General features: G+C 58.0%; 5 protein-coding genes across 5 annotated transcripts; 1 reads left to right on the top strand and 4 right to left on the bottom strand.

Annotated features, from left to right (window-relative positions):
• Nucleotides 1-13,501: 13,501 nt before the first annotated feature.
• LOC128980125 (uncharacterized) lies at nt 13,502-14,470 on the bottom strand. Its single transcript, XM_054398568.1, has one exon. It carries the CDS (start codon nt 14,468-14,470, stop codon nt 13,502-13,504), a length of 969 nt encoding a protein of 322 aa, XP_054254543.1.
• A 6,436-nt stretch (nt 14,471-20,906) lies between these two features.
• LOC128980104 (keratin-associated protein 9-1-like) lies at nt 20,907-22,496 on the bottom strand. Its single transcript, XM_054398545.1, has 2 exons — nt 22,353-22,496; nt 20,907-22,046 (listed from the first exon to the last, which is right to left on the bottom strand). Exons 1-2 carry the CDS (start codon nt 22,494-22,496, stop codon nt 20,907-20,909), a joined length of 1,284 nt encoding a protein of 427 aa, XP_054254520.1.
• An 18,480-nt stretch (nt 22,497-40,976) lies between these two features.
• Nucleotides 40,977-41,975, top strand: LOC128980103 (keratinocyte proline-rich protein-like). Its single transcript, XM_054398544.1, has 2 exons — nt 40,977-41,534; nt 41,583-41,975. Exons 1-2 carry the CDS (start codon nt 40,977-40,979, stop codon nt 41,973-41,975), a joined length of 951 nt encoding a protein of 316 aa, XP_054254519.1.
• Nucleotides 41,976-51,912: 9,937 nt separating this feature from the next.
• Nucleotides 51,913-52,386, bottom strand: LOC128980124 (small proline-rich protein 2H-like). Its single transcript, XM_054398567.1, has one exon. It carries the CDS (start codon nt 52,384-52,386, stop codon nt 51,913-51,915), a length of 474 nt encoding a protein of 157 aa, XP_054254542.1.
• A 5,851-nt stretch (nt 52,387-58,237) lies between these two features.
• On the bottom strand, nt 58,238-60,742 carry LOC128980102 (keratin-associated protein 10-4-like). Its single transcript, XM_054398543.1, has 3 exons — nt 60,527-60,742; nt 59,892-60,283; nt 58,238-59,747 (listed from the first exon to the last, which is right to left on the bottom strand). The coding sequence occupies exons 1-3, from the start codon at nt 60,740-60,742 to the stop codon at nt 58,238-58,240; spliced, it is 2,118 nt and encodes a 705-aa protein (XP_054254518.1).
• Between the last annotated feature and the right edge of the window lie 5,997 nt (nt 60,743-66,739).

Raw genomic sequence — 66,739 nt, 5'->3', positions numbered from 1 at the left:
TCCAGACTCACACACAGCAGTTCTGAGGCATCAAGCTGCAGGATCCCAGCCCTTGTTTGTTCAGCCAGGGGCTGGCTGTTGTTTGTTGTTGTTGTTGTTGGCCGTTGTTGTCGGTGTGGCTTGATTGATTTGCTGCTGTTAGAAGTCCCAGCGCTGTGCTTTGATCCTTCCCCAGCTGCTTTGCATCCGAGGATTAAAACCTCCCGCAGGAAGTTGCTTTAATTGCTGTTGCTCTTCCCTCGGCCACGCTGTAATTTGCTAAATTGGTCTCCAGCCTTGCTGGGCTGAAAGGAAATCGCCTGTGTCATTAGCAGAGCTCGGAGCAAAACAGGATCCTGAGCACTTCGATTTTCCCCTGGATTTATATCACAGCCTGTGCCAGGCAGGTCGGGATTGGAGGAGGGCAACGAACAGCACCAGGGAGCAAAAGGGATCAGCTGGAAGCTGGGAATTGTTGTGCACCACTGCAGCCCTAAGGCTGCTTTGGCTCCTGGGCAGCCAAGTTCTGAGGGCTAAGAGCTGGCAGCTGGAAGCCTGCTCCCCAAAGCCACCCAAGCTGCAGGCTCAGCACCACTGGGGCTGCTCCCACTGTTGGGTTTGGGTTTATTTGCCTCCTCCATGCTCCTCACTTAGTCCCTGGAGCAAAGCTCAGCCTGATCCCAGGGGGAATTCATGGTCAGTGAGCTCAGCCTGCTCAGCTCCCACTGGCATCCTGCATTCCTGGGCATCTGCAGGTCCTCGATGGCAGAATGCAGCTCCCTTGTGGGGTGGATTTCCTCCCTCGTGGATGGGCTTGGCCACCTTTGCAGGCCACAGGTGGTGGTGCTCAAATCATTACCCACACAAATAACTCTGAAGCTGAAGAAGCCTTCCCCATCATCATCCTGGGGCTGGCTTGGAGCTCAGGAAGGTTTGCACTGCTCTGGCCTTAGCTGGCAGTTGTCACCTCCAAAGCCAACCAGAGCTGAGGCTCTTCAACAGCTGAGTGCTGCTGTCCTCAGCAGAACCCCAGGGGATGGGAAACTGCAGCCCAAGGTGCAGCTGCAGCTGGTGTGGCCCTCTCAGGCTGCACACCACAGAGCCAGCATGGAATGGAATGGAATGGAATGGAATGGAATGGAATGGAATGGAATGGAATGGAATGGAATGGAATGGAATGGAATGGACCTCCAAAGCTCATCCAGTCCAACCCCCCTGCCAGAGCAGAGTCACCCAGGGCAGGTCACACAGGAGCACATCCAGGTGAGGGTTGGAAGCTCTCCAGAGCAGGAGACTCCACAACCTCTCTGGGCAGCCTGCTCCAGGCTCCAGCCCCCTCACAAGGGCAAAGTTTTCCCTCCTGTTCCCCTGGCACCTCCTCTGCTCCAGCTTGCCCCCAGTGCCCCTTCTCCTGTCCTTGGGTATCCCTTGAGCAGAGCCTGGCTCTGTCCTTCCAGCTCTGCTCATCTTTTGTGGACTCATGGAATGGTTTGGGCTGGAAGGGACCTCCAAATGTCACCCAGTCCAACCCCCCTGCAGGGACATCCTCCACTGGAGCAGGTTGCTCAGAGCCTTCTGGAGCCTGACCTTGGATACCTCTGGGGATGGAGCCTGAGTGAATGAGGTCCCCCCCCCCTCAGCCTCCTCTTCTCCCAGCTGGAGCCAGCTCCCCCCAGCCTGTCCTCAGAAGGGAGAAGCTCCACTCCATGTTTTCTGGGTCAAAGTCATCTTGCTTGACCAGCAGCAGGGTTGAAGGACTCTGAGCATCAGCTGAAGTCCCCAGGTGTGGGAGGGGCTGATGAAGCAGCATTGATAAGGCTCCACAGATCAGCCCAGCCCTGCTCCACTTCACCTCACCCCAGCCCAAAAGAGCTCTGAAGAAGAGGGGGAGGAGACTTTTGCTGCCTGCTCTTTGTGGCAGCTGCTGCCAAGAGGTGCAGGAGCTCAGCAAGCCCCAAGAGGCAGAGAGAGGAGAGCAGCACACAGTGCTGTGCACTCCCTGCTGCTGTCTGCTCAGGTAGAGGCAGCCTGGAAGAGCATTTTTGTCCCAAGCCAGAGGGCTGTGGGGGGCAGCTGGACCTTCTCCACATGCCAGGGTGGGGGAGATGTCTGTTGGAGTGGTTCCTCAGGGGGGGCTGCTCCTGGGCCCAGGCCTGGGGCTGCTGTCCTGGCAGTTCCACCCTGGCAAAGGATCCATTTCCAGCCCTTTGCTGGAGCCCCTGGCATGTGCTGAGGCTGCCAGAGTGGCTCCATGCTCCTCTAGCCCCTGGTGACTCACAGAGGTGTGGTGCTAAGAGCCAATTTAATAATCTATTAATTCTAAAGCTATTAATTAAATCTTTCTAATGGTTCATTACCTAATTAAATTTGCTAATCTCAGTGAGAGAAGCTGGCAGCTGCCTCCCAGCTCCTGCATGGAGGGGAAAAGGGAACTGCTCTGTTAGGTGAAGCTAGGGGAGAGCTTAGGGATGGAGGAGGCTGCTGACAGCAGGAAGAGGGAAAGCAGAGCTCTGCTGCCAGCAGGAAACAGCTGGAGATGGTCTGAGGGATGGAGCAGCTCTGCTGTGAGGAGAGGTTGGGAGGGTTGGGGCTGCTCAGCCCAGAGAAGAGAAGGCTCCAGGGAGACCTTAGAGCAGGCTGCCAGGGCTTGAAAGGGGCTGCAGGGGAGCTGGGAAGGGACTTGGTGTGAGGGGAGGGGGTGCCAGGACCAGGAGTGATGGCTTCAGATGGCTGGACTGAGATGGGACAGGAGGAGGAGATTCTTCCCCAGGAGGGTGGTGAGGCACTAGGACAGGTTGCCCAGGGAAGTTGTGGAGGCTCCAAGCTTGGAAATGTCCAAAGCCAGGCTGGATGAGGCCCTGAGTAATCTGCTCTGGGAGGAGATGTCTGAGGCCATGGAGGGGGGATTGGGACTGGATGAGCTTTAAGGTCCCTTCTGACCCAAACCATTCAATGATTCTATGAGTCCTGGTGCCAGGGCTTCTGCTGCAAGGCCTCTGGATGGAGCTGCTGCTTCCAGCTGAGGGCAGCAAGGCAGAAGCTTCAGCTCAGGGCACTGCCAGGGAGCTCAAGGCACTGCCACAGAGCTCAGGGCACAGCTTGAAATGGAACTGAAACAGCAAGACCCAGCCCTGCACCAGCACCTTGCTGGACATCCCATGCAGGACCCTTTCTGCCCCTTTTCCTGTGTCCACCCCAGGCTTTGGTCTTCTCAGCCCCATCAGAGATTTGGCTGCCAGGTCCAATTGGAATTCTAATGACAGGTTCCAGCTAATGAGGCTAATAATAATTAGGTGTGGCTGAGCCTTAGATCCACCCTTTGGTCCTGAGTGTCATGAGACAGGCTGGGTGGCTTTTGGGCATCAGTTATCCCATAATGAGAGGATGATTGCCTGTGCCATGTGGTGTGAAGGGAGAGGAGGTGATGTGGGATGCTCCAATGGCAATGAGCTGTGGCTCCTTCTGTAGGGGGAGGCAGAGGAGCAGCCACATGCGAGGCAGTGCTGTGGAACCCTGGAGGGGACCTTTAAAGGTCATCCAGGCCACCCCCTGCAGTCAGCAGGGACATCCCCAACCACAGCAGGTTGCTCAGGGACCCAAAAACCCTGAGCTGGGGAGGTTTGGGTTGGACATCAGAAGAAACTTCTCCACTGGAAGGGTTCTCCAAGCCTGGCCCAGGCTGCCCAGGGAGGTGGCTGAATGCTCATCCCTGGAGGGGTCTCAGAGCTGTGGGGATGTGGTGCTGAGGGCCATGGTCCAGCCCCACTCTTGGCAGAGCCATAGAATGGTTGGACTGGAGCAGCTTTGCTCTTTTCCAACCCAGACCATTCTGTGGTTCCATGCCCCTTGCTCTGCAGCCACATCCTGGTGTGTTCCCAGAGGCTCCTCCAAAGGGAGCAGAGGCTGCCAGGAGCTCAGCAGCAGCCCCCATCCCCCCTCTGCCCACCCTGCCAGCCCCCCCTGGGCATCTGCCAGCCCCTGGGGAGAGGCTTTGCTGATCCCTCTGCTGCACCCCCCGGGGGCTTTGGGCTCCACTGTGCTCTGCTGCTGCAGGACATCTGCCTGCCCCTTGCACATCTGCTTGTCCCCAGGAGGAGCCCCTCAGAGGTGCCCCCTTCGCAGGGGGGGACTCCTCCAGCTCCTCCTCCTCCATCTGGCAGCCAGCAGCCTGTGTCCTACTTTATTGATCAGGTGTGGAGATGCAATCAGTGCAGCTGGGAAGCTGAGCTGTGAGCTGGGTCTGGCTGTCACACCCCAGATAAGCTGGAGGCAGGGCACAGGTTGAAGCTTATCGATGGCCTGGCTCCTGCTGGGAAAAAAAAAAAAAACTTGGGAATGAGGTCTTCAGCAGGGTGGAGCCCTCAGGAGCCTCCAGTTCAAAAGTCCTCATCCTGACTTGATGGGGATCTGATGGATGCTCAGCAAGAACTAAAGGCTGGGGGGCAAGGGGCTGGGGCCAGACTCTGCTCAGTGGTGCCCAGGGACAGCATAAGGGGCAAGGGGCACAAAGTGGGGCCCAGAAGGTTCCATCAGGGGAAACTTCTTGACTTGGAGGGTTCAGAGCTCCTGGAGCAGGCTGCCCAGAGAGGTTGTGGAGTCTCCTGGTGTGGAGAGCTTCCAACCCCCCTCTGGGCACTGTGCCCCTGGGCAAGCTGCTGGGGGTGCCCTGCTGGAGCAGGGGGGCTGGGGGAGATGATCTCCAGAAGTTCCTTCCCACCTCTCCCTGCTGGGATTGAGGGATTCTGCTTCCACCTGGGCAGAGCTGCCCAGCCACACCTGCAGGAATATTCCTGGGACATGATTTAGTGGTGGTTGGACTCAATGGTCTCAGAGGTCTTATCCAACCTTGATGACTGATTCCATGATCCAAAGCTCACCTGAAAATCAAAGAGGAGGAGGGAAAGAAACCAAGGAAACCACCAGGATGATGCAGAATCCTTTTAATGGGAAGGGACAGGAGGAGGCTGGCAGAAGAAATAACAGTGTGGAGGGCACAGCTCCAGATTCCCTTGGTTCCAGCATTCCCTTGGTTCCAGCATTCCCTTGGACCCAACATTCCCTTCCATTTCCCAGTGCTAGATGCCATCAAATAACAAATTTTTCTCCCCCCTTCTTTTTCCTTATGTCAAACCAAATACCCAGAGAGGATCCAACTCTGTGCCCCCCACCCCAACTTCTTCCCTGAAACCCAGGACCAAAGGACCTCTGGCTGTGAGTCTTTAGCTGTGGCTCAAGAGCAAAAGTGAACTCCCTGCTGATTAATGCTCTTAGAGGCTGAGGCCAGGCTCATGAAGTCTGCCAGGGAAAGCCTTTCACTGCTCTCAGCTGCTCACCACCTTTGTGCTGCTCTTCAAACATCTTCTGCCTTCATTTTGGTTTTTTGTCTCTGGTTGAGTGGAAGAAGGAGGAACTGATCCTGAGCAGCCAACCCTGTGTGTTCCCAAGGCCTGGCTCACACCAATTAGGAGAGGGAGGATTTGATTGCTCTAATCACCTCCCCAGGAAGGTGCCTGAGGGGAGGACAGGACCCAGCAACCCAGGGGAAAGCAGCAGGCAGAGCAGGCATCGTTTGCTTGGAGGGGCAGAAGGTCTCCACCAGGCCTTTGGGCTTGGTCTTTGGGCTTGGTGTGGTTTGTGTCACACTTCTGAGGTCTCTCTGCTCTCGTTTTCTGCCTCTGCACTTTCAGTTTCTGGCTTCTCCTCCTCTGCAGCCTGCTCTTCCCTCTCAGCCCTGGGTGCTTGGCAGCCCTTGTAGCCAGGTCTGCTGCAGGGATGCAGCCAGTGGGAGGCAAAGACGTAGGAGACCCTGGGGGCACAGCCAGGCAGGGCTCCGGGGGTGAACTCCTCTGCAGCTGGCTTTGAGCACAGGACCTCTGCTCTCAGAGATGTCAGAGGAGCTGCTGCCCCTCCCTGCAGCACTGCAGAGCTTCCCACCACGGTCTCCTGTGGGCAGGTGCTGAGGATGGGTCCTGGGAAGGTGATGAAGACAGGAGGAGGGTAGATGATGACCCTGGAGGCACCACAGGACACCACACAGGGCTCAGTGCTGCTGCTGGCCAGAGGCTGTGGGCACTGCATGCTGCAGGGACCTCGGCCTGGGTCCCACTCCCCTCCAAAGGGCATCTGGAAGCAGTGATGAACCTGCAGGACAGGTCAGGGAATGCCTGATTCTGACTGATTAAGGTGGAAAGGTTAAAGAGGATTAAGGAAAGATTAAGTAAAGGTTAAAGGGGATCCCATTTCTCTTGCCTGGCTTTTGCTGTCTGCCAGTGCTCAGCAGCCTAGAGGCAGTGAGTAGGGAAAGAAAGAAAGAAAACCCTCCCTGGAGAGTGAGTAAGGGAAGAAAGAAAGAAAGAAAGAAAGAAAACCCTCCCTGGAGAGTGAGTAAGGAAAGAAAGAAAGAAAGAAAGAAAGAAAGAAAGAAAGAAAGAAAGAAAGAAAGAAAGAAAGAAAGAAAGAAAGAAAGAAAGAAAGAAAGAAAGAAAGAAACAAATAAAGAAAGAAAGCAAGAAATAAAGAAAGAGAAAGAAAGAGAAAGAAATAAAGAAAGAAAGAAAGAAAGAGAAAGAAAGAGAAAGAAAGAAAGAAAGAAAGAAAGAAAGAAAGAGAAAGAAAGAAAGAAAGAGAAAGAAAGAGAAAGAAAGAAAGAAAGAAAGAAAGAAAGAAAGAAAGAAAGAAAGAAAGAAAGAAAGAAAGAAAGAAAACCCTCCCTGGAGAGTGAGTGAGGAAAGAAAGAAAGAAAGAAAGAAAGAAAGAAAGAAAGAAAGAAAGAAAGAAAGAAAGAAAGAAAGAAAGAAAGAAAGAAAGAAAGAAAGAAAGAAAGAAAGAAAGAAAGAAAGAAAGAAAGAAGGAAAGAAGGAAAGAAGGAAAGAAGGAAAGAAAGAAAGAAAGAAAGAAAGAAAGAAAGAAGGAAAGAAGGAAAGAAAGAAAGAAAGAAAGAAAGAAAGAAAGAAAACAAACCCTCCCTGGAGTCAGTGAGTAGGGGAAGGAAGAAAGAAAGAAAACCCTCCCTGGAGTCAGTGAGTAGGGGAAGGAAGAAAGAAAGAAAACCCTCCCTGGAGCCAGTGAGTAGGGGAAGGAAGAAAGAAAGAAAACCCTCCCTGGAGTCAGTTAGTAGGGGAAGGAAGAAAACCTTCCCTGGAGAGTGAGTAGGGGAAGGAAGAAAACCCTCCCTAGAGAGTGAGTAAGGGAAGAAATAAAGAAAACCCTCCCTAGAGAGTGAGTAAGGGAAGAAAGAAAGAAAACCCTCCCTGGAGTCAGTGAGTAGGGAAAGAGTTGTCCTTGTGGAGTGTCCTCTCCTTCTGAGGAAGGTCTCTTGACCCAGAGAGAGAAGCTCCAGCCATGCCCAGTTCAAAACTGAGAGCAGCTGAAAGCTGTGCAGACCTCAGCCCTTGGTGAGATGAAGTCTCTGATGGAGCAGAGTTTTGGATCCAACCAGGTCATGCAAGCAGCAGAAGATTTTTAGCTCCTCTCTATCCCTTGGGAAAACTAAAATCTTGCTGATTCAGGAGTCAAAGAACTGCTGGAAAGCAGAGTTGGACATCCCAGGTCTCCAAGTTGAAATGAAAACCCAGAGTCCAAACCTTATTGAGCAGCTGGAGCTGCCTGAAGATGTCCAACCAAAGCCCTTCTGCATCTAGGGCAGCTTTGGGTTGGACTAAAAGAGCCTTAAAAGGTCCCTTCCAACCCCAAACCTCTGCCTCCAGATTGGTTTATTTAACCTGAGCAGAGGTTTAAAAGCTGGATGCCAAGGAGCCAGCTACAATTAATTGAAATTGTCCACATTCCTCTTTATTAATTATCCACATTCCTCCTTTTTTTTCCACCCACCCCCCTTCCAATGGATTTTTAAGGCTCCAACCCCACAACTCAACCATTCCCAGCAGAGCTTTGGGAGGAAGCAACCCATCAAGACCTTCAGAAACCACAGAGTGGGTCAGTGCCAAAGCCCTGCCAGCCCTTTCCTCTCATTAGGTGGAGGTGGATGGCACTTACCAGCTGTCCAGGAAGGAGGCAAGAGGAATGGCCAGGGGAACCCTCAATCCCTGGAGTTTTATAAGGGCTTTCCTGCACTTCCAGGAGGATGAGACAAGCTCTTTGCATGAGGGCTTTAATTGCCTCCCAAAGAGAGCTTCCTGCATGTGCAACCCAGCTAATTACTGTCATTACCCTAACCTTGTTTACCAGCAGGATTCCATCTCCCCTGGGACAGCCTGGGACATGCTGGAAGGGTTCCCTCCAACCCTGGGCTGGAAGAATCCCTCTGGTGGTTCCACCACCTCTGTCTGCATGGAGCAAGGTGCAGCTGGAGTCCTGGGCTCAGGGGTAGGCTCCTCACTGCCAGAAGGACATTGAGAGGCTGGAGCAGGGCAAGGAAGGTGGGGAAGGGTCTGGAGAAGAGGGCTGGGCAGGAGCAGCTGAGGGAGCTAGGGGTGCTCAGCCTGGAGAAGAGGAGGCTGAAGGGAGACCTTCTGGGTCTCTGCAGCTCCCTGAGAGGAGGCTGGAGCCAGGTGGAGGTTGGGCTCTGCTGCCAAGGAACAGGAGAAGAGGAAATGGCCTCAGGTTGGCCCAGGACAAGGGGCAACAGACACCAACTGGAGCCCAGGAGCTTCCAGACTGCATAGCCTCAGCTCTCTGCTCAGCACTGGAAGGGCTCCAGGAGGTCTCCCTGGAGCCTTCTCTCCTCTCCAGGCTGAATTCTCCCAACCCTCCCAGCCTGGTCTCCCAGCAGAGGGCTCCCAGCCCTGCCAGCAGTGCTGTGACCTCCTCTGGCCCTGCTCTGCCAGGTCCCTGTCTGTGCTTCTGTGCTGAGCATTTTTCCTTCTCACAGCCATGAGCTGTCAAGGCTGGAGCCAACATCCTGTTTATGAGAACACCTCAGACACTTCCCCCAGGAAAATGCAGATTCTGGAGCTGCTGTTTGGCCCTGAGGTGTCTGGCTCAGATAAGACACAAGGACAAAGCCCTTTGCATGCATAACCCAGGGATGAGTACCCTGAGGAGCCTGCATGTCCCCTGGGCTGTGCAAACCTCACCCCACCACTCCCTAATTGCCAGGATCCTTTTCCCCATCCTCTCACAAGAGGCAAAGCAAAGTTCACACCAAATTATCCCCAAAAGTCAGAGTCCAGGCTCTTGGCTCATGCTGGAGGCTGACCCCCAGCTGCTGTCAGAAACCATCTCCCACCTTCTCTGACAGCTCCTGGGGCTCTTGGTGACTCCTGGAGCAGTTTCTGCTTGGACCTTTCTTCCTTAAGGATGAGAAAACCACCTGGGAAAATGGGAATCCCTGGCTCTGTGCCACCTTACCTGCAGAGTACCCAAATGAGTGGTGCAGTGGATGAGCCTGAGGGACAGGATCCATCCAGAGGCACTTGGATGAGGTGGAGGAGTGGGACTGAGTGAACTTCATCAGCTTCAACGAGGTAAGTGCAGGGTCCTGGAACTGGATCAGGGCAATGCTTGGGATCAGCACAGGATGGGGGTGAAGGGACTGAGAGCAACCCTATGGAGAGGGACTTGGGGGTGTCCTGACCACCACTGGACTTGCTCCTGGCTGTCCATGGCTCTTGTGCTGAACATCCAAAACCAGACACAGGAGATCTTTCCAGTGAGGGTGGAGAGACCCTGGAACAGGCTGCCCAGGGAGGTCCTGGATGCTCCCTCCCTGGAGGTGTTCAAGGCCAGGCTGGATGAGGCCTTGAGCATCCTGGGCTGGTGGGAGGTGTCCCTGCCCATGGCAGGGGGTTGGAGCTGGATGAGCTTCCAGGTCCCATTCCATGAATCGAGATGTGGCCTCCTGAATGTCAGCCAGGAGGAGATTTCTCTTCCCCTGCTGCTGGCCCAGGCAGCTCAGTCTGCAGGCAGCTTCCATCACCACCAGGCTGCAGCACTGCCTCCTGCAACCTGCTGAGCCACCAGGGCCCTCCAACTGCAATGCTCAGGACCTGTCCAGGAGGAGGTGCAGGACCCATCCAGGAGGAGGTGCAGGACCCATCCAGGAGGAGGTGCAGGACCCGTCCAGGAGGAGGTGCAGGACCCATCCAGGAGGAGGTGCAGGACCCATCCAGGAGGAGGTGCAGGACCTGTCCAGGAGGAGGTGCAGGACCCGTCCAGGAGGAGGTGCAGGACCCATCCAGGAGGAGGTGCAGGACCCATCCAGGAGGAGGTGCAGGACCTGTCCAGGAGGAGGTGCAGGACCTGTCCAGGAGGAGCTGACAGCTCCTCACCCATCTGACGAGGGACACTTGGGTCTGCTGCCAGGGCAGGAAGCAGGAGGAGAAAGGGAACAAGAGGCTCATGGAATGCATTGGGTTGGAAGGGACCTTCAAAAGTCATCCTGCTCTCAGCAGAGAGAGCTCCAGGGAGCTGTCTCAGCAGAGCAAGGCAGCAAAGCAGTGATGGAAGAAGCTGCTGGGTCCTCTGCCTCACCTTTAGGTGGTGGCAGAGAGCTGCTGCTTCCCTGGGTCTGCCCCAGGAGTACCTCCTGGGAGAGGCTTTGGTGTAGGGCAGAGGTGCAAGGGTCTGTGGTGTAGAGGTGCAAGGGTCTGTGGTGTAGGGGTGCAAGGGTCAATGGTGTAGGGGTGCAAGGGTCTGAGGTGCAGGGGTGCAAGGGTCTGTAGTGTAGGGGTGCAAGGGTCAATGGTGTAGGGGTGCAAGGGTCTGTGGTGTAGAGGTGCAAGGGTCTGTGGTGCAGGGGTGCAAGGGTCTGTGGTGTAGGGGTGCAAGGGTCTGAGGTGCAGGGGTGCAAGGGTCAATGGTGTAGGGGTGCAAGGGTCTGTGGTGCAGGGGTGCAAGGGTCTGTGGTGTAGGGGTGCAAGGGTCAATGGTGTAGGGGTGCAAGGGTCTGTGGTGCAGGGGTGCAAGGGTCTGTGGTGTAGGGGTGCAAGGGTCAATGGTGTAGGGGTGCAAGGATCTGTAGTGCAGGGGTGCAAGGATCTGTAGTGCAGGGGTGCAAGGGTCTGTACTGTAGGGGTGCAAGGGTCAATGGTGTAGGGGTGCAAGGATCTGTAGTGCAGGGGTGCAAGGATCTGTGGTGCAGGGGTGCAAGGATCTGTGGTGTTGGGGTGCAAGGATCTGTGGTGTGGGGGTGCAAGGATCTGTAGTGCAGGGGTGCAAGGGTCTGTGGTGCAGGGGTGCAAGGATCTGTGGTGTGGGGGTGCAAGGATCTGTAGTGCAGGGGTGCAAGGGTCTGTACTGTAGGGGTGCAAGGGTCTGTGGTGTAGGAGTGCAAGGATCTGTGGTGCAGGGGTGCAAGGATCTGTGGTGTAGGGGTGCAAGGATCTGTAGTGCAGGGGTGCAAGGGTCTGTGGTGCAGGGGTGCAAGGATCTGTAGTGCAGGGGTGCAAGGGTCTGTAGTGCAGGGGTGCAAGGGTCTGTACTGTAGGGGTGCAAGGGTCAATGGTGTAGGGGTGCAAGGATCTGTGGCGTAGGGGTGCAAGGGTCTGTGGTGCAGGGGTGCAAGGATCTGTGGTGTAGGGGTGCAAGGGTCAATGGTGTAGGGGTGCAAGGGTCTGTGGTGTAGGGGTGCAAGGGTCTGTAGTGCAGGGGTGCAAGGGTCTGTACTGTAGGGGTGCAAGGGTCTGTGGTGTAGGGGTACAAGGATCTGTGGTGCAGGGGTGCAAGGATCTGTAGTGCAGGGGTGCAAGGGTCTGTAGTGCAGGGGTGCAAGGATCTGTGGTGCAGGGGTGCAAGGATCTGTGGTGCAGGGGTGCAAGGATCTGTAGTGCAGGGGTGCAAGGGTCTGTAGTGCAGGGGTGCAAGGGTCTGTACTGTAGGGGTGCAAGGGTCAGTGGTGTAGGGGTGCAAGGATCTGTGGTGCAGGGGTGCAAGGATCTGTGGTGTAGGGGTGCAAGGGTCAATGGTGTAGGGGTGCAAGGATCTGTGGTGTAGGGGTGCAAGGATCTGTACTGTAGGGGTGCAAGGATCTGTGGTGTAGGGGTGCAAGGATCTGTGGTGCAGGGGTGCAAGGATCTGTGGTGTAGGGGTGCAAGGGTCAATGGTGTAGGGGTGCAAGGATCTGTGGTGTAGGGGTGCAAGGATCTGTGGTGTAGGGGTGCAAGGGTCTGTGGTGCAGGGGTGCAAGGATCTGTGGTGTAGGGGTGCAAGGATCTGTAGTGTAGGGGTGCAAGGATCTGTGGTGTTGGGGTGTAAGGGTGTGTGGTGCAGGGGTGCAAGGGTCTGTGGTGCAGGGGTGCAAGGATCTGTGGTGTAGGGGTGCAAGGATCTGTAGTGTAGGGGTGCAAGGATCTGTGGTGTAGGGGTGCAAGGATCTGTAGTGTAGGGGTGCAAGGATCTGTGGTGCAGGGGTGCAAGGATCTGTAGTGTAGGGGTGCAAGGATCTGTGGTGTAGGGGTGCAAGGGTCTGTGGTGCAGGGGTGCAAGGATCTGTGGTGTTGGGGTGTAAGGGTCTGTGGTGCAGGGGTGCAAGGGTCTGTGGTGTAGGGGTGCAAGGATCTGTGGTGCAGGGGTGCAAGGATCTGTGGTGTTGGGGTGTAAGGGTCTGTGGTGTAGGGGTGCAAGGGTCTGTGGTGTAGGGGTGCAAGGATCTGTGGTGCAGGGGTGCAAGGGTCTGTGGTGGGTCGGGTAGGGGTGCAAGGGTCTGTGGTGTAGGGGTGCAAGGATCTGTGGTGTGGGGGTGCAAGGGTCTGTGGTGGGTAGGGCAGGGGTGCAAGGATCTGTAGTGTAGGGGTGCAAGGTTCTGTGGTGTAGGGGTGCAAAGATCTGTGGTGTAGGGGTGCAAGGGTCTGTGGTGTAGGGGTGCAAGGGTCTGTGGTGGGTAGGAAAGGGGTGCCAAGATCTGTGGTGTAGGGGTGCAAAGATCTGTGGTGTAGGGGTGCAATTGTCTGTGGTGTAGGGGTGCAAGGGTCTGTGGTGGGTAGGAAAGGGGTGCAAGGGTCTGTGGTGTAGGGGTGCAAGGGTCTGTGGTGTAAGGGGTGCAAAGATTTGTGCTTTGGGGTTTTGGTCCTGCCCTGTCTCTATAGTGGGAAAGCCAAACACTGACCAAGGCCACCAACATTTTCTGCTGCCCAGGGAAGTGTTCCTGGCCAGGAGCAGCTTGGATTGAATTTTCCTTTTCCCTCTGGTTGCATCTGATCCTGCCATAATTTACTGAAAGCAGAGGAGGGAGTTGGGGTTTTTACCAGGGGCAGAAGTTAGGAGCAGTTAGAAACCATGGGAAAGAAACCAGACAGAGAGCAGGAATCCAGCTGCAGCCTGAGTTTAATGATGGGAACAACCTGGGAATGGAAGGGATCCAAGCACAGTAAAAACCTCTGGGGGGTGTGGGTGCTGCAGCAGAGCTTCATTGGCTCGAAGGGCAGCTCCTGAGCTTACCACCACCACCTCTGCTGCCGCAGGGCTCACCGAGGACTCGCTCAGAACGAGCTCTGGGGGGGGAGCAAGGAGCAAAGCTTCTCTGGGGGGTGAGGGATGGGGACAAGGGTGGCGGTGGGGGGAGGAAGAATAAGCTCAGCCCTCAGCTACACAGCTTGCTGGTTTCACGAAGGCTTCTCTGGCTGCTTCACCACAGCCACCTGGAGGTGCAGCGACTCTTCTTGTGTCCGGAGCGCTTGGCGGCGGCGCCCTGGGGCTGCGCCGAGTGCTGGGCGGCTCGGGGCTGGAGGCTCTTGGACTTGGCGAGGTGCTGGGCGGAGCAGCTCTTGTGCTTGGCTCCCTCCTGAGCCAGCGAGGACTTGGCTGCCGGCTGCTGCGAGGAACGCTCCTTGGTCCCCTGCCCCGGGGAGCACTTGAGGGGCTGCGGCCGCGGCGGGGACTTGGTGAGGCAGGGCTGCGAGGAGTAGGTGGTGAAGTACTCCTGGGTGGGGTAGCCCTTCATGCACTTCTGGTGGGGGAAGCCTTTGACGTACTCCCCCAGGAAGGACTGCGCCGTGCACTGCTGCGGGGGGCACTCGGTGACCCCCCGGAGGGGCTGGGAGTAGCCACTGGTCAGCCCCTGCAGGGACTGCAGCCCCGAGCTGCAGCGCTGCGCCGAGCAGCTGGAGATCTTCTGCGACCTGCAGCCGACCTTGCAGGAGGAGGAGGAGGATCTGATCCCACACGGTGGGAACTTGAGCTTGCTGGGCTCCGGGCACCTGGGTGCGCAGGGTGGGAGGCTCTTGGCCACCCTCTTCTTCACGGGGGGGTTGGTCTCACAGGGCTGGAAGCTCTGCAGGGTGCTCAGCTTCACGCTGGGCTTCCTGCAGGGTAGGAGCTTGGTGGTCTCGCAGGACTCGGGGTAGAGCACCACACACTTCTGTAGGTAGGGCTGGCAGGACAGCAGAGCTGCCTGGCTGGCACTCAGCTGTGGGCACACGTAGGTGAAGGGCTGGGGGCAGCTCTGCCACCTGGGCACGGGGCTCTTGGTGATGCTGAGCGGGTGGCAGGTGGCGCTGCCGGCGTCGGGCTGGGCAGGGCAGCGCTGGATGGTCTCAGTGATGCAGCCCGAGCCGGGCAGGCAGAGGTGGTTGTAGCAGTCCCCATAGTAGTGCATGGTCAGGGAAGGTGCTCAGGCCTGGAAGGGGCAGGAAAAAGAATCACAGAAGGGTTGGAAAGCAGCTCTGGAGATCATCTCATCCAACCTCCCCCTCTGCTAAAGCACAGAGCAGGCTGCACAAGAACACATCCAGGTGGCTCCTGAAAGCCTCCAGAGGAGGAGACTCCACAACCTCCCTGGGCAGCCTGCTCCAGGGCTCCAGCACCCTCAAAGTTCCCTCAAAGCTTCTCCTCATGTTTAAGTGAAACCTCCTGGGTTCCACTTTGTGCTCCTTGCCCTTTGTCCTGTCACAGAGCCCAGCCCCAGCCTCTTGCCCCCCTCCTTGGGATTAGTTCTAAACATTGCTCAGATCCCCTCTGGGGCTCACCCCCAGGGCTCTCAGCAGAGCTGCTCCAGGTCCCTCAGTATCTTTGTGGCCTCCACTGGACTCAGTTTCCCAGGCACTGATTATTTTTTTGTTTGTTTGGTGCAGGACTTGAAGCTTCCCCACAGGCATCTCAGGACCACAACCCCACCCCTGGCTCTGCCCTGGTCAGAGGCTCTTGGTGACTCAGGACCAGGCTGTGACTACCCAGGTGAGCAGCAGAGCTTGTTCCCAGCTCCCAGCCCCACACCCTGCTTTTAAGAGCCCAGAAACAATCAAGGAAGGGCTGGAGCCAGGCAACCTGGGGAGTTTTCCTGCCACCCTTCAAAGAGCAGCTGAGTGTCCATCAAGGCAGTTCCCAAAGGAAGGACCTTCTGACCCTTCTCTCCCACTTCCTGGAAGCCTCCTGAGATGTCCTGCAACTCCCAAGCAGCAGGGATGAAAAGCAAGTCCAAATTAAAGGTGTGCCCAGGCTGTAATGCTCAGGTGTGGCTGCAGGTGAACCCAAGCTGAGCTTCAATTAGCTGCTTGGAGGCAAGGGCAGAGTGGTGGCACCACAAAGCTCAGCAGCTGGGACCTCCCTGCCTGCCAGGTCGTGGTGCCACAGGGGTCTGCTGGGCAGGCAGCCACCAAGTAAAGGCTCTGAGCTTGCTCCCCTGGCACCAGCTGCTTCTACAAGCCTCAGAGTGCCAGCTCCATGCTGTGGTGTGGGCATCCTCACCAGGAGGAAAGAGGAAACACAAGAGGGTAGCTCCTGGGGGTTTGGTGGAGCCCTGGCAGGAGAGGAGAAGCTGCCAAGGGGTTACCTGCTCAATTGTCACTGAGCTGAGAGAATTTGCCCCCATTCAAAGCAGCCTCCAGTCCTGTCCCACACTGCCACAGTGTCCTGGCTTGGTCGTGGTGACAGAAGATCCACTGCCAGTGCCTGGCATAGCAGCTCTGGCAGCAAACCCTCACCCTGGAAGCCCCCTGAGCAGAGTGCTCTGGCCAAGACCACAGCCCTGGGGAGGTCCTTCTCTGACCACTGTGAGTTGTCTCACTTGGCCTCAGCCCTGGGAGAGGTAGGAGAAGCCATTCCCACCCCAGTCCCCTGGGAAAGGGGCCCTGAGCCACAACCTTGGGGTCTCTTCTCCTAGATCCATGGAAGGGGTTGGCTTGGAAGGGACCTGCCATGGGCAAGGACCAGCCCAGGCTGCTCAAGGCCTCATCCAAGCTGGCCTTGACCACCTCCGTTCCCAGGAGGTGAAGCCACACAATGAAAGCACTTTGAAGAAGCTTCATTTTTTTTTTTTTTCCCTGGACCCTCTTCTTCTGTCCAGAATGCCAAGGAGATGTTTGCTCTCCCTGGGTGACCACTACCAGCAGCAGCAGTGCTCTGTGATGCTGTCACTAGGAAGCCTGATCACTGCAATTAGCATAATCAGCAGCTAACAAAAACAACTCCTGGCTGCCAGCTGCCAGCACTGCATGGCCACCCCCCAGAGCCTCTGCTGATCCTCCCCGGGAGCAGCAGCTCCTACAGGGAAGGGCTGGAGGTCTCTGCTGCCAGGGGCTCCTTTGCTTCCCAGCCTAGGTAAGAGTTTTACCACCTTCAGACTTCAGCTAGGGAGTCTCTGCTGGCTTCCACAGCCTGTCAGCTTCTGCCTAGCATCTGCACAACGTGGCTCAGGGATCTGCACATCACCTGGAAGTGGCTTTTAAGTTCCATCCAAGGGCAGCAAAGTTCCTCCGAGCTGCTTCCTGGGGAGGAGCCTCCCCTCTGCGTGCAAGCTGTCTGCCTCCTGCCAGCATCCAGCCCCTCTTTGAAGTCAACAACCTCCTGTGAACCAACAACTACCAGCCAGCCAAGCCCTCCAATCCCACTCCTGACTTCAGAATCCATCTGGAAAGGCTTTGCCAACACTCTTCAGTCCAGCAGGAAGGAGACTCTCCGGGCGCCAGAGCCACGCCGAGGGCAGCACCCAAGCAGAGGATGCTTCTCCAGCAGGACATCAGCAGCTCCTCTGCCTGCTCTGGGGACCCAGCAATGAAAAGAGCATTTCAGGAGCTCCAGCAGAAGCCAGACTTACCCTCTTCATCTGGGAGAACCGCTGGAGAGAAGTGCCGAGGAGAGCCTGGCGCTGGCACAGCTTTTATAGAGCGGCTGAGTGCCCTCGGGGGGAGAGGTGGTTTGGGCGAAGTCTAAATTGCCCTACCAGGGCTGGACTGGCCCAGCCACGTGCAGCTTCATGCCTCTGGGAATGGCTGTCCTGCCCCTGCCACCGCCTCCCACTGCAGGGACATCTGGGGGCATTCAGCAGAGTGTGGCCAGCAGGGCCAGGGAGGTTCTGCTGCCCCTCGGCCCTGCCCTGCTCTGCTGAGGTCACCTCTGGAGTGCTGGGGCCAGGGCTGGGCTCCCCCCCCCCCGGTTGCAGAGGGACTGGGAGCTGCTGGAAAGAGTCCAGGGGAGGCTGGGAAGATGCTGAGGGCCTGGAGCAGCTCTGTGAGGCACAAAGGCTGAGAGCCCTGGGGCTGAGAGCCTGCAGAAGAGCAGCCCCAGAGGGGATCTGAGCAATGTTCAGCAAGAGCTAAAGGAGCTGTGGGGGGTTGGCATCTGCTGAGTGGTGCCCAGGACACTCTGCAAGGGTCTGCTCAGGACCCTCACATGCTGCCCATGCCCATGTGTGGTGCCAAAGCATCCTGCATGCCTATGGCACTCCCAGCTGAGAGCCACCTCTGCACCTAGAAGCAGAGTGCAGCTGAGGCCAGGGGACTCCTCCTTTCCCTGGGAGCTCCATGCAGAAATGCAGGACAGCAGCATGAAGGAAAGACCCTGGGCAGCTCTCTGCAGGCCATCATTACTGTGGCATGCAGGCTCCCTCCACTCACCCAGGGAACCCAGGGCAGGGATGGATGCTTTGGACTGAGAAAGCCTTGGGCTAAGGGCAAGACAGCTTCTAAAAGGGAGCTGGCAGCAAGGGAAGGAGCTGCTGAGGGAGGTGACACTTCCCTGGCACAACAAAGGGCATGAGGAGCAGGGTGGCAGCCTGGGGAGAGGAGGCTGAGCCAAGCCAGGTTGGTGTCCTGCAAGCAGAGATGACATTTCCTGCTCTGCACCACTCACCCTCTGCACCACTCACCCCCATCCCTTTGTTCCCTCTTTGAGCCAGGAACTAACCCAAAGGAAAATTAGCAGTGGTGTGAGCCTGGGTGCTCAGCAGGAATTCACTGGGAAGGAGTCAGATCCTCATCAGCAGAGGTCAGGCCCTTGGTTGTGTGTTTGGGGATTTTTTTGCCCTTTAATATGAAACTGGCAGCTGTGGTTTGGGTTCCAGCATGCTGGGAATTCAGGTGAGGCTCCACACATGGAGAGGGGAGAGGTGAAGTGAGCTGACTGCCACTGGAGGAGGTGGAAAGTCAGGGAAGCCTTGGATGTGTTGGCCTGGAAGGGAGCCTTGAAGGTCCTCCTGTGCCTGAAGGGGGCTACAGGAAAGCTGGGGAGGGACTTTTGATAAGGGCTTGGAATGCCAGGATGAGGCTGGGGGGTTGGCTTTGAGCTAGGGGAGAGGAGATTGAGACTGGAGAGGAGGAAGAAATCCTGGCCAGGGAGGCTGGGGAGAGCCTGGAACAGGCTGCCCAGGGAGGCTGTGGCTGCCCCCTCCCTGGAAGTGCTCAGGGCCAGGCTGGATGAGGCCTGGAGCAACCTGGGCTGGTGGGAGGTGTCCCTGCCCATGGCAGGGGAGTTGGAACTGGATGGTCTTGAAGGTCTCTTCTAATCAAACCCTTCTGTGATCTTGTCCAACCCCCCTGCAGTCAGCAGGGACAGCTTTAATTAGGGCAGGTTGCTCAGGTCTCCACCTGCAGCCTTCAGCAGGATCCCTTCAGGTCCTGGCAGGCAGCTCTGAGGTCCCCCTGGAGCCTTCTCCTCTCCAGGCTGACCACCCCCAGCTCCCTCAGCCTGGCCTCACAGCAGAGCTGCTCCAGCCCTGGGATCACCTTTGTGGCCTCCTCTGGCCTCTCTCCACAGCTCTGTGTCCTCCTCCTGCTGGGGACAGCAGAGCTGGAGGCAGGGTTGGAGGTGAGGTCTGAGCAGAGCAGAGCCCAGGGGCAGAATCCCCTCCCTGCCCTGCTGCCCACACTCCTCTGGCTGCAGCCCAGGGCAGGATTGGTTTTCCCAGGAGCCTGCAGGTCTCTTTCTTCCCATTTCTGATTTCCCAACCATTTTTTTCCCTGCTGGTGCAGGGAAGAACCTCAGGCAGTCAGGTGGAGGTCTCCTTCCCCTAGGCTGAGCTTCATTCCCACAACCAAAGCCCCAATTCCAAGCTGCATTCCCCTCCTTGCTTTGCCCTCCGCTGGACTCCAACTCCTTTGTTTTAGTTTCATGGGAGAGGATTTCAGGAGCCAAGCTGGCAGCAGGCAAACAGCTTAGCACCACTTTATAGGCTCCATAAATCCAGCTCCTGATCCAGCTTTGGCTCAGGAAGCCTTCAGGAGGCTCTGATGTTCACTTTGGGGTTGGCAGTGCAGGCAGCAGAGCCTTCACCTGATGCTCCCAACCCTGCCCTGTCATCCACAGCTCCTTAATTAGCAGCTCCAGAGCCCTTTCATCCCAGGGAGAGGCAGAGGGCCACATGGGGCACTGCTCTTGGGGGCTGTCATTAGGCCCAATTAAGCTGAGGGGAAACTGAGGCACAGTGCTCTGTGGTCTGTTGGAGGCTCAGCCTGGGTCAGAGTCAAGGTCAGAGGCAGATTCCATCGTAGCCACCTCCCAGCCTAGCTCCAAGCCCCTCTGAGCCTAGCTCCTGGAGCCAGGATGGTGCCCAGGGCTCCTCTGGGAGGGTCCCCCCCAGAGTGTGGCAGCTCCTTAGGAGACCTCCCTGGTGCCCATCCCTTGGCTTTAAGGACAGGAAGTGCTGAGGGCATCCCATGGGCACTGCTGCCTCTGTGGGCAACAGAGGGCACTCAGGAGGAGGCATGGCCAAGGTTCTGCTTCCCACCCCCTGCCCCACTGAGCTGCCAGCTGCCACCTCCACGTTCCTGGATGCTCAGCTGGGACACCTCCTTGCTTTCAGCAGGGTGAGCCAGGATGGTGCCCAAGGTCAGCCAGCAGGGGTGTGGAGGCAGGGCAGGATGCAGGGCAGCGTCCCCAGGCCTGCCCACACCCTCCTGGGCATTTTGCAAGGTTTGTTTTCTGCCTCCCATGAGCTGCTCAGGGCCAGGAGCTGCTGCTCGGGAGGGGGAGGGGGAAGGAGAGGACTCCTTGGGCTTTGCAGCCAGACCTGGGCTGGGTTTCATGGAGGGGAACCTACCAGAGGGGCCAGAAGAGGACATCTTGCACCTGAGGTCAGGCAGGAGATGTTTATTGGAGTGTCTAAAGCTCGCAGAAGCAGAGAGAGGCATCTCTGGGGGCTTGGCAGTGGAGCCAACCTCTGCAGGCAGCGAGGTGGCCACGGGGGACCTGCTGCAGCCCTGCCCTGGTGGCTCCAAGGCTTTCCTCTTGCAAGTTTGTGGTTTCAGCCTTGATTCAAAGTCACCAAAGTGACTGGAAAAAGAAGAGGAAAAAAAAAATAAAAAACAACAAAACAACCTTCAGCAGCCTGCAAAAAACCCCAGCCTGAGACCCCCAGCCAGAGCACCCCAGCCTGAGACCCCCACTCTGCTCTGGGGGCTCTGCAGGGCTTTGGAAGCAGGGAGGGACTCCTGGACACCTTCTGAAGGGAAGGTTGTTGGGGGTGACCTTTGTGCCCCTTTGGGGTGACCTATGTGCCCCTTGTGGTGTGGCCTTTGTGCCCCTTGGGGGTGGCATTTGTACCCTTGGAGGGGCAAGCACTGGAAAGCAGAGAGACCAAACTCAAGCACTAGGAAGGAGCCAGCAGGGGGGAGAGGAGAGAAGGAGCCCCAGAGGTGACCTCAACCCCCTGCCAGGGACCCTCAGCGTGGTGCCCCCTGCCAGGGTCCCCTGGGTGCCTCCTACCAGGGTCCCCTGGGTGCCCCCTGCCAGGGTCCCCTGGGTGCCTCCTACCAGGGTCCCTTGGGTGCCCCCTGCCAGGGTCCCCTGGGTGCCCCCTGCCAGGGTCCTTTGGGTGCCCCCTACCAGGGCCCCTTGAGGGCCGAGCAGTACTTCTTGGAGTGGGTGGAGATCTTCACTGCTCCTGCCTGGCACTGCTGCTGGGGCACACATTGGGTGACACACAGCTCTGGCACACACTTGGTGGCACTCTGCTGCTGGGGCACACATTGGGTGGCACCCTGCTGGGGGACACACTTGGTGGCACACATCTGCTGTGGCACACACCTGGTGACACACAGCTCTGGGGCACCCTTGGTGGCACTCTGCTGCTGGGGCACACATTGGGTGGCACCCTGCTGGGGGACACACTTGGTGGCACACATCTGCTGTGGCACACACCTGGTGACACACAGCTCTGGGGCACCCTTGGTGGCACTTTGCTGCTGGGGGGCACACCTGGTCACACACTGCTGGGGGAGGCACTTGGTGGCACATTGCTGCTGGGGGGCACATTGGGTGGCACACTGCTGTGGCACACCCTGGGTGGGACCCTGCTGTGGCACACACTTGGTGACACACAGCTCTGGGGCACCCTTGGTGGCACACTGCTGCTGGGGCACACACTTGGTCACACACCTGCTGGCACACTGCTGCTGTGGCACACAGGGGGTGGCACACTGCTGCTGTGGCACACACTTGGTGGCATCCCTGGTGGCACACTGCTGCTGTGGCACACACTTGGTGGCATCCCTGGTGGCACCTTGCTGTGGCACACACTTGGTCACACACCTGCTGGCACTCTGCTGGGTGGCACAGAGCTGCTGGGGGGCAGCAGAGCTCTCAAAGCAGTAGGAGACAGAGCTGGTGGCACACCGGGGGGCACCCTGCTGGGGGCTGTAGGTGGTCACACACCGCTGGGGGACACACCTGGTGGCACCCTGCTGCCCCTGGGTGGGGCAGGGCTGCTGTGGCACGCAGCTGGTCACACATCTGGTGCCACACTGCTGCCGGGGGGGGCCGGTGGGCACACACTTGGCTGCACTCTGCTGCAGCCCTGCCTCGGTGCCACACTGCTGCTGGGGCACTGCCTTGGGCACACACAGCTCCTGTGACGCCCCCCTGGGGGCACAGTGCCGCTGGGGCACGCAGGTGGCAGCGCAGAGGGGCACAGAGGGCTGCTGCAGGATGCCCTGGGGCACACACGTGGGCAGGGGCTGCTGCTGGGGGGCACAGGAGGGCACACGCTGCTGGCACAGGCTGGAGGGCATCAGCTGCTGCCAGGGGGCACAGCAGGGCACATGCTGCTGGCACAGGCTGGAGGGCATCAGCTGCTGCCAGGGGGCACAGCAGGGCACACGCTGCTGGCACAGGCTGGAGGGCATCAGCTGCTGCCAGGAAGCACTGCAGGGCACATGCTGCTGGCACAGGCTGGAGGGCATCAGCTGCTGCCAGGAGGCACTGCAGGGCACATGCTGCTGGCACAGGCTGGAGGGCATCAGCTGCTGCCAGGGGGCAATGCAGGGCACACTGCAGGGCACACGCTGGGGGATGCAGAGCGTGGAGTGCCAGGTGGGCAGTGCTGGGTGTCTGGCAGGGCACAGCAGTGGGCACTTGGTGGGCACGGGGGCCTGGCAGGCTGGAGGGAGGCTGTGGTGCAGGCAGCTCTGCATCGTGGTGAGGCTTTGGCAGGACTGGAAGGAGAGGAGAGAGGAAGAGAAGCTTGGAGAGAGGAACCCAAGAGAGCTCCTCCTGTGTGCCAGGGACAGGTGCCCCTCGTGCCATGGTCTCAAACCCACCTCAGGACCCAAGCCATGGAGCTCTGCAGCATGGCACAGGTCAGAGTGAGGGAAGCCAACCCCTAAGGAGGTGCCCAGACCAAAGCTCCCTGCCCAGGGCACAGCAGAGCTCTGGCTCCCCTCAGAGCCTTCCACTTCCCCTCCTCCTGCCTCTGGCTGGTGCCAGCCCCTGGCACCCTGCTGAGACCCAACCCAGGGCCAGCTCTGCCCCTCGGCCACGTCTGCCACAGCAGGAGGGGCAAAGAGCACCCAGGGCACCATTGCTTGGGGGGTGCCAGCCCAGCTGGAGGCTCACAGCCCATTGGGGGTTCCCCCCCCTGGGGGGTCCCAGCCCAGACCCCTGGGGGGTCCCAGCCCAGCCCCTTGGGGGTCCCAGCCCAGCCCACTGGGGGGTCCCAGCCCAGCCCATTGGGGGGGGTCCCAGCCCAGCCCATGGAGGGTCCCAGCCCAGCTCATTGGGGGGTCCCAGCCCAGCTCATTGGGAGGGGGGGGTGGTCCCAGCCCAGCTCATTGGGGGGTCCCAGCCCAGCCCATTGGGGGGTCCCAGCCCAGCTCATTGGGGGTCCCAGCCCATTGGGGGGTCCCAGCCCAGCCCATGGAGGGTCCCAGCCCAGCTCATTGGGGGGGGTCCCAGCCCAGTCCATTGGGGGTCCCAGCCCAGCTCATTGGGGGTCCCAGCCCAGCCCATTGGGGGGGGTCCCAGCCCAGCCCATGGGGGGTCCCAGCCCAGCTCATTGGGGGGGGTCCCAGCCCAGCCCATTGAGGGGTCCCAGCCCAGCCCATTGGGGGTCCCAGCCTAGCCCATTGGGGGGGGTCCCAGCCCAGCCCATTGGGGGGGGGTCCCAGCCCAGCCCATTGGGGGGGGGTCCCAGCCCAGCCCATGGGGGGTCCCAGCCCAGCCCATTGGGGGGGGGTCCCAGCCCAGCCCACTGGGGGGTCCCAGCCCAGCTCATTGGGGGGTCCCAGCCCAGCCCATGGAGGGTCCCAGCCCAGCTCATTGGGGGGTCCCAGCCCAGCTCATTGAGGGGTCCCAGCCCAGCCCACTTGGGGGGGGGGGGTGGTCCCAGCCCAGCTCATTGGGGGGTCCCAGCCCAGCCCCTTGGGGGTCCCAGCCCAGCCCACTGGGGGGTCCCAGCCCAGCCCACTGGGGGGTCCCAGCCCAGCTCATTGGGGGTCCCAGCCCAGCTCATTGGGGGGTCCCAGCCCAGCCCATTGGGGGTCCCAGCCCAGTCCATTGGGGGTCCCAGCCCAGCCCACTGGGGGGTCCCAGCCTGGCCCCAGCAGCACAAAGGTCACCCAAAGGAGGGCAGTGAGGGCACAGAGGGCACAAAGCTGCTACCAGCCCTGCAAGCATCTCCCCTGCTGCACCAGAGCTGCCCCCGAAACCAAACCCAGCAGCAGCAGCACCCCAAAAGCTGCCAACCACCCTCCAGGGGTGCCTCTGGGAGTCAGGTGGGCAAATGCTGAGGTGCCCCCACACCAGGATGCCCACATACCAAGATGCCCACACACCAGGATGCACACACACCAGGACACCCACCCAGCAGGATGCCCAACCCCCCAAGATGCCCACCCCCTCAGGATGCCCACCCCCTCAGGATGCCCACACATCAGGACACCCACCCCAGGATGCCCACTTCCCAAGATGCCCACCCCAGAATGCCCACCCCAAGATGCCCACTTCCCAAGATGCCCACCCCAGGATGCCTACCCCATGATGCCCACCCCAGGATGCCCACCTCCCCACTCCCTCCCCCCACCCCATTTAAGTACTTCTCCCACACTTCATTTCCTCTACAGGTGGCAAAGGCAGCAGCAGCCCTCAGGACCCCTGGCAGGACCCCTGGCAGGACCCCTGGCAGAGCCCCAGCAGGAGCCAGACTCACCCCAGCTCCCCGGTGAGGCCAACCTTGTGCCATGCCCACGGAGCCCTGCCGGGAGGAGAACCTTTTATAGAGCTGCAGGAGGAGCCTGGGAGGTGTGAGGCAGGCAGCAGCTCAGCTGGAGCTGTCCTGGGAGTGGTGACCTCGCCCCTGAGGATGAGTAGGAGACCATCAGCTCCTCACAGCAGGAGGAACTAACCTCCTGGGAATCTGCTCTGGCACGGGAAGCCTGCATGGCATCTGCAGAGGCAGCAGCAGCCTTGCCCCAGGGCTCCTGCACCCAGCTGTGAGCTTCCAGAGCTCTCCCTGCAGCCAGCACCCTCCCCAAAGGTCCTGCTGGGCCCCCCAGGACCGAGGTCCTGCCCCTGCTCAGCCTCTTCCCACACACACCCCCAGAGGGCTTCCTGCCTGTGGGAGCTCCACGCAGCACTCCCTGGGCTCCAGGCTGCCCTGAGGTGTGGCTCAGGTGCCACCCCTGGGGGCATCCAAGGTGGATGGGAGCCTGAGCCAGCTGCAGAGTCACAGATCCATGGAGTGGGTTGGGTTGGAAGGGACCTGGAAGCTCATCCAGCTCCAACCCCCTGCCGTGGGCAGGGACACCTCCCCCCCAGCCCAGGCTGCTCAGGGCCTCATCCAGCCTGGCCCTGAGCCCCTCCAGGGAGAGGGCAACCTGTGCCAGGGTCACCCAACCCTCACCCTCAACAATTTCCTTGTCTCCCCAGTCTCAATCTCCTCAAGCTTCAACCCCTTGCTCCTCACCCTGCTCACTGCAGGTGACCTCCAAGGGTCCCTCCCAGCCCAAAGCTTTCCCTGGTGCTCTGAACTGAGGCCCTGCTCAGAGCTGGCAGGGGTTGGCTCCTGCCCTGTGATGCCCAGCAGCTGGGGGTGGTTGTGTGTGTGGCTGGGCACTGGGGTTGGGCTCCTCTGAGGAGATCCAGGACCTCTCAGTAGAGCTCAGTCACCCCTGGGATGGGTGAGGAACCTCAGTGCTTAGCTCATGGAGCTCTGGGGAGGACCAGGACCTCTCAGTAGAGCTCAGTCACCCCTGGGATGGGTGAGGAACCTCAGTGCTTAGCTCAGGGAGCTCTGGGGAGGACCAGGACCTCTCAGGAGAGTTCAGTCACCCCTGGGATGGGTGAGGAACCTCAGTGCTTAGCTCATGGAGCTCTGGGGAGGACCAGGACCTCTCAGGAGAGTTCAGTCACCCCTGGGATGGGTGAGGAACCTCAGTGCTTAGCTCATGGAGCTCTGGGGAGGACCAGGACCTCTCAGTAGAGTTCAGTCACCACCTGGGGTGGGTGAGGAACCTCAGTGCTTAGCTCAGGGAGCTCTGGGGAGGACCAGGACCTCTCAGTAGAGTTCAGTCACCCCTGGGATGGGTGAGGAACCTCAGTGCTTAGCTCAGGGAGCTCTGGGGAGGACCAGGACCTCTCAGGAGAGTTCAGTCACCCCTGGGGTGGGTGAGGAACCTCAGTGCTTAGCTCATGGAGCTCTGGGGAGGACCAGGACCTCTCAGTAGAGTTCAGTCACCACCTGGGGTGGGTGAGGAACCTCAGTGCTAAGCTCAGAGAGCTCTGGGGAGGACCAGGACCTCTCAGGAGAGTTCAGTCACCACCTGGGGTGGGTGAGGAACCTCAGTGCTAAGCTCAGAGAGCTCTGGGGAGGACCAGGACCTCTCAGGAGAGTTCAGTCACCACCTGGGGTGGGTGAGGAACCTCAGTGCTTAGCTCATGGAGCTCTGGGGAGGACCAGGACCTCTCAGGAGAGTTCAGTCACCCCTGGGATGGGTGAGGAACCTCAGTGCTTAGCTCAGGGAGCTCTGGGGAGGACCAGGACCTCTCAGGAGAGTTCAGTCACCCCTGGGATGGGTGAGGAACCTCAGTGCTTAGCTCATGGAGCTCTGGGGAGGACCAGGACCTCTCAGGAGAGTTCAGTCACCCCTGGGATGGGTGAGGAACCTCAGTGCTTAGCTCAGGGAGCTCTGGGAAGGACCAGGACCTCTCAGGAGAGTTCAGTCACCCCTGGGATGGGTGAGGAACCTCAGTGCTAAGCTCAGGGAGCTCTGGGAAGGACCAGGACCTCTCAGGAGAGTTCAGTCACCCCTAGGATGGGTGAGGAACCTCAGTGCTTAGCTCAAGGAGCTCTGGGGAGCAGCCTCTGGTGGTGTCCTGCTGCCCACATGGTCCCAAGGCAGTCAGCTGCCAGCAGAGCCATGGGGACAACCCCATCCAGTGACTCTCAGGTGAGCCACAGTCACCTCTGGTGGCAGCTCTTGCACCAGAGGCTCAGCTGGCACCACCAGCAGCACCAAGGAGCAGACCAACTTCCTCTGGGTCTTGTGGTTGGACCTTCTCCACGAGTCAACTTCTTATCACAGGCTGTGCTCAGGGGAAGGGAATGAGGCAGCAGAGGGGAGGAGGATTTTCTGAAGTCCCTGCAGGGCTGCTCAGAGCTTTCTTGTGCCCACTGCCACAGCATCAAAGCCACCAAAGCCCCAGCAGCCCAGGCAGGCTCCACTTCAGCTCTGGAGACCTTCACTGCACCACCACTTGCTGAGTGCTTCACTCTCACCTGGCAATGCCTATCAAAAAATGTGAGCTGCTGCTGCCATCCTCTCTCCATGCCCTGCCTGGAGCCACCTTCTGCCCACAGGCCAGCCCTGCCCTGCTGTGGCTGGCAGCCAGAAGCACCTCCTGTGCCCCTTTACCATGCCTGACTCAGGCAGGGAAACAGCAGGAAAAGAGAGGGTGGGAAGAGGAAGCTAAGGCAGGGCTGTAGCACTGAGAAGTAGGAAGCTGCAAAACATCCTGGAGGAGATGCCAGGAGAGGCTTGAGGGCATCCAGCAGCTTCCCTTTAATAAGGGAGGAATGCAAAGGAGCCTCCTCAGCCTGCCAGGGCTCTGGAGGGTGAGCCAAGGCAGCAGGAATGTGAAGCTCCTGCCTGCTCCAGAGACAGCCACAAGGAAGCCAAGGAAAACGAACCAGAAGGTGGAAGAGCCAGGGAAGAGTGGCCAGGAGTCACCTGGGGCTGAGACCTCTCTGATTTCCTGCAGCCTCAGCCAGGCACAGACCTCTCCTAGCACCAGGGAATGGGGTGGGTGGCTGGGAAGGGACCCCCAAAGCTCATCCAGCCCAAGCCCCCTGCAGTCAGCAGGGACATCCTCCACTGGAGCAGGTTGCTCAGAGCCTTCTTGAGCCTCACCTTGAAGATCTCCAGGGATGGAGCCTCCACCACCTCCCTTGGGCAGCCTGTCCCAGTGCTCCACCACCCTCATGGAGCTGAACTTGCTCCTCACACCCAACCCAACTCTGCTCTCATTCCAAACCTCTGCCCCCGCCGCCACCTCCCGCAGCCTTCCCAAGGCCTGGACGCTTCCTCTGCTCTCTCTCCAGGGCTCAGGACACCTTCTGCAGCCTCGCCACGGGGTGGCCACATCCTGCAAGCTGCCAGGGCTCCAACCTCGGCTCCGAGCTCCGCAAACCACTAGAGCGCAGCAGCCGCCCACGGAAACAGCTCCGGCGACAGCTCCGCGGAGCCAGGGACACCTCCTGCAGTCCCAGGGATGCGTGGAGCAGGTTGGGTGCGAAGGGACCTTGGAGATCATCCAGTTCCAACCCCTCGGCTGGAAGAGGCTGCCCGGGAAGGTGGTGGAGTCCCCCACCCCTGAAGGCGTTCCAAGGAATCTGGGTGCTGGGAAGGGAGAAGGTTGTGCTGAAGCTGCACAGCTCAGCCCAGGCGTTTCAAAAGGCTCCAGGACTGAGGTGGTCTTCAGAGTGACCTCCACTGAGCCTGGCAGCAAGCAGGGCAAAGAGGTCCAAGGGGTCCAAGGGGCTGACAGCAAGCAGGACAGAGGTCGATGGGGCTGGCAGCAAGCAGGACCAAGAGGTCCAAGGGACTGGCAGCAAGCAGGACCAAGAGGTCCAAGGGGCTGGCAGCAAGCAGGACAGAGGTCCAAGGGGCTGGCAGCAAGCAGGACCAAGAGGTCCAAGGGGCTGGCAGCAAGCAGGACAGAGGTCGATGGGGCTGGCAGCAAGCAGGACCAAGAGGTCCAAGGGACTGGCAGCAAGCAGGACAGAGGTCCAAGGGACTGGCAGCAAGCAGGACCAAGAGGTCCAAGGGACTGGCAGCAAGCAGGACAGAGGTCCAAGGGACTGGCAGCAAGCAGGACCAAGAGGTCCAAGGGGCTGGCAGCAAGCAGGACCAAGAGGTCCAAGGGGCTGGCAGCAAGCAGGACAGAGGTCCAAGGGGCTGGCAGCAAGCAGGACCAAGAGGTCCAAGGGACTGGCAGCAAGCAGGACCAAGAGGTCCAAGGGGCTGGCAGCAAGCAGGACCAAGAGGTCCAAGGGACTGGCAGCAAGCAGGACCAAGAGGTCCAAGGGGCTGGCAGCAAGCAGGACCAAGAGGTCCAAGGGGCTGGCAGCAAGCAGGACCAAGAGGTCCAAGGGGCTGGCAGCAAGCAGGACCAAGAGGTCCATGGGGCTGGCAGCAAGCAGGACCAAGAGGTCCAAGGGACTGGCAGCAAGCAGGACCAAGAGGTCCAAGGGGCTGGCAGCAAGCAGGACCAAGAGGTCCAAGGGACTGGCAGCAAGCAGGACCAAGAGGTCCAAGGGGCTGGCAGCAAGCAGGACAGAGGTCCATGGGGCTGGCAGCAAGCAGGACCAAGAGGTCCAAGGGACTGGCAGCAAGCAGGACCAAGGGGTCCAAGGGACTGGCAGCAAGCAGGACCAAGAGGTCCATGGGGCTGCTAATTGCAGAGCAGCAGGAGATGGTTGGGCAACCAAAGGCTGAGAATAAAGCAAGAAGGAGCCCAGGTGAGGAAAGTTCTGTCCTCAGGCCACCTGGGGTTTGCATTTTGCTGCTCACTGGTGGAGCAGTGAGGATTTGCTGCTTGCTGAGCTAATGAGGGCTTGGGTTTGATTCTCTGCTGCTGCTCTCTAATGCCAAGTGGGACACCAGAAAGGTGAAGATCTTTGCTCATCCTCTTCCCTTCCTTCCCTGCCTCACACTTTGCTGCCCTGCAGCCATTGCCTCAGGAGGCTCTGCTGGGTGCAGCTCCAGCTCCTGCTGGGCCCAGGAAGGTTTCCAGCCAAAATGGGTTCTAAGCTCCACCAGTCCAACCATTCTCTTAACTCCACCAAGGCTGGGGCTAAGCCATGGCCCTCAGCACCACAGCTCCATGGCTTTGAAGCCCAGGGAGGTGGTGGAGTCCCTGAAGGTGTTCACAACCCATGTGGGCCATGGCTCTTGGGGCCAGGGTTTGGTGAGCAGGAGGAAGGAGGGGGGAAAAAAAAAAAAAAGCCCTTTTTGGTCAAACAACAAACCAAGAGAGGAAAGAAAAGAGGAGCATCAAGAGCAGGAGAGACAGAGGAGAGACCAAGCAGAGCTCCACCTTCACCCAGAGAGGTGCTGGATGGGAGCAGAGGCTGAGAGCCCAGGGTGGTTGTGATTTTAGTGACTAAGTGAGGGCAAGGGAGAGCAGAAGATCCAAGATAAGTCTCTGTACCTTGAGTGTGGAGAACAATAATTGCCCCTCCCAAGCTGTCTTGGTGCTGCAAATTCATCTTCTCAGTGTCCCTTCCCTTGCTCACACCTTGGCAGGTGGCACTCAACCATGGCAGGGTTGGTTTGCAGCCCCAACCCCTCTGAGGAGCACCAAGGGAGGGTCAGACACAGAACCCATGCAAGGCTCTGAGGCTCCTCAAGACCTTCTCTGCTGCCCTGAGATTTTTCCTCACCCTTTTTTTTTTTTCTCCCCAGGGGCTTTGGGCTGCCAGTCAGGAAATGTTCTTCGATCAGCTCAGGGCAAGCTAAGCTTTGAGATTTTCCTCTCTCCACAGGGATTCAGCTCATGAAGCAGGTTCAGGATGACAAAAGGAGGCAGCTGTGGATAATCCCCAAGTCCTCTGGGCCTGATTCTCTGCCTGTAATCACCTTGTGCAACAAGCCTGATGCCATCAGAGTCACAAGCATGGCACAGGTATCACTGAAATGATCTCCTTTAATCTGTGGCAGCAGACAGCTGCAGGCACAGCTGGAGAAGCAGCAGTTCCCTTCCCAGGGCCTGCAGCTCCTGAAATTTAAGCTCAGTTAATTCCATTTGCAAACAGAGGAGCCCTGGAACTCCCAGCAGCTCTCATCCTGCTTGATGGAGGCACAGAACCAAACTTACCCAAGGCACCAGCAGAGCAATGAATGGATGCAGAGAGCTCAGCAGGCTTGGGGCTCAGAGAGGTCCTGACCCCCACCCCACAGCTCCACAGCTTGGGGCTCATTCAGAGAGGTCCTGACCCCCACCCCACAGCTCCACAGCTTGGGGCTCATTCAGAGAGGTCCTGACCCCCACCCCACAGCTCCACAGCTTGGGGCTCACTCAGAGAGGTCCTGACCCCCACCCCACAGCTCCACAGCTTGGGATTCAGAGAGGTCCTGACCCCCACCCCACAGCTCCACAGCTTGGGGCTCAGAGAGGTCCTGACCCCCACCCCACAGCTCCACAGCTTGGGGCTCATTCAGAGAGGTCCTGACCCCCACCCCACAGCTCCACAGCTTGTGGCTCACTCAGAGAGGTCCTGACCCCCACCCCACAGCTCCACAGCTTGGGGCTCACTCAGAGAGGTCCTGACCCCCACCCCACAGCTCCACAGCTTGGGGCTCATTCAGAGAGGTCCTGACCCCCACCCCACAGCTCCACAGCTTGGGATTCAGAGAGGTCCTGACCCCCACCCCACAGCTCCACAGCTTGGGGCTCAGAGAGGTCCTGACCCCCACCCCACAGCTCCACAGCTTGTGGCTCACTCAGAGAGGTCCTGACCCCCACCCCACAGCTCCACAGCTTGGGATTCAGAGAGGTCCTGACCCCCACCCCTCAGCTCCACAGCTTGGGGCTCAGGGAGGTCCTGACCCCCACCCCACAGCTCCACAGCTTGGGGCTCACTCAGAGAGGTCCTGACCCCCACCCCACAGCTCCACAGCTTGGGATTCAGAGAGGTCCTGACCCCCACCCCTCAGCTCCACAGCTTGGGGCTCACTCAGAGAGGTCCTGACCCCCACCCCTCAGCTCCACAGCTTGGGGCTCACTCAGAGAGGTCCTGACCCCCACCCCACAGCTCCACAGCTTGGGGCTCACTCAGGGAGGTCCTGACCCCCACCCCACAGCTCCACAGCTTGGGGCTCAGAGAGGTCCTGACCCCCACCCCACAGCTCCACAGCTTGGGGCTCAGGGAGGTCCTGACCCCCACCCCACAGCTCCACAGCTTGGGGCTCACTCAGAGAGGTCCTGACCCCCACCCCACAGCTCCACAGCTTGGGATTCAGAGAGGTCCTGACCCCCACCCCACAGCTCCACAGCTTGGGGCTCATTCAGAGAGGTCCTGACCCCCACCCCACAGCTCCACAGCTTGTGGCTCACTCAGAGAGGTCCTGACCCCCACCCCACAGCTCCACAGCTTGGGATTCAGAGAGGTCCTGACCCCCACCCCACAGCTCCACAGCTTGGGGCTCATTCAGAGAGGTCCTGACCCCCACCCCACAGCTCCACAGCTTGGGGCTCACTCAGAGAGGTCCTGACCCCCACCCCACAGCTCCACAGCTTGGGATTCAGAGAGGTCCTGACCCCCACCCCTCAGCTCCACAGCTTGGGGCTCAGAGAGGTCCTGACCCCCACCCCACAGCTCCACAGCTTGGGGCTCAGGGAGGTCCTGACCCCCACCCCTCAGCTCCACAGCTTGGGGCTCACTCAGAGAGGTCCTGACCCCCACCCCACAGCTCCACAGCTTGGGGCTCAGGGAGGTCCTGACCCCCACCCCTCAGCTCCACAGCTTGGGGCTCACTCAGAGAGGTCCTGACCCCCACCCCTCAGCTCCACAGCTTGGGGCTCACTCAGAGAGGTCCTGACCCCCACCCCTCAGCTCCACAGCTTGGGGCTCAGAGAGGTCCTGACCCCCACCCCACAGCTCCACAGCTTGGGGCTCAGGGAGGTCCTGACCCCCACCCCACAGCTCCACAGCTTGGGGCTCACTCAGAGAGGTCCTGACCCCCACCCCACAGCTCCACAGCTTGGGATTCAGAGAGGTCCTGACCCCCACCCCACAGCTCCACAGCTTGGGGCTCATTCAGAGAGGTCCTGACCCCCACCCCACAGCTCCACAGCTTGTGGCTCACTCAGAGAGGTCCTGACCCCCACCCCACAGCTCCACAGCTTGGGATTCAGAGAGGTCCTGACCCCCACCCCACAGCTCCACAGCTTGGGGCTCATTCAGAGAGGTCCTGACCCCCACCCCACAGCTCCACAGCTTGGGGCTCACTCAGAGAGGTCCTGACCCCCACCCCACAGCTCCACAGCTTGGGATTCAGAGAGGTCCTGACCCCCACCCCTCAGCTCCACAGCTTGGGGCTCAGAGAGGTCCTGACCCCCACCCCACAGCTCCACAGCTTGGGGCTCAGGGAGGTCCTGACCCCCACCCCTCAGCTCCACAGCTTGGGGCTCACTCAGAGAGGTCCTGACCCCCACCCCACAGCTCCACAGCTTGGGGCTCAGGGAGGTCCTGACCCCCACCCCTCAGCTCCACAGCTTGGGGCTCACTCAGAGAGGTCCTGACCCCCACCCCTCAGCTCCACAGCTTGGGGCTCACTCAGAGAGGTCCTGACCCCCACCCCTCAGCTCCACAGCTTGGGGCTCAGAGAGGTCCTGACCCCCACCCCACAGCTCCACAGCTTGGGATTCAGAGAGGTCCTGACCCCCACCCCACAGCTCCACACCTCCCAACCCCAGGAGCTTTTCCTTGACCTTTCAGCCCCCTCCCCCCTCCTCAGCCTTTTCTCTCTCAGCAGCTGAAGCCTCTTGTGTTGGCCACACCTGAAGCTTGTTCACAGTTGGATGTTCTCCAAATGTTCTGCTCTGAAGCCTTCCAAAGGCTTCAGCCCTGTCAAAGCCAACAACAAAAAAAACCCAACAACAACTCAGGCAGGAACTCCAGAGAGAAGCTCAAAATGTGGAGCCTGAGGTCCCTGCTTGCTGCCAGGGGGCTGGGCTGGGTGACCTCTAAAGGTCCCTTCTGCTCCAGGGCATTCTGTGGTTCCCTGGCATTCAGTCCTGCAACCCTTTGGCTTGGGAAAACCCTCAGAGATCAACCTAAGACCCCCATGGCCACCAAGCCCTGTCCCCAGCTGCCATCCCCACAGGTTTCTTGACCACCCCCAGGGCTGGGGACTCCACCACCTCCCTGCTCAGCCTATCCCAACGCCTGACCAAGGCAAAGTCCTCTCTGACTTCTTCAGAAGCATAAATCCTCCTCAGTCCAAACCTAAGCAGTGCCCTCAGACCCTCCTTGCTGCACCAGGCACCTGCCTGCCCCCCATGGAGCTCACCCCCTCCCAGGAGGGCAGGGAGGCCTGGGGGGTGGCTCTGTGCCCCAGCCCAAGGCTCTCCAGCAGCAGAGGTGCTGTGAAGAGCAGCACAGAGCCCCAGGTGACCCCCAGGCTGCTCTGCCTTCCACCTGGGCTAGAGAAAGCTGCTGACAGCTTAAATCCCAGCAAGTTCATTCTGGAGCTGGAGGGGATGGATGAGGTAACTGAGGCTTGAGCTCTTTGATGTGATGGATGCCTGGAAAGTGTCCCTCCTGTGCCCAGTAGGTTCCCACTGAGGCAAGCTGCTGGCCTCCAGAAGCTGAACCACTCTGCAGGAGCAGTTGGGAATTCATTCAGGGAATTGGAGAGGCACAGAATGGGTTTGGGTTGGAAGGGACCTCAAAGGTCACCCAGCTCCCACCCCCTGCCATGGGCAGGGACACCTCCCACCAGCCCAGGCTGCTCAGGGCCTCATCCAGCCTGGCCTTGAACCCCTCCATGGAAGGGGCATCCACAGCCTCCCTGGGCAGCCTGTGCCAGCAGCTCGCCACCCTCACTGGCAAGAAGTGGGAGAAGGTTCTTGAGAAGCAGCCCAGGGAGGCTCTGGTGGGAAAAATTTGACTCAAAACATGGAGTGAGCTTTCTGCTGGAGGTTGGTGAGGTGGTGGAAGAGGTTTTATGACTCTGGGAGCAGAGTCAGAGGCTCAGGAGGTGACTCAGCTCTGGGCACCTGCGAGAGCCACTGGTGGAGGTTCCACAGGAAACCCTCTGGCTCTGGGGGCTGCACAGGGGCAAACCCAAGGAGGAACCAGTCCTGAACTGGCATGGAGCCTTCACCTCCAGCACTGACCACCCTCCTGGGCCAGCAGCTTCTCAGCTCCTGCAGCAGGAGGCTGTGGGAGAGGAGATGCTTCAGGGCTTGGTGTCCCGGGCAGACAAAGCGATACTGGGAAACGCTGTGCCAGCTAATTGTGGCCTTTGTCTGGTGAGATGAGTGGCTCAGGATGGCCACCCCGGGCTGATGACAGACACAGCAACAAAGAACCAGCTGGGGTGGTAACCAAACAAAGCTTAATGAAGCCATCAGGGCGAGACCTGGCTGGGGAGAGGCAGCCCAGCAGCTTCTGAATCACTGCGAAGGCTGCAGGAACCTCCTCAGGTCCTCTGCTCTGGGGACAAAGTCCCAAGGGTCTGGATGGGGGAAAAATCCACCTGCTGGAAGACTGCAGCAGGTTGCCCAGGGAGGTGGTTGGGGTCCCATCCCTGGAGATCATAGAATCATAGAATCAGGCAGGGTTGGAAGGGACCACAGGGATCATGCAGCTGCAACCCCCTGCCATGGGCAGGGACATCTCACACCAGATCAGGCTGGCCAGAGCCAAGAGAGATATTCAAGGTGGGGCTGGGAGGGCTCTGGGCAAGCTGAGCCAGTGAGGGTGTCCCTGGGGAGGGCAGGGGGGTTGGGTTGGGTTGGGTGAGCTTTGGAGCTCCCTTCCAGCCCCGAGATTGAACATTTCACACCTGCAGGGCTCTTCACTTCTCCTCCCCTGCAGCCTGAAGCAATGCAGCTTGAAGACCCCCAGAGGCCTTGAGCCTCTCACTAGATGAAGCTGACAAGCTCCAGACCTCCACTGGGAGCTGCTGCCTCCTCCAAGGCCCTCTTGGACTTTTGGGGGACTTTTGGTGAACCTTTGCAAGGCCCCTGAGGTGCTGCTGGCAGCACAGCACCTCCCCCAGCTGTGTGGGAGCACATCTGTCTAGGAAGGATGGCTCCAGTCCAGGCTACCTCTCACCTGTGGTGTTCCACTCCCTGGAATTAGTGGTACAGTTTGGGTAGCCACTGGGAGCTGCTGGGCTCCACCAGGACCTGCTGGGCTCCACTAGGAGCTGCTTGGTTCTACCACGAGCTGCTGGGCTCCATCAGGAGCTGCTTAGTTTCACCAAGAGCTGCCTGGTTCTACCAGAAGTTGCTGGGCTCCACCAGGAGCTGCTGGGCTCCACCAGGACCTGCTGGGCTCCACCAGGAGCTCCTGGGCTCCACCAGGACCTGCTGGGCTCCACCAGGACCTGCTGGGCTCAACCAGGAGCTGCTTGGTTCTACCAGGGCCTCCTGGGCTCCACCAGGAGCTGCTTAGTTGCACCAGGAGCTGCCTGGCTCCAGCAGGAGCTGCTTAGTTGCACCAGGAGCTGCCTGGCTCCAGCAGGAGCTGCTGGGCTCCAGCAGGAGCTGCTTAGTTGCACCAGGAGCTGCCTGGCTCCAGCAGGAGCTGCTGGGCTCCACCAGGAGCTGCTCAGTTGCACCAGGAGCTGCTGGGCTCCACCAGGAGCTGCTGGGCTCCAGCAGGAGCTGCTGGGCTCCACGTCCAGCCTGCAGCCTCCTCACCCAGGCCACGTCTCTCCCGTCGCTGGCCCCAGGTCTCAGCAGGGCAGGTTTGCTGCAGAAGGTCCTTTGTGCAATCCCCATGGCAGGGGAGAAGCAATCACAGCTCTCCTGTGGGAAAAACATTCCCTCCCTTTCCAGGGGCTGCCTGCCCAGCCTCTGCCATCGTAATTAGCAGCAGTTTTCTGCTGAGGTTGCTGGCCTGGAGCTGAAGTGACCTCCCTGAGCCTCTCCAGACCTGCAGCCAAAGCAGTGTTTAAGGTCAGGATGGGCTCCACCTTCTGCTCTCCAGACAGGGGTCAGGTTGTCTCCCTTGCAGCTATGGAAAGTGATTTTCTTCACTCTCTGCCATGTTGCAAGTCTGAGGCTGCAAATTGGACACCCAGACCTTCCAGAAGCCTCCCAGGTGGCTCCAAGCAAGAGCAGTGTCCCAACAGGGAGGCTGCACAGCCTGCAGCAGCCTCTGCTACGTGCAGGCTGCCTCCAAGCTGCTCTCCTTGATGGACATGACCAAGGTTGTGACCTGAAGATGCAGCTCCACTTCTGGAGGTTGGGGCAATGCTGCAAGTGTGAGGTCTGACGAGGTGGAATCCACCTCCTCCTCCTCTTCCTCCCCAAACCTGCTGCCCTGTCCTCTTCAAGGCCAAGATAAAACCCACTTCCATCAGGCTGAGCCTACCCCCTCTGCTTTCTGTAGGCTTTGGTTGTACTGAGGGTGGGGAGAGCCTGGCCCAGGCTGCCCAGAGAGGTGGGAGATGCCCCCTGGCTGGTCCCAGCCCAGCTCAGGTCGTTTGGGGCTCTGAGCAACCTGCTCATGGAGGAGATACCTTCAAAGGTGCCTTGAACCCAAACCCTTCTGTGATGCTGTGGATGTGGTGCTAAGCCTGACCTAGCTGAAGCTGTCTCTGCTCTACTGCAGTGGGGATGGACAAGAAGAGCTTCCAAGGTCCAGCCCAAGCCACTCTGTGGCCTTCCCCCTTTGCAGGGCTGTGCTCCAGGAGCAGAGCTCAGCAGAAGGCAGCTCTGATGCCCACTGAGCAGGATGCTGCCTAGAAAGCAGCCAGGCAGGTTCTGCACTGCTGGGAAGTGTCCTGGTACCTGCCCTCAGCAGAGCAGCAGCTGAGGCCTGAGCCAAGGCTGGGGCTGGGGCTGGGGCTGGGGCTGGGACCTTCCCCTTGCTAGCAGCAGCTAAAGCTCAGCAGCTTCCAGAGCCAGGCAGCAAGGCAGGGGCAGGGGGGAAGCTGCAGGAGTGAAGCCAGGCTGCAGGAGAAGCAGCTGGGGACCCAAACTCAGCTTCTGTGCCCTTCTGTTGCCAAATGCTCATTAGCTGAGGAAGTTACACCACAGCTGGAGGCAGCTTCCCACCCTTGCAGCCCTGGGATCCCAGCTGGTGCTGGGGACCAGCCCAGCCTGCTGCAGTGATTGCATCTGGGGAGCCTGCACTGATAAGAGGCTGTGGGCAAGTGGGGAGACAGGACCAGGACAGTCCCAAGACAACCAAGATGTGATGAAACTCCTCTCAGTGTGGGGTGGAGGCATCTCTGCTGCTGCCAATAGCCCCAGAAAGGGGAACTGGTTGGCTTCCCCCTGGCAGCTCCCTGGGGTAACCAGGGAGCTGTGGAACTGCTCTGCTGGGACCCCATCTCCAGTCCTGCTGTCCCCAGTCCAGCTGAGAGGTCCAGGGAGGCTGGAGCAGAGAATCTCTGAGGTCCCTTCCAGCCTGAGCCATTCCAGGATTCTCTCACTGAGCCACAGAATGCTTTGAGGTGGGAGGGACCTCCAAGACCACCCCCAGAAATCTGGCAGCTGGGTTCCTGCTTGGACCTGATGAGCTCAAAGGTCTTTCCCAACCTGATTCTCTGATTCCATCCAGTCCCAACCCCCCTGCCATGGGCAAGGACACCTCCCACTAGACCACACTGCTCAAGGCCTCATCCAGCCTGGCCTTGAGCTCCTCCAGGGAGTGGTGGGGGTGGGGGTTCATGGATGAGGAGCAGGTGAGATAAGCCCAAATTAAGCCCCAGATCTTGCACCACAGACACTTCCTAAGCAGCAGAGCCATTACCTGACACAAAGTGACTCAGGGATGGGGTGAAGCTGAATCATGCTGCCTGGCACCACACCAGGACCCCTCACCTCATCTTTCCACTGGGGGTGGGGAGACTCTGCAACAGGTTGCCCAGGGAGGTCGTGGCTGCCCCCTCCCTGGAGGTCTTCAAGGCCAGGTTGGATGAAGCCCTGAGCAACCTGGGCTGGTGGGAGGTGTCCCTGCCCATGGCAGTGGGGGCTGGAACTGGTTGGAATCAGATTGGAAAGGACCTTTAAGCTCATCAAGTCCAACCAGAACCCAGCTGCCAGCTTTCAGGGGGTCCTCTTGGAGGTCCCTTCCAACCCAACCCATTCTGTGCATCCCCAGGGGGAGGGGTCTGCAAGGGAGGGTCTCACCTCTGCTGGCACAGAAAGTTGAGCTTGGCTCAACTTTGGCTCCCCCAGCAAGGGGATGAAGACACTTTCTGCACCTCCTTCGCCTTGCCTACGTGTAGGACAAGCCTGGGGAGGAAGCAGAGGGCAGCAGTTGTGAAAGAGTGAGCTCATCCCAGCAGGGCTCAGCCCCAGAAGGCAGGGCTCAGCACCAGAAGGCAGGGCTCAGCACCAGAAGGCAGGGCTCTGCCACCATATAAAAGTTCTCCAATCTCCAGGCTCCATCACCCACTCCACTTGGAGCCTCTCCCTACTGGCTGCCCAGGGGTAAGTCAGAGAACACCAGTCCTGGGGGGGTGGGGGGGAGGGGGTTTGTCTCTGTCTCATTTTATTGCTTGGCTCCTTGCAGGCAGAGTCCTTAAAGCAGGGTTTGGATCTGATGCCTTTGGATGTGCCAAAGAGGTCCTGCCAAGGAGAGAAGCTGAGGGCTCTGGGGTGGGAGAAGAAGCCTTGGGATGGCTCTGGCTGGCTCTGTGTGGATCTGGGGGTACTTAGGTGCTGAGTTAGGGCCCCTCTGAAGAAGAGATTAGGTAAATGATGTTGGTTTAAGTAGAACTGATCCTGCCTCCAGGGAAGGAGAAGGTCTGAACAGCCTCCTAAAGCTCCAGTTTGGGTCATTTACAACCAGAGGAACTCTAAATCCTGGGCTCCCCTGAAGAATCCTTTGGCAGAAGGTGGGTTTGGGAGGGTGTAGGGAGCAGGATGGACAAATTCCTGGTGAGTGTCTCCTGCATGCTGCCCACGGCCTCCAAGGGCCTCCAAGTGGCTGGAGATGCTCTCAGGTCCTCCTGAAGGCAAAGAGCTAGAGACAAGTGGAGGTGGTCTGGAGGAGCTGGGAGGATGGAGAAGGGAGGAAGGAGAAGGGAGGAAGGAGAAGGGAGGAAGGAGAAGGGAGGAAGGAGCTTGCTTGGGAGATGTGCTGAGAGGAGCAGGCAGCACCAGCAGGGCAGAGTGAACCTGACCACTCCCAAAGGATCATCTGCCTCGAGGAGGCTCCAAAATGCCTCTCCCAGCCTGCAGGAAGGCTGGGGAGGGGCTGCTGAGGAGGTGACAGGATGAGGGGCAGGGGTTTGAAGCTGGAGCAGGTTCCTTCTGCCCAGTGAAAGGTGGAAATTACTTTAAAAGAGGCAAAATCAGGGAATGGGTTGGGTGGGACCTTCAGGATCATCCAGCTCCAACCCCCTGCCATGGGCAGGGACACCTCCCCCCAGCCCAGGTTGCTCAGGGGCTCATCCAGCCTGGCCTTGAGCACCTCCAGGTAGGGGGCAGCCACAGCCCTGGGCAGCCTGTGCCAGGCTCTCCTCACCTTCACTGTGAAGAATTTCTTTCTCCTCTCCAGTCTCAGTTTCTCCTCTTCCAGCTCAAATTCACTGTCCCCTTCCCACCACCACAACCCCTTCTAGAAGCTCAATGTCCTCTTGGCCCAGATTTGTGTTTTCCTTCCTTTTTCCTTTTTCCTTTTTCCTTTTTCCTTTTTCCTTTTTCCTTTTTCCTTTTTCCTTTTTCCTTTTTCCTTTTTCCTTTTTCCTTTTTCCTTTTTCCTTTTTCCTTTTTCCTTTGCCTTTTTCTTTGTCTTTTTCTCTTTTTCTTTGTCTTTTTCTCTTTTTCTTTGTCTTTTTCTCTTTTTCTTTGTCGTTTTCTCTTTTTCTTTGTCGTTTTCTCTTTTTCTTTGTCGTTTTCTCTTTTTCTTTGTCGTTTTCTCTTTTTCTTTGTCGTTTTCTCTTTTTCTTTGTCGTTTTCTCTTTTTCTTTGCCTTTGTCTTTGTCTTTTCCTTTTCCTCCTACCCCAAACAGCCTCAAATGTTCCTCTGCAGCATTCCTGCCTTGCCTGCTCTCCTTCTGCCTCCCCCAAACCGTTACCCAAGCAGCAGATCTGTTACCTGCCAGCTCCTCTCATCCATTCCCCCGGACACAAATGAAAGGCACTTGACAGGTTGGGAAGAGCGAAGCAGCAGGAGGGAGAGCTCTGAAGTGTAAATCAGCTCCGAGTTCAAAGGAGTGGCTCTGCCTCAGTGAGCCCTGCCAGGGCTGTCCCACATAGCAGAGCAGGAAGGGGGAAAGGAGATAAGACAGAGCCAGAGCAGGAGCTGGGAGGCAGGAGGAGAAAGAAAGAGCAAAACCCTTCCTGAGCCAACCTGCCCTGGGGAGCCAGGGGCAAGCTGGGAGCAGTTTGCTCCTGGTTCCTGGTGGTTGTAACTGTGCCACCCTGGGCCCACTCCAGTGACTCTCTGGCATCTCTTCCAGACCCTTTCCTCCCCTGCAAAGATGTCTCTGAACCAGATGCAGATCAAGCAGGAGCTCACCCTGCCCCCTGGCCTGGGCAAAACCATCCCACAGCAGAGCCAGGAGCCAGGGCCGTGCCCACAGCAGCAGGATGAAGCTCCAGTCTCAACACCTTGCCCAGAACCAGTGCCAGTACTCGTGGTGTGCCCAGAAAAACCAGTGCCAGAGCCAGCACCAGCAGTGGAAGCAGGCAATGGAGAAGTCCCAGTGGTCCTGGTGCCCAAATGCCCACCCCAGGAGCAGCAGCAGCAGCAGCAGCAGTGCAAGCTTCCACCAAACCTCTCACCTGTTCCATGCCCTGAAGAGAAAGCAGAGTGCAAGGAGCTGCCTGTACCAGCCCCTGCCACCTGCTCTGAACCAACTCCATGCCCTCAGGAGAAGCAGCAGTGCAAGGAGATCCCTGTGCCAGTTCCTGTTCCCTGCCCAGAGGCTGCAGCATGCCCCCAGCAGAAGCAGCAATGCAAGGAGGTTCCTGTCGCAATCCCTGCTCAGTGTCCTGAGCCTGCTCCATGCCCCCCGGAGAAGCAGGAGTGCAAGGAGGTCCTTGTGCCCACTCCATGCCCTCAGGAGAAGCAAGAGTGCAAGGAGACCCCTGTGCCAGTCCCTGTTATCTGCCCTGAGCCTGCTCCATGCCCTCAGGAGAAGCAGGAGTGCCAGGAGGTCCCTGTGCCAGTCCCTGTTCAGTGCCCTGAACCCACACCATGTGCCCAAGAGAAGCAGGAGTGCCAGGAGGTCCCTGTGCCAGTCCCTGTCCAGTGCCCTGAACCCACACCATGTGCCCAAGAGAAGCAGGAGTGCCAGGAGGTCCCTGTGCCAGTCCCTGCTCCATGCCCTGAACCCACACCATGTGCCCAAGAGAAGCAGGAGTGCCAGGAGGTCCCTGTGCCAGTCCCTGCTGCATGCCCTGAGCCTGCTCCGTGCCCCCCCGTGGAGCAGCAGCAGGTGAAGCAGCTCAGCCAGTGGCCACCCATGCAGAAGTAGTTGGCAGCTGAGAAGGGAAGCCCTGAAGAGAGGTTTGCAGCCCCCCAGCTCCTCACAAGCAGAGGTCACTTCCCTGCCCCCTTTCCACTCACTGAAGAGTCTCTGCCAGCACCACAGCCCCCAGCTGCCCACCCAGCTTAGTGCCACCCTCGCCCCCACACTAACAGCCCCTTTGCTAGCTGACCCCTGGGCACCCTCCCTAGCTGCTAAAGGCTTCCAGCAGGGTTGTGGGCACCTTCCCAGCTGCCTGAGCTCCTGCCCTCTCCCATCCATCCCTTTTGGAAGGCTCTTAGAGGCCCAAGGAGAGAGACCCCAGAGTGTGGTGGCAGGCAGGGGGCTGAGCCCAACCCAGGGGCAGGAAGGGACCAAGAGCCTCATGGTGCCTCCTGCTGCTCACAGCCTCCTCCCTCCCTCCCTCCCTCTCCTCCAGTGCCAGCTCCAACCCCACATTTAGGCCTAGAATTATGGGATTGGAGGTTTGTGAATCATCACAGAATGGGCTGGGCTGGAAGGCACCTTCAAGATCAGCCAGTCCCAACCCCCCCCTGCCGTGGGCAGGGACCCCTCCCACCAGCCCAGGTTGCTCAAAGCCTCCTCCAAGCCTGGCCCTGAACACCTCCAGGGGTGGGGAATCCACAGCCTGTTCCAGGCTCTCCCTACCCTCACTGTGAAGATCTTCTTCCTAATCTCCAACCTAAATCTCCCCTGCTCTGGTTTCAAACCACTGCTCCTTGTCCTGCCACCACAGGTCCTTGCAAAGAGCCCTGAGGAAGCTGCTGCTGAGGGCTTCTGGCCAGCAGTGACAGGAACCAGGAGCCCACAGTGCTGAATGTTGCATGGGCTGGAAGGAATAAAAAAGGTTGGGCACAGGAGGTGTTCAGCTCTTCATTGTCTGCTTGGCTGAGTTGGTGCTCATGGGGGCAGGGAACTGCTTAGGTTGGAAGAGACCTTTCAGGTCCTGGAGTCCAACCCTTACCCCAGCACTGCCAGGGCACCACCAAACTATAGCCCTCAGCACCACAGCCCCAGGGCTTTGAGACCCTCTCCAGGGATGGGCATTCAGCCTCCTCCCTGGGCAGCCTGGGCCAGGCTTGGAGAACCCTTCCAGTGGAGAAGTTTCTCCTCAAGGGCAACCTGAACCTCCCCTGGGGCAACCTGAACCTGCCCTGGGGCAACCTGAGGCCATTTCCTCTTCTCCTGTCCTTGTCCCCTGGGAGAAGAGCCCAACCCCCACCTGACTCCAAGCTCTCAGGGAGCTGCAGAGCTCCAGGAGGTCTCCTCTCAGCCCCTTTCACTCCAGGCTGAACACCTCCAGGTCCTTCAGCTGCTCCTCCACCAGCCTGCTCCATCCAGTGGATTTCCACCCTGGATTCCCTGGGATGTGGGAAATCTCCAGCTGAGATGCATGGAACCTCTCCAGCAGAGGGAAGCCAACCAGAGGTGTTGTGAAATGAGTTCACCTCAGGTGTGGCTTCCATCTGCCAGACAGGATGAAGGAGGAAGCAGTCCCAGAGGTGTCCCAATCCCAGCCTGGAGCATTTTCCACCTCCTGCTGTTGTAGCCTCTGTCTGCTGCTTGTCTGTAATTGTTTTAGGCTGAGCTTGCATCCAGGATTTGTTTCACTCTGGAAAGCAACAATAAAAATGATTTTTTTGAGCACCAAGTTGTGAAGATTTCTCATCCCTGCTGCTTCCAGAGGGGGACAGGAGCTCAGCTGGTGGTGTTCAGGAATTTGGGGGGGTTCAAAGGTGCCTGAATGAGGACCAAGAGACTCAGGTGGTTGCATGAGACCCTGGGGCTGGTGCTGCTCTCCAGGCAGAGAGCACTGAGGTCTCCCTCAGCCTCCTCTTCTCCAGCCTCAACCCCCCCAGCTCCCTCAGCTTCTTCTCCTCCAGACCCTTCCCCACCTTCCTTGCCCTTCCCTGGCCCCTCCTCACCCCCTCAATGTCCTTCTGGCACTCAGGAGCCCAACCCTGCCCCCAAGCTTCCAGCTGTGCCCTCTCCAGTGCCCAGCCCAGGGGCACAATCCCTGCCCTGCCACACTGTGGCTGCTCCATGCCAGGCTGCTGGTGCCCTTCTTGGCCACCTGGGCACTCCCTGGGCTCACCTCCTCCTGCTGCTGGCACCAACCCCTCCAGGTCCTTTCTCACTGCCCCCAACCTGGAGCCTCCTGGGGTTTGCTGTGACCCCAGGGCAGGAGGCAGCCCTTGGAACAGCTCTCAGCAGGACACTCCAGAGCATGGCACCTGGCAGCTGCCCACCCCAAGCCATGCCCACAGCCAGGCTGCTCAGTTGCAGCTCATGCCCAGCTGCTCTGTGCCCTGCAGCAGACACAGGGCACAGCCATGCCCAGCAGGCAGGTTGCAAGCAGGAGCAAACAAGATGTTCCCACACTTGAGGAGATGCAATCAGCCCTGTGTGGCCCTGGACCTGCCAGATGGGTGTCAGACAGATCCAACCTCCTCATCTGGTGGTGGCACTGCCCCAAGACACAGAGCTGCTGCCTTGCAGAGGGGGCAGGCACCAGGCTCACCTCCCTTGGCCGTGCCTCTGTTTGGTTTCCTCCTCTGCTCCACTATGCCCCTGCCTGGGAGTCAATCAGCTGAACCTGAGCTGACAACCCAAACCACCTCAGATCCTCCTTCCACATGGAAAAATGTTCCTCCTGAGCAAGGAAAAACTTCCTCCCAGCTCCAAAAACCTCCTAGGACTAAATTTTTTGTGTTCTCAATCCGCAATTCATTGGTTTGATAGACCCAGGAGAGCAGCAGAAAGAGCTCCTCCAGGTGTGGGATGAAATCCACCTGCAGGGTGGGAAGCACATGGACCCTGAGCCAGGCTGGACACCCAAAAGGCTCTGAATTGAAATGGGCCTTCAACAAATGGGGATCACTTCGTGTCCTCTCAGTCAGTTGGGATCATTTTGTGTCCTCTTTTGATGGATTGGGATCATTTTCTGTTCTCTTTCAATGGGCTGGGATCATTTTGTGTCCTCTTGCAGAGAACTGGGATCATTTCATGCCCTCTTTCAGTAGACTGGGATCATTTCATGCCCTGTTTCAGTGGATTGGGATCATTTTCTGCCCTCTTTCAATGGCTTGGGATCATTTTCTGTTCTCTTTCATTGGATTGGGATCATTTCATGCCCTGTTTCAGTAGATTGGGATCATTTTCTGCCCTCTTTCAATGGCTTGGGATCATTTTGTGTCCTCTTGCAGAGAACTGGGATCATTTTCTGCCCTGTTTCAGTGGATTTGAATCATTTTCTGCCCTCTTTCAATGGCTTGGGATCATTTTCTGCCCTGTTTCAGTGGATTGGGATCATTTTCTGCCCTCTTTCAATGGCTTGGGATCATTTTCTGCCCTCTTTCAATGGCTTGGGATCATTTTCTGTTCTCTTTCAATGGCTTGGGATCATTTTCTGCCCTGTTTCAGTGGATTGGGATCATTTTCTGCCCTCTTTCAATGGCTTGGGATCATTTTCTGCCCTCTTTCAGTGGATTTGGATCATTTTCTGCCCTCTTTCAATGGCTTGGGATCATTTTCTGTTCTCTTTCAGTGGATTGGGATCATTTTCTGCCCTCTTTCAATGGCTTGGGATCATTTTCTGCCCTCTTTCAATGGCTTGGGATCATTTTCTGTTCTCTTTCAGTGGATTGGGATCATTTTCTGCCCTCTTTCAATGGCTTGGGATCATTTTCTGTTCTCTTTCAATGGCTTGGGATCATTTTCTGCCCTGTTTCAGTGGATTGGGATCATTTTCTGCCCTCTTTCAATGGCTTGGGATCATTTTCTGTTCTCTTTCAGTGGACTGGGATCATTTTCTGCCCTCTTTCAATGGCTTGGGATCATTTTCTGTTCTCTTTCAATGGCTTGGGATCATTTTCTGCCCTGTTTCAGTGGATTGGGATCATTTTCTGCCCTCTTTCAATGGCTTGGGATCATTTTCTGCCCTCTTTCAATGGCTTGGGATCATTTTCTGCCCTGTTTCAGTGGATTGGGATCATTTTCTGCCCTCCTTGCTCCAGATACTCCAAGCTCCTGCTCTACCCCTGCTCATCCTGTCTGGAGCTGAAGGTTTCTGCATCAATCTGAGACAGAGATATGGACAAAAAAAAAAAAAACAATCCCTTGGGGAGACTTGAAGGCAAATGTGCAGAGGTGTGTGGGGAGCCTGAGGTGGTTCAAGGTAATTCTTTGGCTAAGGAAAGGACACAAAAGAGAGTTTGGGCCATGGCTGAGTGGTGATGGAGGTGCTGGGCTGGAGCTTGGAGGTCTCTCCCAACCTTAATGGTTCTGTGGCACTAAGGTGTGGAAAAAAAAACCACCAGGAAGCATGGAATGAGGTCAGGCAGAATTTTATTGCAGCATGGCCCAGGTTCAAGCTCAGAAGCAAATGGCCCCAGGATTATTTTTTTATAGCAGAGGAGGAATGAAGCCAGGCTCAGGAACTTCATCTCTTCATCAATCCTCTCTGCTTGCAAGGGCAGAAGGCAACCTGCAAGCTCCTGGCAGAGCCAGAAAGCAGGAGGAGAGCTGAGAGTTCAGCACTGGCATCTTCCAGGGCACTTTGGGAGCACTGCTGGTGGTGCTACTTCTGCTTGGAGCATTGCTGCTGCTGCTGCTGCTGCTGCTGCTGGGGGATGCTCTTCACAGCACTCTTGGCCTGCCCCTTGGGGGCCTGGCATTGCTCCACAGTCTTTGGAGCACACTTCTCCTGGCACTGGGGAGGGATCTGCTGCTGCTGTTTCTGCTGGTGGGAAGACATCTCTGGAAGGAGAGCAAGGAGCCAGGTCAGGTGTTTGGAGCCTCACAGACTCTTCCCCTCCCTGGGTAGCAGCTTCAGGCAGTTCTTCAGCTTGGACATCAAGCCAAGAGTGAAGGGATGACAAATTTTACCCCATCAGAAAAGAAAAAAGAAAAAAAAAAAAAAAAAAAGATAATCTGCTTGGAAATCCCTGAGGATGCTGCTGGCCAGACCAGATTTGGAGTAGCTGCCCCAGGTTGCCCTCCTGGGCTGCCAGCAGAGATGGCCACAGCTCTAAAGCACAAAGGAGCCCCAGAGGGAGGCAGTTTGGTACCCAAGTGATGATCCAAGCAGGTCAAGGTGGAGGGAAGGGAAGCAACAAGAGAGGTTTGCATAGGATCAAACCCATTTGGGGTGGAAAAAAACCTCTGAGCTCCTCCAGTCCAACCATTCCCTAACCCTACCCTCAGCACCACAGCTCTGCAGCTCTGAAACCCTTCCAGGGATGAGGATTCAGGCAGCTCCCTGGGCCAGGCTTGCAGAACCCTTTCAGGGAAGAAGTTTCTTCTGATGTCCAACCTGAACATCCCGAGGCCATCTCCTCTTGTCCTGTTCCTTGGCAGCAGAGCCCAACCCCACCTGGCTCCAACCTCTCAGGGAGCTGCTCAGAGCCTTTCCTCCCCTCTGCTCCAAACCTTTCAGCTCTGACAAGCTAAGCAGCAGCACAAATGTCAATGGAGCCTCAAGGAGAGCCTCAAGGAGAGCCTCAAAAGCAACATCTGAGACCAGTCAAGGAGCAGCAGAAGAAAGCTGCTGACAGCTCAGCATTGCAGATGGCTTTGAGAGGAAAAGAAACCAAAGCATTTGGTACCCAAAACACAGCAGCAGCCACAGCTCTGCTGAGGTGATGGAAAGCCTCAGAGCAGGACCATGTCTGAGGTGGGGAAGTGTCCTCCTGCCTGCTGATGCCAAGATTCAGCACAAAGAAGGGAAACTCAGAGCCGTGGGGGTGCAGCAGGCTGCAGTCATCAGCCCATGGGTGCAAAGCAAGCTGCAGGGGGGTGCCAGCCTTGGGGAGCTGGCACTCAGCAGCCAAGGGTTGCCCAGAAGGGCTCTTAGCAGCTGAGGGCTTTGCTGGTCCAAGTCTCTCTCTGGGGCCTCAGAAAGGCTCAGAAGATCCTGAGAAGGCTGCAGCTGCATGGAGGTGAAGCTGCCAAGGACAGGAGGAACCAAGAGGAACCACCCAGAGCCCCAGGAGCCCCCTCCCCAAGGGCTGCCCATGCACAGCACTCACCTTGGTGTCTGCTGCTGGAGCAAAGCAAAAAAAAGCCTCTCAGGTTGCTGAGGCTCCTCTGTGAGAGCCTTTTATAGGCTTCCAGAAGTCAGCCCAGGCAGCTGATGAGATCAGACTAAGTTGATGACCAGAATCTTTCACAACCAGAACCTGCTCCCCTGACACCTCCATACAGCTGGACCTCAGTCAAGGTCTGCAAGATGCCTCCTCCTCCTCCTCCTCCTGCCTGTTGTGACTGCAGGGCACACCCAGGCTGCTAATTTCTGGCTAATTCATTAATGATTCAGCCTGGCCTGACCCCTGGGTAAAGATCCCACACCTGAGCTCAGGCTTAGGAGAGCCCAGAGAGAGCAGAAGGTGTCTGGGAGGGCTTTAGGTGTCCTCTCAGGAGAGAGTTTTATCTGTGCCCATCAGGAGCAGGCTCCAGCTGGTGCAGAGCTGAGTGTGGTGGGGGAGGTCCTGCAGGCAGCAGGTCTGTGCTTGGCACTCTGTGGGTTGTGAGGGTTTGCTCCTGGCTTTGTCTCCTCTGCTTCTCCCCAGAGTGGAAGGAGAGGTTTGATAAGGCCAAGAAAGCAGAAACCTTTCCCCTTAGACTTGAACCCTTCATAGATCCAGAGAGTGGGTTGGGTTGGAAGGGACCTTCAAGACCATCCAGCTCCAACCCCCCTGCCATGGGCAGGGACACCTCCACGAGTCCAGGTTGCTCCAGGCACTCATGGAATGGTTTGGGTTGGAAGGGGCCTTGACAGGAACCCCTTGCAGGGGGGTTGGAACTGGATGATCTTCAGCCTTCCACCAGCCCAGGGTGCCCAAGGCCTCACCCAACCTGGCCTTGGACACTTCCAGGCAGGGCACATCCACAGCCTCCCTGGGCAACCTGTTCCAGGGTCTCCCCACCCTCTCTGAAGCATCTAAACCTTCACCTTCACAGAGTGGTGTTGGCTGGCTGAGTCTGGGGCAAATCTCTTGCTTCTGGGGCTGGATCCATGGCTCAGAAACCTTTTGCTCCCCTTGAAACTTTTCCAAGGAAGAAGAAAGAGGAAATACTTCAACTGAAACTGTCCTGGGCTCTAATGGAAGAGGTGGTTTGGAGATGTCCTCAGAGCTATGCCCTGTGGTGTCACATTCAGCCCTGGGAATTGCAGCCCAGTCTCCATTACAGAGGTGTGATGCATGGAGAGAGGATGGACATGGGTGCAGGAGAGCAGGAGATGCTGATGGAAACATCATCCCATCCCTGAGCATCCCTTCCTCACAGCTGGATGACCAGCAGGGCAAGGGAGGTTCTGCTGCCCCTCTGCCCTGACCTGCTGAGGACACCTCTGGAGTGCTGAGGCCAGGGCTGGGCTCCCCCCCCCCCCAGCTGCAGAGGGACTGGGAGCTACTGGGGAGAGTCCAGGAGAGGCTGGGAAGGGGCCAGGATCAGCTCTGTGAGGAGCAAAGGCTGAGAGCTCCCTGGGGGGGCTGAGAGCCTGGAGCAGAGCAGCCCCAGAGGGGATCTGAGCAATGCTCAGCAAGAGCTAAAGGCTGGGGGGGGGAACAAGAGGCTGGGGCCAGATTCTGCTCAGTGGTGCCCAGGGCCAGCACAAGGGGCACAGGAGGATGCAGCTGAGCAGGAGGAGAAAGTTGTTTGGGGTGAGGCTGCTGGAGGCCTGGAGCAGGCTGCCCAGAGAGGTTGTGGAGTCTCCTGGTGTGGAGAGCTTCCAACCCCCCCTGGGCACTGTGCCCCTGGGCAAGCTGCTGGGGGTGCCCTGCTGGAGCAGGGGGGGTACAGGAAATGCCCTCCAGAGGTCTCTTCCCACCTCAGCCATCCTGTGAGATGGATCAAATGCCACCAAGCTGCTGCAAAGCTGGAAGGGAATCCCAGCAATGCCAGCCCTGACCACAGGCACCCAGGGCTGGGCTGTGTCAGGGCTTTTGCAACTCATTCTCCTAGGGGCACAGGAAGCTTGGTGAGCAAAACCCAACAGGTCTCTTCCTCCCCTTCCTCTGGGCTTTGCAGGCTGCTCCTGCCTGTGATTACTGTGCCTGGTGCAACACTTGGGGAGGGGGAGAAGACAAAAAGGTTTCCGTGACTAAGGCAGGAGCTAGAGCTGGGTGAAGATGCCTGGAAGCCGATCAGAGGCGACTCCGCGGTGTGGGATGGAAGTCATTAGCATAGCACTTCCTGGCTGGGACTCCTTCCACCCCTGGAAGTGGGTCCTGACCCCACACCCGTGGCGGCAGCAGGCAGCTGTGAGCCAGGCAGAGCTCCTTGCTGGGTCCCCGAAGCTCTGCGCTCAGCAGCAGGGGGGTTGAGGTGCAGCTCCCTGGGCTCCAGCTCCCTCCTGCAGCTGCTGGGTCCCTGCTCCCCCCTCCCCCTGCTCTGTCTGCCTGAGCTGCCAGGCGGAGCTGAGGTGTCGAAGCTGTTTGCCTGCCCGGGACATGTTTTGCCTCTCATTATCCCCGAGGGGGGCGGTGGCAGCTTTTTGGTGTTGACAGCAAGGAGACAAAGAGGAACCCAAGGCTCCGACCCTCTCCACCTGCACGCAAGGGCTCATTAGCAGCTGATTTGGTAACCCTCTTGGCACACACCTCAGGAGGACTCTTTGCCAGATGAGATATTCCCCACCCTTGCCTTAATGATATGGTAGGTGGAGAGCAATCCTCTGCAGCCCAGACGTGGAAACGATGTGGCCCTCCCGGAGACGGAGGTGAGCAAGTCACATGCATGGGGCAGGAGACAATGGAGCCCTCAGCACCGAAACTCAGCTCTGAGGTCCCTCCAATTGGGCTTCCTGAGCTCCCGGGATCATGACTCCCGGTAAAGACTCATTTAGGAGCCAATTAAAAGAGGATTGTGCCTGCCAGAGGTTAATGAAGCCAAAGTTCCAACCATGCTGCCAGCCAGGGCTGTGTCTTCTCCTCCTCCTCCTCCTCTTGGCAGAAGGTGAGAAGAGCAAGAGCTGCTCAGAGCCTCTCCAAGCATCTGCAGCGAGGCTGGGAAGCAGCCTGCAGCCCTGAGCCAGGAGGAGATTCATCTCCTGAAGCCAAGTCCTCTATCTGCTGTACTCAGTCAGTGAGGATCGTGGCAGGAGGTCACCAAACTCCAGGTTTTGCCTCCATCAGGATGGTTTTAAGAGGTAATTGAGATGCCAGCAAGAATGGCTTCAGCTCTTCCTGTCTTGGATCTGGGGCTTGCTTCCCCTTCCATTCACCTTCGAATTTGCCTCCAAAACCCAGAGCCATGAAGACCAAAACTCTTATCAGTGACAAAGGAGACAGCTGAAAGTCTCCTCAAGCAGGAGAAAGCTCTTTGCTTTGCCTCTCTCTGCTGCCCAGCTGATGCTCTGCCTGTCAGAGAGGTCACTCCCCCTTTGTACTTCTCCCCCTTCCCTCTCCCCAGCTCCTTGCAGCAGGCACAGACCCACCCCGAGCACAGCTGCTGCTTGAGAGGAGCAGGAAGGGCAGGGGGAGGCTGCTGGGTGCCAAGGCATGGAGAGAGGGAGGGGAAAGAAGGACAGGAGCCACCTGGTGCCATCGATGGTCAATTTTTATTGCTGCTGATAGACACTAGAGGAGAAGAGGACACAAATTAGAGGATGGGAAGTAGAGAAGAGAAGAGGAGACAGCTCCCAATGCCCTCTGCCTGCATCACCTCCATTCCTGAATCACTCCCTGGGATGCCCAGCAGGGCAGAGTTGGTCGCCTGCAGCTACCACCAGAGGTGGCAGAAGTGGCAGAAGAAGCAAAGAGAGAGGCTGGCAGCACTCAAGACAAAGCCAGCTTGGGGCAACCAGCTGAGGAGAGGCCTTGGTCCATTGCAGGTGGGTCAGGAAGGTGGTGGTCATGCCAGGGGGGGCTCGGGAGCCTGTGGCTGGCAGGGGCTGCGTGCCAGGCTCGTGCCCCGGGGGTGCTCAGCACTGGTGGGAGCAGGCAGTGCCACAGGGCTCCAGGCACACAGCCTCACAGGTGTCCACGCACTTGGTGGTGCAGACCTCCACACACTGGGGTGGGCAGGGCTCCACGCACTTGGTGGTGCAGCACTGGGTGGCACAGGGCTCCGGGCAGGGGCATTGGGTGGCACAGGGCTCCGGGCAGGGGCATTGGGTGGCGCAGGGCTTCACGCAGACGTCGATGCACTTGGGAGGGCAAACCTCCACGCACTGGGTGCTGCACTGGGGGGCACAGGGCGTGGGGCAGACCTCCACACACTGTGGGGGGCAGGGCTCCACGCACTGGGTGCTGCACTGGGGGGCGCAGGGCGTGGGGCAGACCTCCACGCAGGGCTCCACGCAGACAGTCTTGCAGGGCTCCACGCACTGGGAGCACTTCTGCAGGCAGATGGGAGGGGGCAGGCAGGGCTGCTTGCACTGCTGGAGGTAAGACATCCTGCTGGGGTGCTGGGAAGGCTGAGGAGGAGGAGGAGAGAGAGAGAGAGAGAGAGACACCAAGTTAGGACCCTGGGCCAAGCTGAGCTCCTGGTGGAAAGCAGCTGCTGGGCTGAGCAGAGGACTGGTGGAAAGCAGCTCCTGTGGGCAGGAGTTCTGCATTCAGGCCTGCTGCTAAGCCTGCCCAGGGAGCTCCTGCAGCCATCGCTGGTGGGAGGCCAAGAGCCAAACCCCCCCCAAGCTGGATCACAGAATTGTCAGGGTTGGAAGGGAGCTCAAAGCTCATCCAGTTCCAAGCCCCCCTGCCCTGGGCAGGGACACCTCCCACCAGAGCAGGTTGCTCAGAGCCTCCTCCAGCCTGGTCTTAGGAACCTCCAGCTGCCCACAGCTGAGCCTTGCAGAAGCTGCAGCATGAAAATTGGTCCTTCCCTGCTCTTCTTGATGACCCCAGCAGGCAACCCAGGGCCAACCTTTCCCTTCTCACTCCTGCAGTCCCTCAGACACGCCCCAGAGCACATCACCCTTCGGGCAGAGGTTGAGCTGCTGATGCCCAGGGATGAAGCCCAAAGCCCAGAGGCTCTCCCATCCTGGGCACTGGAGCTGCACCCACATGGTTGGGCCTCATCCTGTCAGAAGAGCAGGGGTGGCCCAGAGCTTGCAGCTCCTCTTTCCAATTCATTTCCTCCTCTTGGCTTCTCCCAGCTGCCTCCTGCAGCTCTGCCCCCAGGTGCTCTGCAGCATTCTTCTCCCACCCATCTCTTTTGAAGTCCCAAGAGCTCCACCGCAGCCTCCACTCCTTTGCTTTCCAGACTTAACGAGGTAGGAAACCATTAACGAAGACAAGAACAGGAAGGAGGCTGAGAGACCACCACAGTTCCTGGGAGAGCTGGCAGGACACTTGCAAAACCACTCATGGCAAAGCCAAGCTCTAGATCAGAGCTGAGCATTCCCCAGGTGCTGGAACGACTCCAGGGGAAGCGAAGTCCTCCTGCTGCCACCAGCAGCGAATCCTCTTGAGCAGAAGCACCAAGCTGAAGAGCCAAGCCCCAGGCACTTACCAGTTCACCAATGCAAGGAGAGGAGCCAGAGGAGCTGGGGTGGTGAGCAGCAAAATGCCAACCTTTATATAGGGCTGGCCTGGCCTCGGCGCCGGAAACAAAGGGAGCCCAGGGGGATGACCTCCTGACCACTAACTGCCCAGCAGCTCCACCCCACACATGCTTCCCATAGTTGTTGACATCCTGAGTTTTGGGGTGGGAAACCCTCTTCCAGGATGGAACATGTGATGCTGAGCCAGTCCTGCTGCCCACCCTACCCCCCAAGTGATGCTGAGGTTCCCAAGGGGACTGGCAGCCTAATTAGAAGGCAGCAGGCTCTGCATTAATTATTTCTCCAAGGGAAGGTTTAATGTGCTGGGATGGTTCCCATCTCCTTGATTTCCATAAATGTCTGAATTGAGACCTTGGCTTTTGCCAGGGCTGTGGGAATGGATGACTCTCATTAGAGAGAAGGTGGACAATTGATCTCCTTCCCCATGAGAAATCCCATCCCCAAATTCTCATGGAAAGTTCCCTGGCCTGGAGCAGCTCCGGCGTGGGCAGCAGGAGCTGGGCAGGGATTGTACCCCCCCTGGGATGGGCACTGGGGAAGCCTGGGGTCAGGGTTGGGCTTCTCAGTGCCAGAAGGATATTGAGAGGTTGGAAAGTGGACAGGGAAGGGGAAGGGTCTGGAGAAGAGGGCTGGGGAGGAGCAGCTGAGGGAGCTGGGGGTGGTGAGGCTGGAGGAGAGAAGGCTGAGGGAGAGCTCAGTGCTCTCTGCAGCTCATCAGCAGGTTGGAGCCAGGTGAGTTCCTTCTGCCAAGGGACAGGACAAGAGGAAATGGCCTCAGGTTGCACCAGGGCAGGTGCAGGTTGGACATGAGAAGAAAATTCTCCACTGGAAGGGTTCTCCAAGCCTGGCCCAGGCTGCCCAGGGAGGTGGCTGAATGCTCGTCCCTGGAGGTGCTTCAAAGCTGCAGGGATGTGGTGCTGTGGGCCATGGTTCAGCCCCAGCCTTGGTAGACTTAGAGAATGGTTGGACTGGAGGATCTGGAAGGTCTGGAGGACCTCTTCAAGCCATTCAGGGCATCCATTCTCAAGGCATTTTGCAAGGGGCTTCATTTCCAGTGGGATTTAGGCTCAGAATTCCACACTGGCTTCCTGGAGCCTCCTGCTGGGCTCCACAGCTCAGGACCTGAGCTGATCCAGTCACAGAGGTGGAATGTGACCAGCAGCCTGCTCTGAGGTGAGCAAATTCCCCTCTGAGACCACTCACAGAAAGGCTGAGCAGGCAAAGAAGAACCAAGCAACCCCTGCAGCATGAGCAGCTCATCCTGGTGACACTGGGAAGCAGGAATCCCCCTGGAGAATGGCATCAGGGTCCCTTCCTGCCCTCAGCTCATCAGGTGAGCTCCAGCAGGGCTTTGCCAGGCTCCTGGCACCCTCCCAGCAGCTCCTCCTGCTGTGCTCTTTCCATTCCTCTCTCCTGACAGGCCAGGCAGCTTCTGCTGGGTTTTTTTCCCCCCTCCAAGGCTCTGCCCTGGTGGCTTTTAGAGCTGCTGAGAAGGGAGCTGGGGACCTGTGCAGTGCTGGTTTGCTTGTCTTGGACATCTGCTGCAGGGTGAGGAGAAGCAGCCCTGGCTGCATCTGATAGAGGCTGTGGGGTGCACAGGGAGCAGGCAGCTGGGGTTTGGCTGTCTGGTGATTATCTCTCTCCATCTTAGAATCATCAAAGCCCAGACTGGGTTGGGAACCTTCACAGCTCATCCAGACCAACCCCCTGCAGCCAGCAGGGACATCCCCAACCAGAGCAGGCTGCTCAGGGCAGGGCTGGTGCCAGCCCAGGGGGCATCTCCCACCTCTCTGGGCAGCCTGGGCCAGGCTCTCCCCACCCTCAGTGTAAAGAATTTCTTCCTTAGGTCTTCTCCTGGAGCTGCCCCTGTTGGGTGCAAGCAACTCTCCTGCAGTGCTCTGAGGTCCCTTCAGAGCAGGGACCTCCACCACTTCTCTTGCTGAGGAGCTTCCCCTAGCCAGGTTTAGCAGAGCTCTTCCTGCTCACCTCTAAAAGCCAAGCCAAGGGCTGGGCCCACAGCTGCCTCTCTGCTGCTCCCTCCTTAGCCTTGATGGGCAAGAGATGGGAAGGGCTTTGGTGGAGACCAGAGCTTTGAGGAGACCTCAACTGAGCTGCATTTCTAATGTGGGGATTATTGGCCTTAATTGGCAGCTCCTTGAGGAGCAGTTGTGAGCAATGTGGTCACTTGACCCAGCACATTAACTGCAGTGAGTCAGGAGCCCACAGTGACATCCTTTGGTGGCCACCATCAGCTCTTGGTGACCATCAGCAGCCCTTGGTGACCATCAGCAGCCTCGTCAGCAGCCCTTGGTGATCATCATGAGACTTTAGTGAGCATCATCAACCTTTGGTGGTGACCACCATGAGACTTTAGTGAGCATCATCAACCTTTGGTGGTGACCACCATGAGACTTCAGTGAGCATCATCAACCTTTGGTGACCATCAGCAGCCCTTGGTGATCATCATGAGGCTTTAGTGACCATCATCAACCTTTGGCAACCATCAGTCTTTGATGACCATTGACTTTTGGTGGTTATCAGCCCTTGGTGACCACCATTAGCCCTTGGTGATCATCATCAACCTTTGGTGATGACCATCAGCCCTTGGTGACCACCATGAGACTTTAGTGACCACCCTCAACCTTTGGCAACCATCAGTCTTTGATGACCATCAACCTTTGGTGGCTATCAGCCCTTGGTGACCATCATCAACCTTTGGTGACCATCAGTCTTTGATGACCATTGACCTTTGGTGGTTATCAGCCCTTGGTGAGCACCATTAGCTCTTGGTGACTATCATCAACCTTTGGTGATGACCATCAGCCCTTGGTGACCACCATGAGACTTTAGTGGCCATCCTCAACCTTTGGCAACCATCAGTCTTTGATGACCATCAACCTTTGGTGGCTATCAGCCCTTGGTGACCGTCATCAGCCCTTGGTGACCATCATCAGCCCTTGGTGACCACCACCATTCCCTACCACAGCTCCTTGGGGAAGCTGTGAGGCTGTGATCCAGCACCTAGGGAAGCTTCCAGGTCCTCCAGCCTGCTGGTCCCTTTCCACTGGGACATGGCTGCATAGCTGAGATGCCAGGAGGCTGAGAGCAGAGGACAATTGGCCTCACAAGGACATCAAGTGGCTGCTCTGGGCCATGCCCTGGGGGCTGGTGGCTCAAGTTATTAGATCCTGGCCTCTGGGGCCAAGAACAACCCAAATGGGGCTCAGGTTCCCTCTTTTCCTGTTTACTCAGGAAAGGGTTGGGAATGACAAGAGAGCTTCTGAATGCAGCCACAGCTGGAGGAGAGGAACCAGCTGTGGGCAGGGGGAAGACCTCATTGGGCTCCTCTAGAGCCCCTTGCAGTGGTTTGCTTTGATTTCCCCAAGGATTTAGAGCAGGAATGGAGCTTTCCTCAGGGATTATACATGGAGTGGGTTGGGTTGGAAGGGAGCTGGAAGCTCATCCAGCTCCGACCCCCTGCCATGGACAGGGACACCTCTCCCCAGCCCAGGCTGCTCAAGGCCTCATCCAGCCTGGTCCTGAACACCTCCAGGCAGGGGGCAGCCACAGCCTCCCTGGGCAGCCTGTGCCAGGCTCTCCCCAGCCTCACTGCCAAGGATTTCTTCCTCATCTCCAGTCTCAATCTGCCCCAACCTGGGCTGGTGGGAGGTGTCCCTGCCCACGGGAGGTTGGAAGTGGATGAGCTTCAAGGTCCCTTCCAACCCAACCCATTCCATGAATCTGGATTCTGTTGCTTCCTCCTGGGTCAGCAATCCACAGAGCACCTTGGGGGTGGAGGAAGCACTGGGACCTTGTGAGCAGATACCAGGCAGGGTCACCCAAACTGTCCAAGAGAGCTTCCTGACACCAGCACCAGACCTGAGAGAATCCTCCTTGCCCACCCCAGCTGATGGCACCTGCCCAGGACCCACCAGGGATGAGGAAATAGAAATTGCAGAAGGCTGAGGGAGGACCTCGGAGCCACAGGTGGCAAAGTCACGAGGCAGAGCCTCCCAGACCTCCTCTTCCTCTGCCCAGAGGCTCCTTTCCACATTGCTCATGCTGGAAAATCTCCTTCCTGCCTGTGGGCTGAGGCTGCAGCTGGGCCCCAGCTCCTCCAGCTTCAGAGGAGCACAGCACCAAAGCTTTCCAAGGCCTTCTATAACTCCTCAGGACTTGGAGCATCCCTTCTGCCAGCAGGCATCTGGGAGGGCCCAGATGAATCCCAAGTCTCCCTGGACCTCCTAGCAGCAGCTGCCCCTCTCCCAATCAGGCTTTTAGGAGGAAATCGAAGAGTCTGGGAGGACACAAAAGTGAAGGAACCACTTGGAGATGGCTGGTGGCAAAGTCTTTTTATTGCTGTTATTGCTTCATACAAGAAAAGGAAGGGGCAAGGAAGGAGGAATGGGGAAGTCTCTCCATCCACATCAGTGCAAGGAAGAGTTACAGAACCTCTCTCCCAGGAGACAGCCCTGGGGGCACAAAATCACTGAGTTACATGGCCCAGGGAAAGGTGGGAATGACACAGGACAGTGAGAAGGACCTAGGACAGGAGCTGAGGAGAACCTTGGGCAGGAATTGAGGAGACAGAAAGGGCCCCAGGAAAGCAAAGCTGTGAGGAAGACCTTGGGAAGCTCAGGGGTCTGCAGACCCCTCCCATTCCTTCTTCTCTGGGGACTCCACAAGGTGAGGGCACCGCAGAGTGGGGGGTCCCACCACAGCAGCCCCCAGCTGGAGCCCCTCAGGGAGCCCAACGCTTCCTGCAGCAGACATCTGCACAGCTGATGGAGCAGTGCTGGCCCCAGGCAGGGCTGCAAACAGCTCCACACTGGGGGCTGGCCTGGGTCACACAGGGGCTGGGGCAGGACTCCACACACTTGGTGACAGCCTGGACACCTCCACAGCAAGGATCCACACACCTGGTGGTGCACTTGGTCACCTGCTCACAGCAGGGATCCACACAGGTGGTGGTGCACTTGGTCACCTCCTGGCAGCAGGGATCCACACACTGAGTGGTGCACTTGGTCACCTCCTGGCAGCAGGGATCCACACAGGTGGTGGTGCACTTGGTCACCTCCTGGCAGCAGGGATCCACACAGGTGGTGGTGCACTTGGTCACCTGCTCACAGCAAGGATCTACACACCTGGTGGAGCACTTGGTCACCTCCTGGCAGCAGGGATCTACACACCTGGTGGTGCACTTGGTCACCTCCTGGCAGCAGGGATCCACACAGCTGGTGGTGCACTTGGTCACCTCCTGGCAGCAGGGATCCACACACCTGGTGGTGCACTTGGTCACCTCCTGGCAGCAGGGATCCACACAGGTGGTGGTGCACTTGGTCACCTCCTGGCAGCAGGGATCCACACACTGAGTGGTGCACTTGGTCACCTCCTGGCAGCAGGGGTCCACACACCTGGTGCTGCATTGAGTCTCCTGCCCACAGCAGGGATCCACACACCTGGTAGCACATCTGGGCAGCTGTCCACAGCAGGGATCCACGTAGCAGGTGGCACACTTGGGCACTCCACAGCATGGAACCAGGTAGAGGGTGGCACACTTGGGCACTCCACAGCAGGGATCCACATACCTGATCACCTGAGGGCAGCAGGGACCCACACATCCAGGGAGGCACCTGGGCACCCTGCCACAGCAGGGATCCACACAGGTGGTGGTGCACTTGGTCACCTGCTCACAGCAAGGATCTACACACCTGGTGGAGCATTTGGTCACCTCCTGGCAGCAGGGATCCACACAGGTGGTGGTGCACTTGGTCACCTCCTGGCAGCAGGGATCCACACACCTGGTGGTGCACTTGGTCACCTCCTGGCAGCAGGGATCCACACACCTGGTGGTGCACTTGGTCACCTCCTGGCAGCAGGGATCCACACACCTGGTGGTGCACTTGGTCACCTCCTGGCAGCAGGGATCCACACACCTGGTGGTGCACTTGGTCACCTCCTGGCAGCAGGGATCCACACACCTGGTGGTGCACTTGGTCACCTCCTGGCAGCAGGGATCCACACAGGTGGTGGTGCACTTGGTCACCTCCTGGCAGCAGGGATCTACACACCTGGTGGTGCACTTGGTCACCTCCTGGCAGCAGGGATCCACACACTGAGTGGTGCACTTGGTCACTTGCTCACAACAAGGATCCACACACTGAGTGGTGCACCTGGTGACACCTCTGCAGCAGGGATCCACATACTTGGTTGTGCACTTGGTCACTTTCCTGCAGCAGGGATCTACACACCTGGTCACTTTTTTGCAGCAGGGATCTACATACTTGGTCACTTTCTTGCAGCAGGGATCTACACACTTGGTCATTTTCTTGCCACAGGACTTCCCACCCTTGGTGGTGAACTTGGTCATCTCATAACAGCAGGGATCTACACACCAGGTGGTGCACCTGGTCACTTCCTTGCAGCAGGGATCTACACACCTGGTCACTTGCTTGCAGCAAGGGTCTACACATCTGGTGGTGCACTTGGTCACTTCTTGGCAGCAGGGATCCACACACTTGGTCACTTGCTTGCAGCAGGGATCCAGACAGGTGGTGCTGCACTGGGTCACTTGCTTGCAGCAAGGGTCAACACACTTGGTGGTGCACTTGGTCACCTCTTGGCAGCAGGGATCCACACAGGTGCTGGTGGTGCACTTGGTCACCTCCTGGCAGCAGGGATCTACACACTTGGTTACTTCTTTGCAGCAGGGATCCACACACTTGGTCACTTCTTTGCAGCAGGGATCCACACACTTGGTCACTTCTTTGCAGCAGGGATCCACACACTTGGTCACTTCTTTGCAGCAGGGATCCACACACTTGGTTACCTCTTTGCAGCAGGGATCTGCAGACTTGGCCACCTCCTGGCAGCAGGGATCCACACAGGTGGTGGTGCCCTTGGCCCCCTCCTGGCAGCTGCTGCTGCTCTCTGTCACCCTGCAGGCGCAGCAGGGCTCCGGGCACCTGGAGGCGCAGAGCTGAGCAGCGCAGGAGCCGAGCCCCAGGCTGCAGGGGTCCAAGCAGCCAGCAGCCTGCCTCACCCCGAGGCTGCCCAGGTTGATGTAGGTGGTGGTGCCCTGGGGAATGCCAGGGGAGCAGCAGGGATCCAGGCACGGAGAAAGGCACTGGAGCTGGCGGAGAGCGGCGCGGGGCTGCCCCCGGGGCCTCACCGGGAAGCTCCTGACCAGCACGGAGGGAGGGGGGATGCAGAGCTGCCTGGGCTGGAAGCCATTCTGGTGACACATGGTGGAGGGAAGGGTCGTGTCTGAAAGCAGGGAAGGGACAGAGACACTCAGGAGGCTGCTTCGGACCCTGAGCTCTGCTTCTCCCCCCGGAATAGTGGAGAGGATAGAGGGAAGAGAGCCCCACAGCCAGAGCAGGGCACCAAGCCCACATGAAAGCCTTTCAGATGTTGGAGTCATCAAGGTTGGAGAAGCTCTCTGAGATCATCAAGCCCAAGCAGCAACTCAACCCCACCATGGCCCCAAGTGCCATGGCCACACATTTCTGGAACACCTTCCTGGATGGGGACTCTCCTACCTCCCTGCTCCAATCCCTGACCTCCCCCAGGACAGGACCTGATGCTTCCCAGTGCTGCTCCTTCCCACCAGCCCCACAGAAGCCCTCCCAGCTGCTCCTCATCCAGGCTTCCTTCCAGGCATGGCTCACCCTGGCAGCCTGCAAGTCTCCACTCCTTATCTTCCCTCCCACTTTTGCTCTTTGAAGTCCTGCCCTTGCCTTTGATCTGCCTCAACCCCAACCATTTCCCAGCTGGAGCAGGGCAGTGAGGTCCTGCTGGGCAAGCAGAGAGCTCAGGCCACTTCCAATCACCCTGAGAGCTGCATCTCAGTGGGCAGAGCTCAGCAGCTGCACAGCACCCAGCACGTAGAGCCTGGGAGAAGCTCGGGATGATGCTGCTGCTGATGAAGCCTTGCTAGAAGCCATGCCCAGACCTCAGCAAGCTGAAGGGCTCCTGAAATCCTCTGCAAGGTCAAACCCCAACCCCTGCCTCCCAGGGCAGCCAAGAAAGGACTTACCCAGCTCTGCACCAGCAACGAGAAAGGAAACCAAAATGGCTTAAAGAAGCCACCAAGAAGAAGCCTTTTATAGGGCTGCAGTGTCCCTGGCCCGGAAGTGAGACACCTCAGGGGTATGGAAATACAACTTTGTAATAATCCAGCCCTGCTCCTGCTCCTCTCCTTCAATTAGCTTCTAAATTAGCATTTTTTAATGGAACCTGACCCTTGAGGTTGGGAGGTCCAACACCATGACTGCTGCCTGCAAGCTGCAATTCCTCAGCCATGGATCTCCTAGAGGGAGGGGGGGGATGAGGAACCAGGAACTGATGATCCAGCCTGGAAACAATCCCCCCCTCAGGATTAAGCTTCCTGTTCCTGTCACTTCCTTTGGTGCTTCTGCCCCTCTGCTCTGCTCTGCTCAGAGCTCACCTCCAATCCTGCCTCCAGCTCTGGTGTCCCCCAGAGTGAGAAGGACACAGAGCTGCTGGAGTGAGTCCAGAGGAGGCCACAAAGAGGAGCCAAGGGCTGGAAGAATCCCTCTCAGATCATCCCAACAGTATCATGGCCACCAAACCCTGTCCCAAAGTGCCAAGGCCAAGCATTCCTGGAACACCTCCAACCATCACCTTGCAGTTGTTGCCTCTCAGCCTGTCTCTGGACACCTCTGAGAAGAGCTCTCCACAAAGCTCTCCACAAAGAGCTCTCCACAAAGAGCTTTTAGGTAGATGGAAGAGGCCCCAGCATGTCCCCTAAGGCTTTTCCTTTCCAGCAGGAGCAGATCCTTCAACCTCTTTCTATCAACCATCTCAGGGCCCTTGGACTGCTTTGGTGGCCTCCACTGGCCTCACTCCACTTTGTTGGAGACTGTCTTGTGCTGAGGGCTCCAATCCAGATGTGGTCTCGCCTGTGGCAGACAGAGGTGAGCAGTCCCAAAGAGGCTGAGATCCAAACAGACCTAGAAATGCTTAAATCTGAACAGCCTCAAAGGTTCTTAGATCTGAGCAGTCCCAAAGAGGCTGAGAACTGATGAAAGCCAAAGATGCTGACATCCAAAGCTAGGACTTCTGGGGTGATGCTCCAGGGTGAGGAACCCTCTGTGCTTGGCTGTCTGGCCACAGTGGCCATGGCAGTGACCCTTGGCTGCTTTGCTGCTTTGCTGCTTTGCTGCCTGCGTTTGCATTGCACAGGAGGCCAAACCAAGAGTGAGAGGCAGCATTCATGACTCTGCTTGCAGCAGCCACTTTCTACCTCCCCCAGCTGTGGTCAGGTGAAGATGTTCCTGTCTGGAGATGCCTCATTAGAAGAAGGAAGGCAGAGTCAAGAAGCCTGAGAGGCATCAAAGCCTGCAACCTCCTCCTCTGCTCACTCCCAGGTAGCCTTCAGTCTCTTGGTGCCACCAGGATGGAGCCAGAATTAATTGCATGAGGAGAGCAGGACTCAGAGCTCCTGGGGATGAAGGCTGTGTCCTGCCTGCATGCTCTGCTCCCTCTGAGTGTGGACAGCCTGGTGACAAACAAACACACCTGGGATGTGTGACCTCTTGGGTCTCCTGCTAACCACAGGGAGCTGAGTTCTCCCTCAGTGTCATCCAGGTGGCCTTGGTCAAGCTGTGGGGTCAAAGGGGAGAGGGTGGTGGTCACCCCTCTGTCACCCATCTGCTCCTCAGGGGTCTGCTGCAGGAGGATGAGCTACAGGAGAGCTGTGAGGATGATGAAGGGACCTGAACACCTCTCCTGTAAAGGAAGACTCAGAGACCTGGGGCTGTTTGGTCTGGAGAGGAAAAGGCAGAGAGGGAACCTGGGCAGTGCCCAGGCTCTTTGTGCTGGTGCCCAGTGACAGGACAAGGAGCAAAGGGCAGAAAGGTGGAACCCAGGAGGTTCCTCCTCAACATGAGGAGAACCTTTGCTGTGAGGGTGGCAGAGCCCTGGAACAGGCTGCCCAGAGGGGTTGTGGAGTCTCCATCTCTGGAGAGCTTCCCACCCCACCTGGATCTGTTCCTGTGTGCCCTGCCCTGGGTGATCTCTGGAGGTCCCTTCCAACCCCAACCCTTCTGACTCTGTGGTCCTGGTGACGGAGCTGATGTGCTACGAGCTGGAGCTTGAGGAGAGGAAAGCAAAACACCAGGAGGCTGCTGGTGGCAGAAGAGCTTCCAGGAGCAGGTCAGGACACTCCTGCCAGCAGCAGCAGGCCTGGAGAGGGCTGATGGCAGCCACAGAAAGAGGTCAGCCAAGGCTGGGAGCAAAAGAGCCTCCAGGATCCCACATCCCACCCCGGCCCTCGTGGGCCTCGTGATGCGCTGGGCTGGAGGCTGTTTGAGCACCGTGGCACAACTGACCCATGGCTGGGGGAACTATTTGAGAGCCCAAGCCAGCAGTCCACTCATTTCCCAAATTCCTCCCTGGTGTCATCCCCAGTGAGGGCCACGTGGAGCCAGGAGCCCAGGAGCCACCTCCGCCACGCGCTGCAGGTGACGCCGCGGAAATTGCTGCTTCCCACTGGGAATAATTAAGGCAAATCCTCCTTCATCATGGGGCAGAGGTGGAGCAGGTCCTGCTGAGCACGGGGTGGCTTTGTTTGTCTGCCTGGGGCAGCTCACTGCTGAGCTCAGGCTCTGGAGCACACAAAGCAGGTCCCAGGTTGGAGCTGCTGCCTCTCCTTCATTCGCTGGGTCCTAGCTGGGTGAGTAGCTTTGGGATGCTTCAGATCTCAGCAGCTTTGGAGCTGTTGGGATCTCAGCTGCTTTGGAATTCTTCAGATCTCAGCAGCTTTGGAGCTGTTGGGATCTCAGCTGCTTTGGAATTCTTCAGATCTCAGCAGATTTGGAGCTGTTGGGAGCTCAGCTGCTTTGGAGCTGTTGGGATCTCAGCTGCTTTGGAATTCTTCAGATCTCAGCAGCTTTGGAGCTGTTGGGATCTCAGCTGCTTTGGAATTCTTCAGATCTCAGCAGCTTTGGAGCTGTTGGGATCTCAGCTGCTTTGGAATTCTTCAGATCTCAGCAGATTTGGAGCTGTTGGGAGCTCAGCTGCTTTGGAGCTGTTGGGATCTCAGCTGCTTTGGAATTCTTCAGATCTCAGCAGCTTTGGAGCTGTTGGGATCTCAGCTGCTTTGGAATTCTTCAGATCTCAGCAGCTTTGGAGCTGTTGGGATCTCAGCAGCTTTGGAATTCTTCAGATCTCAGCAGCTTTGGGATGCTTCAGACCTCAGCAGGTCTGGGACTGCTGGGATCTCAGCTGCTTTGGAATTCTTCAGATCTCAGCAGTTTTGGAGCTGTTAGGATCTCAGCAGCTTTGGGGTTCTTCAGATCTCAGCAGCTTTGGGACTTTTCAGATCTAAGAACCTTTGAGACTGTTCAGATTTAAGCATTTTTAGGTCTGTTTGGAGCTCAGCATCTTTGGCACTGTTGGGATCTCAGCAGCTTTGGCACTGTTGGGATCTCAGCAGCTTTGGGACTGTTTGGAGCTCAGCAGCTTTGGGACTGTTTGGAGCTCAGCAGCTTTGGGACTGTTGGGATCTCAGCAGCTTTGGGACTGTTTGGAGCTCAGCAGCTTTGGGACTGTTGGGATCTCAGCAGCTTTGGGACTGTTTGGAGCTCAGCAGCTTTGGGACTGTTTGGAGCTCAGCAGCTTTGGCACTGTTGGGATCTCAGCAGCTTTGGGACTGTTGGGATCTCAGCAGCTTTGGGACTGTTTGGAGCTCAGCAGCTTTGGGACTGTTGGGATCTCAGCAGCTTTGGGACTGTTGGAATCTCAGCAGCTTTGGGACTGTTTGGAGCTCAGCAGCTTTGGGACTGTTTGGAGCTCAGCAGCTTTGGCACTGTTGGGATCTCAGCAGCTTTGGGACTGTTTGGAGCTCAGCAGCTTTGGGACTGTTTGGAGCTCAGCAGCTTTGGGACTGTTGGGATCTCAGCAGCTTTGGGACTGTTGGGATCTCAGCAGCTTTGGCACTGTTGGGATCTCAGCAGCTTTGGGACTGTTTGGAGCTCAGCAGCTTTGGCACTGTTGGGATCTCAGCAGCTTTGGCACTGTTGGGATCTCAGCAGCTTTGGGACTTTTTGGAGCTCAGCAGCTTTGGCACTGTTGGGATCTCAGCAGCTTTGGGACTGTTGGGAGCTCAGCAGCTTTGGGACTGTTTGGATCTCAGCAGCTTTGGGACTGTTGGGATCTCAGCAGCTTTGGGACTGTTGGGAGCTCAGCAGCTTTGGCACTGTTGGGATCTCAGCAGCTTTGGGACTGTTTGGAGCTCAGCAGCTTTGGGACTGTTGGGATCTCAGCAGCTTTGGGACTGTTGGGATCTCAGCAGCTTTGGGACTGTTTGGAGCTCAGCAGCTTTGGCACTGTTGGGATCTCAGCAGCTTTGGGACTGTTTGGATCTCAGCAGCTTTGGGACTGTTGGGATCTCAGCAGCTTTGGGACTGTTTGGAGCTCAGCAGCTTTGGGACTGTTTGGAGCTCAGCAGCTTTGGCACTGTTGGGATCTCAGCAGCTTTGGGACTGTTTGGAGCTCAGCAGCTTTGGGACTGTTTGGAGCTCAGCAGCTTTGGCACTGTTGGGATCTCAGCAGCTTTGGGACTGTTGGGATCTCAGCAGCTTTGGCACTGTTGGGATCTCAGCAGCTTTGGCACTGTTGGGATCTCAGCAGCTTTGGGACTGTTTGGATCTCAGCAGCTTTGGCACTGTTGGGATCTCAGCAGCTTTGGGACTGTTGGGATCTCAGCAGCTTTGGCACTGTTGGGATCTCAGCAGCTTTGGGACTGTTGGGATCTCAGCAGCTTTGGCACTGTTGGGATCTCAGCAGCTTTGGCACTGTTTGGATCTCAGCAGCTTTGGGACTGTTTGGATCTCAGCAGCTTTGGGACTGTTGGGATCTCAGCAGCTTTGGGACTGTTTGGAGCTCAGCAGCTTTGGGACTGTTTGGAGCTCAGCAGCTTTGGCACTGTTGGGATCTCAGCAGCTTTGGCACTGTTGGGATCTCAGCAGCTTTGGGACTGTTTGGAGCTCAGCAGCTTTGGCACTGTTGGGATCTCAGCAGCTTTGGGACTGTTGGGAGCTCAGCAGCTTTGGGACTGTTTGGATCTCAGCAGCTTTGGCACTGTTGGGATCTCAGCAGCTTTGGCACTGTTGGGATCTCAGCAGCTTTGGGACTGTTGGGATCTCAGCAGCTTTGGGACTGTTTGGATCTCAGCAGCTTTGGCACTGTTTGGATCTCAGCAGCTTTGGGACTGTTG

This window comes from Indicator indicator, unplaced genomic scaffold (assembly GCF_027791375.1).
Source record: "Indicator indicator isolate 239-I01 unplaced genomic scaffold, UM_Iind_1.1 iindUn_scaffold_64, whole genome shotgun sequence".
Taxonomy (NCBI): Eukaryota; Metazoa; Chordata; class Aves; order Piciformes; family Indicatoridae; genus Indicator; species Indicator indicator.
This window is presented reverse-complemented; position numbering and strand designations above follow the sequence as displayed.

Coding starts and splice junctions, on each gene's coding strand:
- LOC128980104 (XM_054398545.1), bottom strand. CDS start 22,496: ATGCAGAGCTGCCTGCACCACAGCCTCCCTCCAGCCTGCCAGGCCCCC. Junction 22,047..22,352: donor CCCAGCGTGTGCCCTGCAGT/GTGCCCTGCATT, acceptor TGTGCCCCCCAG/CAGCAGCCCCTGCCCACGTG.
- LOC128980124 (XM_054398567.1), bottom strand. CDS start 52,386: ATGTCTTACCTCCAGCAGTGCAAGCAGCCCTGCCTGCCCCCTCCCATC.
- LOC128980125 (XM_054398568.1), bottom strand. CDS start 14,470: ATGCACTACTATGGGGACTGCTACAACCACCTCTGCCTGCCCGGCTCG.
- LOC128980102 (XM_054398543.1), bottom strand. CDS start 60,742: ATGTGTCACCAGAATGGCTTCCAGCCCAGGCAGCTCTGCATCCCCCCT. Junction 60,284..60,526: donor GCCTCGGGGTGAGGCAGGCT/GCTGGCTGCTTG, acceptor GAAGTGACCAAG/TGTGTGGATCCCTGCTGCAA. Junction 59,748..59,891: donor GTGACCAGGTGCACCACCTG/GTGTGTAGATCC, acceptor AAAAGTGACCAG/GTGTGTAGATCCCTGCTGCA.
- LOC128980103 (XM_054398544.1), top strand. CDS start 40,977: ATGTCTCTGAACCAGATGCAGATCAAGCAGGAGCTCACCCTGCCCCCT. Junction 41,535..41,582: donor AGAAGCAGGAGTGCAAGGAG/GTCCTTGTGCCC, acceptor GAGTGCAAGGAG/ACCCCTGTGCCAGTCCCTGT.